Source organism: Miscanthus floridulus, chromosome 17 (assembly GCF_019320115.1).
Source record: "Miscanthus floridulus cultivar M001 chromosome 17, ASM1932011v1, whole genome shotgun sequence".
NCBI lineage: Eukaryota > Viridiplantae > Streptophyta > Magnoliopsida > Poales > Poaceae > Miscanthus > Miscanthus floridulus.
Window position 1 is genome coordinate 72,104,507 of NC_089596.1, and position 71,200 is coordinate 72,175,706.

Genomic DNA, 71,200 nt, shown 5'->3' on the forward strand with positions numbered 1-71,200 from the left:
CTGTGTAAAATTCCTCGATCCTGCCTCACTTCTAGGTGTTGGGTTCACGGGTGAAGCACGCGATAGGGGAAGATTTCATCCAAGCCTATTGTTTCCCCAATTCTTCATCATGGCTCCTCCAAAGCCCTCAAAGCAGACACAGATTCTACTCGACGAAATGTCTCACAGCAATGATGATGAGAAGACTCGTCGAGACTCGGTGATGCACAATTTCGACATGTTGTTTGCAAGGTTGAACGACATTGGCATCATCCAGTAGGGCCTCAAAACCTAGCTTGAGGACAACAACCGAAGGGTGGACACTTTGATAGTTTATAGCAGAGCAAGTCAAGGCTAACGGTCATGAAGTGGCTCAATTAACACTTCGACAGTTTGAAGATGAAGCCCAATCTCTAAGTGGTGGTTCAGCATCAGTGATTTATGAAGAAGAAGCCCCCTTCACCAATGTGTTTGCTGATGCCAAGGGTAAAGGAAATTTGAAACCAAGTACTTCTAAGCAGCACAAGCCTACTTTTGACAATCAGAAGAAAGAGAACAGAGAAGAAAACAATCCAAAGAAGGAATAGCTTCCTCATCACACTCTACCAATGATGCAATTTTCTAATTTTGCTGGGGAACAACCCAAGATTTGGATCAACAAATGCAACAACTATTTTAGCATGTATGCTATCCTAGAAGACTTGTGGACCACAACAGCCACTATGCATTTGGAGGACAATACTGCCAAGTGGTGGGAAGCCTATAAGCTCAGTCACCCTACGGTCACTTGGCAAGTCTTTTGTCAAGACATTCAAGCTAAGTTTGGGAGTGATGATTATAGAACTGCTCTGGCAGACCTCATTGCTTTGAAGCAAACAGGGATAGTGGAAGAGTATACAGCCCAGTTTCGAGCTTTGCAATATAACATCACTATGCACAGTTGAAAACATGATGAGTTGTATTTTGCTACTCAATATGTTGCTGGATTAAAGGATGACATCAAGGCCACTATAGAACCTCAAGTACTAGTTACTGTGGATAGAGCAGCTCTCATTGCCAAAATCCAACAAAATGTGCTGGACAGAAGTAAGCAAAAGTTTTAGAGAAATAGTCAAGCTACCAGGCCTCAGCAACAGAGAACAGAGGCAAAACCAGCAACAACATATGGAAACCTATGGAGAGATAGAGAATTGAGGGATTATAGTTCTTACTACGGTGCTAGACCATAGCCAAGTCGTACCATCTCACAGAAACGGCGATTTGCGAACTAATGTATCCCAGCTGGGTACCCAAAACACATGCCCCGTTCATACCCCAGGCATAAACAAGACCAACCCATTCCACTCCTGTCATGGGGTCCAGGTCCTCGTTCAAACTTGGACTCCAAGCCCCCACACTTGAGACCCGGTCTCAGCATGGTGCTTAGACCTCCATATTTCTCCGCCTCCAATCAGTCGGTCCGGAAAGAGCTGAAACCCACGACAAGAGCATAACGAGCCTTCCCACTCCCATAAGCAAGTATATGCTCAGGATAATAAGTCTGTGACCTGACTACCATCCACAGCAACGGACGGTCCTTAATCGACACGAACAGGGAAAATAGTGTAACCAAGCTAAGCCCCGTTGGCCTCGGGACACAACCTGTTACACCCACCAATACCCATACCATATCTCTACCCTGTCTCCATTTTTTCTTTCATCATTTTATTATGAGAGTAATTATAATAATCACCTATTATGAGTATTACTCACGCTACCGAAAACCTAAGCATAGCAGCTACTCGAGCCTGTACTAGTAGGACTCATAGGTAGATATCTCTATGCATGTGGTTTTCGTAAAATTCCTATAACGTAAATGCACATAACATATATATATACAGTGATTATAAAAAATAAGGGTTATGCACCGAGGCTTGCCTTGGGCAGGCGCGGTGTCAGCCGAGTCAGTCAGTGGCAGCTCCGAGACCTCCTCCTGCATGAGAATCTCCTTCTCATACTCCTCGATGATCTCCTCAAACTCGTGATCGCCGGTGGTCAGGACCTTCGCCAACTCGTTCTCTACATGCATGCAATGATGATGCAACACTTAGCATTTAGGCAACAGCAACTCTTAAAATAAGGATACGCATACTAGACTATTAAGCTAGCTCTAATGACTAAGGTACTAAGCTAACTATCATCTTCATCAAGCAAAGTGTTGGGTTCAACTAACAAACACCTAGCTTTATAAATTAAGGATATATCTTTATTTCTACTAATGATTTAATGTATATTGAAACAAAGAGCATTTAACTACCCTAATGCTTAGTCTATTCTAAGGCTACAAAAATTACAGTAAGCACATAATAATACAATGAAGCTACTGTAAAAATTTTAGGATTAAAACTATCACCAATTTACCACAAAAATTCCTACAATGATTAATTTTAATAATATGAAGCACTTTCAAACGATTTAATAGCTCCTGGTATTAACATGTATATATATGGATTAAATACACTAACAGATAGATCACAATTTTAGAAACTTAATAAAATTTGTTTCATAATTTTTGGACACCTACATGATTTTATATTAATTACCAAAGATCAGCTTAGAAATTAAATTAGAAAACTATTTACTAATCCCCTGGAAAAAGAAAACAGATTCTCCACGTGGCCCACAACACGCGGCCCGCTGTGTGCAGCGCGCGCAGCGGCCCACGCGACGTCGGCCCACGCGCGAGGCGACCCACGATGGGGGAATCCCACGCTCTGCCGCTTTTGCAAAATAGACCTCGCACTTCTCCCAAATTATAATTAAGTCCTAACGCTATTTTCCTTTCTCACAAGACTTCTCACTTAACCCCCTGACCTTTCCCTAATTCACCCGGGCGCACCCCCAGCGACTCATCGCACAGCGGCGCCGGGCGGTGGCATAGCGCGGCTGCGCCGACCACCTAGGGCTCGCGTCAGTCCATCAGTCGGGCCGACCTTCAACTACGGTCCAACCGCCTACACCAAGCAGCAATGCGGAGCGACGGAACGCGCTGCAGCGAGCTGCAGCGACACACGGCCATCCGCGACGGTGGCGCACCCGCTCTGGTGAGCTAGGGCTGCTACGGACCTAACTGACTCGCGTGTGAGCATCAGGAGGCTACAATGGACCAGGATGAAGTGACGGTTGCGGTGGAGGATGGCGGAGGAGGGGTGGCCACATGCGGCCGAGCCGTGCGGCGACGCACCGTGATGGCACGGTCGCGTCAGCGGCGACGGGGAGGCGGTAGCAGTTCTGCTGATGTGCGCAAGGTGTAGATGAATTGGATCGGGGCGTACGGTAGGGGGCTGCCCTCGTCCGCAACCGGACGTGGCCTTATCGGCACGGCGGCGGGAAAAGCGCCAAGTTGGAGCTTGGCAGTGTGTGCTTCATGGTTGGGTGGGGTTGGGCAGCTGGAGAACTTGATGGTGACGCCGCAGACGTGCTGAATTGAATGGAGGTGATTACACGATGTCTAACATGCTGGTGCGGCTCCGACGGCGGTAGCAGATAGAGAGAGACGGGGCGCGACAGGTGGGCTCAGCTTGGGCTCGCCTTGGCGGGACGTGGCCGACATGATCGGGGAGGCACGTGCGCAGACGCTACGGATAAGCGCGTGCGTCCACGACCGGCATGGCCCATGCGGTCGTAATGCCATTAATGGCATGGCAACGGCGAGCTCAACCACGTGCGCGCGGCATCTAACCAGGCTAGTGGTGGGGTAAGGGTATAGCGGATAGGCGCGGACACGACGGCGATGCGATGGCAGCGGCAGCGGCTATGTCATGGCACGAGGCGGGTCGGCAGTGCGGTAGTGCGGCGGGGCAAGCGGCAGCGCCACTCGACCGTGCGAGCAGCAGCAACACGGCACGGCACCACAGTGATAGTAACCTCAGGAGACAGCACGCTTGCGCATGCAGGGCGAGCCAGTGAGGCGACGTCGCACTCCCGGGACGTGGTGACAGCGCCCACCCAGCCAACCAATCCAAGAACATGTTGCGCACGAAATTTAAAGCGCCTATAACAACTAAACGGTTGCTCTTGAGCCTAAATCATCTTCACCATGCTCTAGAGAGCATATCAGGCTACCAACCCAAGCTAAAACACGACACCACCTCCTAACTCGATTTCACAAAATAAATCACCAAACATTGCATTGTCTTGCTTCTTATATATACTTAAATTCTTCTAAGTCCTCGAGCTAAATTTGATTTCAAGTTTCATTTTTAGGCCATTAGAAATGTTAGCTAGCAATGTTATTTTTCCACAGCAAGTATTTCATTGTCCTTCTACAAAATTTGTACTTCAAACTTTATTTAAGCATCACACACATGTTCTATAGTATTTTTGTTCTATAAAAAATTGTTTAAAACCTACTTGATAATTGCGTGAGTTATGGAATAGCTTCTTGTTTAGCATTTTTATTGATTATTTTAGGTTGCAATACTTCATCTATTCATTCCATCACATGCATTATCACATAAACATGATGCTCATGACATGGTTTAGTAATTTGTTTAGGGCGTAACACCGAGGGTGTTACAATTCTCCACAGCACAAAAATGAGAGTGAAAAGCAAGTTAAGCACCTGCTGGAAACTGGTATGATTACTCACAGTCACAGCCCTTTTGCATCTCCTGTTTTACTAGTAAAGAAAAAGGATGGCAGTTGGAGATTTTGTGTTGATTATAGGAAACTAAATGACATGACCATAAAAAATAGATTTCCTATGCCTATCATTGAAGAAATTCTAGATGAATTAGCTGGCTCCAATTTTTTCACAAAGTTGGACATGAAATCTGGGTATCACCAAATCATGATGTTACCAACAGATGAGCACAAAACTGCTTTTAAGACTCATCAAAGACATTACCAGTTCAAGGTAATGTCTTTTGGCCTCACCAATGCACCTGCCACCTTCCAATGTATTATGAATCAAGTTCTTCAACCATTTCATAGGCAGTTTGTGCTAGTGTTTTTGGATGATATACTCATATAAAGTGATTCTTGGACTGACCATCTACAACATGTGCAACAGGTGCTGGAAACACTTAGGCAAAATCAGTTTTATCTCAAAAGGTCCGAATGTGCATTTGCTCAGTCCAGTCTAGAGTATCTGGGGCACATTATATCTGATAAAGGTGGCAACAGACCCAACCAAAATTGATGATATGCTCAACTGGCCTACACTTTCAACGACTGAGCTCAGAGGATTTTTAGGACTCACAGGATATTATAGGAAGTTTGTCAGTAAGTATGGACTGCTAGCAAAGCCACTTACAAACATCCTCAAACTGAAGCAATTCCAGTGGTCTGCTGAAGTACACCAAGCTTTTGACAAGCTCAAAACAGCAATGACAAAAACTGCAGTACTTGCTTTACCCAACTTCAAACTGCAGTTTACAGTGGAAACTGATGCTTGTGCAGAGGGAATTGGAGCTATCCTCATGCAAAAAGGCCAACCTATTTCATATCTAAGCAAGGCATTGGGTCCAAGGCACAAGAATTTATCTATATATGAGAAGGAATTCCTGGCTCTGATAATGGCAGTGAAAAGTGGAGACCCTATCTTCAATTGCAGGAATTCATAATTTTGACAGATCACAAATCTCTGTCATACTTGAATGATTGAATGAGCAAAATCTGCACTCTGATCTGCAGAGGAAAGCAATGACCAGACTTATGGACTTGAAATTCAAAATTATGTATAAACCTGGTAAAGAAAATTTAGCAACTGATGCTTTGTCAAGAATAGCACACATGTATACCTTGCAGGCAGTTTCTGTAGTGCAGCCTCAGTGGGTTCAAGAGGTGCTCAACTCATAGATGACTGATCCAAAAGCACAGCAAATTCTCACAGAGTTGGCAATTGTTAATCCTAATGCCAAAGGCTTTATCTTGGATCAAGGATTGATCAGAAAGAACAATCTCATTTGGATTGCACATAACTCAGCTTTGTAGACCAAACTTATCACAACTTTTCATGCAAGTGCCATTGGAGGTCACTCAGGGGTGGCTGCAACCTATCACAGACTTAAGAAGCACTTTCATTGGAAAGGAATGAAGAAGGATGTGGACAGTTACATTAAGCAATGCTCCACATGCCAGCAAGCCAAACACAATAACACCCATCCAGCAGGCTTACTCCAGCCACTGCCTATACCTACTGGAGTATGGAAGGATCTATCCATGGATTTCATTGAAGGACTCCCCAAATCAGAAGGCTACTCAGTGATTTTGGTGGTAGTTGACAGGTTCACCAAATTTGCTCACTTGTCAAACATCCCTATACTGCCATCACAATAGATCAGTTGTTTCTAGACAACATTGTTAAGTTGCATGGCCTGCCATAATCCATAGTGACCGAAAGAGATACTATCTTTGTTAGCCAATTTTGGAAGCAACTATTCAACCTGTACAGAGTTAACCTCGATTTCTCAACAGCATATCATCCACAGTCTAATGGTCAAACAGAGCGAGTTAATCAGTGTCTTGAGATGTTTTTGAGGTGGGCTTCCCTTAGCACAACTGTGGTATAATTCATCTTTCCATAGCTCTCTAGGGTGCTCTCCATTCAAAGCCCTATATGGATATGATTCAAATCTAGGAGCCTGTCCAACAGTCACTGCCGAGACATCCCCTACAGTGGCACATGTCATTGACAACAGAGAGCAGCACTGTCAGGCACTCAAGCAACGCCTGGAGCAAGCACAAAATCGAATGAAAGTGCAAGCTGATAGACAGTCAGCATGGAGCAAGCACAAAATCGAATGAAAGTGCAAGCTGATAGACAGTCAGCATGTTCGCTTGCTCGTATACGATCGTGGATTATAAGTTGAAACAGTATTTTTCTCTCACACCAAACCGGCCAGCAGTAAATAATCCACGATCATTTACGACGAAACGAACAGGCTGAGTGTTCTGACAGGCAGTTTGAAGTCAACGATCAGGTGCTGCTACGTCCGCAGCCGTATACCCAATCATCGGTAGCAAGCAGACCGTATCCTAAACTTTCCTACAAGTACTTTGGTCCGTACAGAGTCTTGGAGCGCATTGGGAAGACTTTTTTTTATCATGTCAGGGGAAGACTTACGTCAACTTTGGATGAAGTTCCAGTTCTTAATTGCTCAAATTGTCCTGATGAACTAATGAATTGACAAATTGTAGATCATATATAATACAGCCACTGTTTCACTATCCTACTGCCTCCTTTTGTATTTCCATTTTCTCCAAACATTTACAAGATTACTGGGCTAAAAAATTATATTTGCTCATGAAAGAATCAGGCTTTAGGTAGGAGGCACCCGACTGAATTCCCCTTCATTAGTACCACCAGAACTGGAATTGAATTTGCTTCCCCCTGGTGTGTTCGTGCGAGACTGCCGCTTTGTCACAACGATGGGGCTTCTTCTCTTCCTCGTCCATGGCGACAACCTTATATATATCATTTTTCTGGAAGACTGGATGCACATAAGCACCCTTTAGGTACTCTCTCAAATTTAAAGTCGGATCATGCGCCCGTTCCAATGTGTCCTTTACCATAGCATCCTGCCAAATAGAAGCGTATGGCAACTTATGTCAGAATAGGTCCCATTTTTGTATGCTTTCCATGCTATTATAGCTTAACATTGATTCATTATGACACTTTATTCAGATATATTTGTGAGCTCATTTTTTGGTCTTACCTGCAAGGGAAACTTCACAAACGCTGGCTCAAACCGGCCCTTGCAAACATAGTGGAACCAAATGGAGAGGACAGGAAGTGGGAGAAGAGCAACAGTGGACTTCTCTGCTTCCTGTGTACTCAGCAATCCCAGTAGGAGGATTTGTGATACTATCAGTGCTATGATTAGTCGCATGTGCACATCTGGCCAGAATTGTGCACCACTTTCGTAGTGCTGACTATATACGTTAATTATCTTGCAAAATAGGGAAAAAATATATTAGGGACCCATGTTAGAGAAGATCGATAATAGAGTATGGTACTTGAAGTATCAAATGAAATGTTGGCAAAGTTGTAATCAAAAGTTGCTGTTTTTTTTTTTTAACACAAAGTTGCTGTTTTTTATGGAATGTGAATAAGATTCCAACAAACATAATGGTGATTTAAACTCAAACAGAGTAGTACCTGATGTCTGAAAACAAGATATGCAAGGCTGAAGAACACTATGATGAAGGGAAGAAGCATTGGTGTGACAACTGCATATACAAGACCAAGCAGAAAATACAGCTGTAATCGTGGTTCTGAGTTGTAAAAATCCAGGCTTCCAGGATCCATGGCCTGCTCGCGGTCGTGCTCCGTTCTGACCAAGAAAGCATTCTTTATATGGAATATGACTAATGCCTTCAACCGAAAAACTTCAGCAGCTATACCAGACCAGCCATCAACCATTATGTATGTCATGAAAAATGTTGCCTTCATAGGAATGGACTCTCCAATAACCTCTGGAATTCTTGAGGTGACACAAGTGAAAATGACATAGAATAAGATAATGCATTTGTTAGGTAGATAGCAAATTTGACCAAAACTATCATAATGCAAGAAATGATATTTTAATTCACCGTACTTATTAGCGGACTGATGGATGAAGTTGTCTAGTTGTTGGAATGCTGTTCCAGTTATTACACTCCCCAAGAACACATTTACGAAAAGGAAAATGTAGTACTTCATTGCTGTTTTCCTGTCCAATCCGGAGAGCGATGTGTGTCCTTCAATCTTGCTCATGGCCATTAGAATTGTTGGGAGAAGTATAAGAAAGATTTTCAATACGATCCCTGGCAAGAAGCCTTGGATAACTGCTTGAAGGGAATTTCTGCATGACATTGCACGATAGAATTTAGATCCATTAGACAACAATAACCTTGCAAACAATTTACCATACAAAAAGGTGTTGGATTTTATGTATTATGCATTCCAAGGAAAATCTTGGTAACTGCAACCAGTAATTGCACTTTTGTAAATCGACAAACAATATTTTCTTCAAGCGAACATAATTGCATCATTTAATAATTCAAGATACCATATTTGCAACTGAAGGTAAACTGTGATCATAACTTAATAACTTATTATACTAATAAGGTTAGGTCCAATCTGCTTCCTAGAAGTGGTAGCCAAAGCTAACTTTGTAGAAGCAAAAGCTACCCAAACAGGCATTGAGTCAAATGATTTAGCAAGGATGTATTAAAATCACAAAATCTACATAAGAGGCTCTGCTAAAGCTCAGAAGCTCCTTAAACTGATGCCTACTAATAAATTTCAAACATTGACCATCTTATTTTAAAATGCGCCCACTATTGTGGCAAAAACAAGCCCACTTGGACACCATATTGATGAGTCACTGGAAGTCAGCGTGACAATAGTTAAGTTGCAAGATGGTAGGATTAAGTGAAACCTACTTGTAAAATAGCATGCCAAAAATGCTTTTTCATGATACTTAACTGTAAACTAACAAATATTAACACTCACCTTTCTATTATAGGTTTCAAGAAAGGAAGCACCTTCACGATCTCTTCTAGGTTTGCCAAGGATTGGACAATAGCAATTGGTATCATGAAGAAAAAGGTCAGAAAGAAGAAGGCAACAGCTACAATAAGCCTCCTAACTGAGAGCTCAACAAAAGGGATTGCGAGATTAGCCCAGAAAATATCACGAGGTTCTGGAGCCCACTCAGTTAACCACACGGTCGGATTACTTGTCTGCTGTGTTTGAGCACAAACCGCAGCCCCCCACTGTGTTTTGAAAGACACAAATGCTGCTGGCATGATATAGTTTGGATCAGTGATCACCTTTTGCCTCTCCTCGTCCTCCTGCAATGCATGTGAAAATGTTGTATAAATGGTATCTAGTAAATTGGTTGTAGAATTGAAGGAAGCAAGGAGTACTATAAATGGTATCAAGTAAATTGGTTGTAGAATTGAAGGAAGCAAGGAGGGTTCCTGACAGTCTGACGATAGTATCAACTGATGAAGAGGTGGTTGTTGCTTTAGTATACCTGTTTACATAAATCCTCAATTTCTTTTTGGTAGTATTCTATAGCATCCACTCTTTGTCCCCAAAGACCCCACAGTCCTGTCTGTAAGAAATTTACTGGAGTTATACCACTTGCAATCTTTTATGTATCCATTGAAATTGCATTTTAGATGGCAAAAGTCGTTCAGTGCAAGAGAAAAAAAAAGCCATTCAGTGTAAGAGAATGTCTGAAACAGAGAAGTTGTACCTTTATTTTTGGCCTTTTTGCAGGGTTTTTAGCATGCTTGTTTTCGTAGTAGATTAACCAGTTTTGCAGTCCTTTTTTCTTCTCAACCAAGCCAGAAAGGTGGTTTGCATTGTATACAATCTGTTGACCAGATTTATAAAGTTACTCTAGAAGCAAAATTTGAACTGGAATGGACATGTGATCTCTCATTCAAAAAAGAACAAGACAGGAAAAGAAGCAACTCTTTCTGCATGAGTTGAAGAGTTAAGAAGTACAATCAAAGAAGAAATCCAAATATAAACAATTATTTATTTATTTATTTATTTTCTAATTGCCTGATCATATAAATCATCATGACAGTACTACAGTACACATAATCAAATGAAAGTTATAACCTGGTGACTAAGGTAATGATCACGGTGATTCACAGCAAAGAAGTGCTCAACGTGCTCACTAACTGATTCATCTGGGTCTGGAGGTACATTTCGCACAAGAACCTAAATAAATAAGAAAAGGGTCAGGACTTAGGAGTGGCAATTAGGAAATTTTACAGTTCAACAAGTTTCCTGAAATAAATAATGTTTTCATTGAATAGGACGCAGACTTAACAAATAAATATAGTAAAACTGACACGTTTACTGAAACTGTAAGGATAGAACATTTACTGTGTATTGATCAGGTCGACGATTTTGATTAGCAAGGAAGCGCAACCTCATCGTTGTCACAACCTTATACTCGTGATACAACACAAAGAACGTCCAAAATGTAAACACATAGGACATCGCTATGTGTGCCCAAAACCTATGAAAATAGTTCAAGAATTCAGTAGATATATCTCTTCACTCAAAAAGACAAAATAGAAAATTTATCTGACTATGCGAAGTAATAGGAGAAATGAAAGAATATGTCAATCCTCAACTACATAAATGCACAGATGCTTGAAAAAAAAATTGAAGATATCAGAAATGATTGTGTTTCTTTTGATCATAATCTTACAATTGCAGTCAATCTTTTTGTGTTCTAATTAAGACTCTATGCTAATCTCCAACAAGACTGAGAAAATGGATATAAGATATCTGAAAATGAGAGGTTAGAACAAGCCCAATCGAAATGGAGTGTATCATGCAGCACAAAACTATCTCGATAAAAAGGAGGCATGCTCAATTCTAGCATTGCAAGATGCACTAAACAGCACATATCATAAGCAAGTAGTAGAATTAGTTCACACCTTTTTGAACCTTTTCCTAGATTTGATATTGAAAGCTTGTCAATTTCGTCATAACTTAGTCCCTTTTCATTTTCCAATGTTCCACTAGTCCAATTGACAGGAACTAGAACAGAAAATGCAAGCAGCGCAATTGGCACAAATATTTTTAAACTGCAAATGAAGAACATAATTCAGCATCAGGAAATATAATGTACTAATGCTATAAATATACTGATTTTCCAGTGTATATATATGTTCCAACAAGTCAAATGATCATGTTCTAACATCAAGCTGGCAGTCTAAATAATTATTTTTTAACTTTAAAGACATGAAACTAAAAACAATCATGCAATGTGAAAATTGAGAAACACGAATATCATGCTCACCCAAGAAGATAAATGCGGACATATACCGCAGAGTCTAGTCCCGCATGCTCAATAAGTTCAGGTTCTGGCATTTTCAGTGCTGCAGGCATCCAGTTTAGAAACCGGATATATGTTGACAAATCTGCATTCACAAACTTCGAGAAAACAGTTCCCAATTGCCTTGGGCTGCTTCTTGTCCCTTTGAGGTACCATTTTGGAAAGTATACCCGATCGTTAATAGGCTGTATCCTCAGAACAGCAAATGCAAGAAGGAAACCCACTGCAGATAGTATGTTTAGTCCCGCAGAAACTCCAATATCAGTGAGGGAACCCATATCTCTATTATGGGATTCACTACTGAATAAGCATCATAGAGTAGTATTAGCAAGCTGTTGAAGCAAAAGGCTGCATATAAACAAACAAACAGTCAAGAGAAGTAGGACATTGACATTTGCAATAATAAATATGTCCGCTGGTTGGTCCATCAAATGAAACTAGGTCATAGATTAGGTAAATTCTTGTTCACACAACAATAGTTAGTGTCAAGGCCCTTGATCAATGCTCTGAAGATGAAGGAGAATATATAAAAGGCACGGCAGAAGCTAGGTATCATATATATAGAGGCCATAGAACCAGTGGCGGAGCTAGTAAATTCTCATGCCTAGCTAGGGCCAACATTTAAGCCCCTTTGACACGTAACAAAATTAATGCATAAAATGAATTATATGTACAATATTTCAATTTCATGCTTAATGAACAACAAACACAATGCAAGTGAAAATCAAAATACCTAACTAATGACCCTTCGGTTTAACATCACCTCTCATATCTTTATGAGTTTACTGATGCTAGCATGTGAATGTTGTTACGATTGATCTCTGGGCCTTGTTCTCGCGCCCTGATCGGGGGCGCCCAACCTTACATGGTTGGTGGGCCCCCGTCGCACAGCGCTATAAAGGAAAGGTGGGGGCCGGGGCTCGCAGTACGAGGTTCACCGCGCCGCCAGTCACCCCACCGACATCCTAACCCTAGACCCGATCTTGAGAAGGGGCGCTGCCAGCGACGGGAAGCACCACCGACGCCGGCAACGCCACCCCGACGCACACGCCGCCGCCGAGGACGCCACAGCACCGACTCCCTCTCCACCGAACGTCGCTGCCGGCGCGCAGATGGCGTCCGTCAATGAAACCCCGGCCGGAGCTTCGACCACTACGGCTTTTGATGGTTTGCAACCTATCACCCCCTTTCTCTCTGTCTCTCTGTGATCCCGAACACCTATTCCTACTACCAATACATCCCGATCCGATGAACATGACTAAAAACGAACTCTAACAATGGTACCGGAGCCACGGTTCGACAAGAAATCAGATCGGGGAAGTGAAACCGACCGATCTGATGCGGATCGGGAAAGAAAATAGAAAACCGAACCCTAAGACCTAACCCTAATTTCCCAAATCAAATCGGAACAAGGGAAAAGGGGAGGGTCGGATTCCGAGAACCCTAGACGCAAATCCGAAAGAGAGAAAAGGGGAAGAAGAAAGAAAGAAGGGTCGAACCCTAACCCTAATCCCAGTTTTCCATTCGGATGAACGAAAAAGAAAGAAACGAAAGCAAAGAAATCGAATCGGCAAGAACGAACCCTAACCCTAACCCTAGTTTTTCCCATTCGGATAAACCCGAAAAGAACAAACTCAAAATCAGAAAGGGGAAAAATGCGTTAGGGTTAGGGTGCGTCGGATGAACCTTTTCGCCGGCGCGGGAGAAGAAGCCGAGCCGGGGGCGCGGGCTCGCCGTGCTCGGCCAAGGAAGCGCCGCGGCCAGGACGCTCGACGGCGGCGTGCTCACCTGTTGGGGAGCACGCGCGCCGGCGAGGGGGCCAGCGACGGCGCCAAGGCTCGCCATGGCCGCCCGCTCTGCTTTCCTCGCTCGCGGCTGCTCGGTGGCGGCTGTCTTCGCTGCGGCTGAGAAGAGAGAAAGAGCGAAGAGAGAGAAAGGGGAAGAGCCGAATGGCCTAGGGTTTTCAGGCCCCCCGCGCGGCGTTGGTTTTGATCCGGCCGAAGACGGCGCGCGACCGTCCGATCAAAACCAACGGCCACGGATCCTCGGGCCATCGCCAGCCCAGGCGGGCGCGAGGGCGCGCGGCACTTTGCCGGCCCAGGCCCAGGTTGCGGCCTGGGTGCGGCCTGTGCGCGCGAGGACAGTTGGGCCGAGCCGTTTTCAGCGCGTCTTGGGCCGCGCCGGGCTGAAATGAAAGAAGGAAGAAATAAATTTTCTTATTATTTTCCAGGAGCAATTTTAATGCATATTTTTTGATGAATTTGAATGATTTTGATACAATTTTCTGTGCAAATTTTATCCAACGATATTTTGCTCAGAAAACAATGAATTTTTTAGTGCTTCTGGAAAATAATAATATGAAAAGATTATTAATGTTTCCGCTGTGCATGATAATTATTGTTCTCTTTGATTAAATTTGAACCAACGGGATAATTTAATTTTAAGAGAAATGAATTTCTGATAATTTTGATGTGATTATGATATTGTTATTTTCTGACCAACGTTGTTAATAACAATATTATAATTTTGAACCATGAGAAATTGTGCATTAATTTTACTTCTGCCCAACGGTGATGTAAAATGTTTGCATGGATGAATTATAAGTTTTAATTTGACCAACGTTGAGTTAAAGCATGAAATTTTATGTATAAATGTTTCTTACTTACTCTGGTGTGATTTCAGGAGACAAATGCATTGTGAACATTGCCAACATCCCGACACTCAACGGAACCAATCACCGTGTGTGGCGGGAGAAGTATGAATTGGAACTTGCGTTGGGAGAGGTCGATTTTGCCATCACCTCACCGTGTCCTACTGAGCCAGAGGACCCGGTGAGAGGTGACAATGAATCTGACGCTGATTTCGCTGCTCGAAAGCGTGATCATGCTAAAATAAGAATAAAATATGACCTTGAACATAGGCAATGGACTCTCTCCAACCGCAAGTGCCTGTTGGTAGCCAAAGCCACCATAGAAGAACAGATGAGGGGCTCAATCCCTGAATGTGCTACTGTCAAAGAATATCTTGAGAAAATCAAGAGTCAGTTTACTGGGTCTACCAAGGCCACAGCAAGTTCACTGATTAAGAAGCTTGTGAATGAGAAATTCACTGGTGGTAGCATAAGAGAGCACATTTTGAAGATGAACACTACGGCATCTAAGCTAAAAGAAATGAATTTGAAGGAGGAGGATTTCCTGATTCATTTGATTTTTGCTTCTTTGCCAAAAGAATATGACACTTTATTGTGAACTACAATATGCAGCCTGAAAGATAGGGCATAGAAAGACTCATCTCGATGTGTGCTCAAGAAGAGGAGAGGATAAAGTCCTCACAAGGTGAATCTGCTCATTTTGTGAAGGATAACAAAAGAAAGAACTTTAATGGCAAGAATTCTAAACCATAAGGGAAACCTAAGTGGGATAAGGCCTCTTCCTCCAATTCACAGGGAAAGAAACCCCAGGATTTTGAGAATCAGCAGTATGGTGGAGCTGAAAAGGATCAGTGCAAGCACTGCTTCAAGAAGGGACACTACAAGAGGGATTGTCCAGACTTCCTGAAATCTCTGCTAAAGAAAGGTGATGAATTTATTACATTTATAGATGAATCCCTGTATTTATGTTATGATAAATCCACTTGGTGGGTTGATTCAGGAGCAACTACTCATGTTGCAAATTCTTTACAGGGGTTAAGTGGGACGACAACCTTGCAAAGAGGAGAAAGAACGATTAAAGTTGCAAATGGAGTGCAAGCCAATATTGAAGCCATTGGAGATTTTTCTTTAGAATTGAATAATGGTTTTGTACTTAGACTTAAAGAAGTACTTTATGTTCCCTCTTTGCGTAGAAATTTGATAAGTGTTTCGAAACTTGATGATGATGGAATTGATTGCCATTTTGGTGATGGCAAGTGTAAGATACTGGTTAATAATAAATGTGTTGGTCTTGCCTTCCGACAAGACAAGCTTTATTTATTATCTCTTGTTGAGAATGCGAACAATGTATGTGATGAGAATATGAATGATTCCCCATCTACGGATGTAACTAAGAAGCGGAAGAGAATTGATACTGTCTCTTCGAAATTATGGCATTATCGCTTAGGGCCATATTTCGAGGGGGAGAATGGAACGATTGGTTAAGGAATCAATTCTCCCGCACTTAGAATTTTCAGATTTAGAACAATGTATTGATTGCATCAAAGGAAAGTATGTCAAGAAAATTAAGAAAGATGCCAAACGAAGCACAGGAATTTTAGAAATAATCCACACAAATATATGTGGTCCTTTTCCTATGAAAAGTGTGGATGGTTATGACTCATTTATAACATTCACAGACGACTACTCTCGTTATGGCAATATTTATCCAATTAAAGAAAGATCGGAAGCATTGGATAAATTCAAAATATTTAAAGCTGAAGTTGAAAATCAGCACAATAAGAAAATCAAGATAGTACGATCAGACCGAGGTGGAGAGTACTATAGGGCGACATACCCCTTATGGCTAAATTCCTGGACCATTTGCAAGGTTCCTACAGGAAAATGGCATAGTTGCTCAGTACTCCACACCGGGGGAGCCTCAGCAGAATGGAGTGGCTGAAAGACGTAACCGTACCTTAATGGATATGGTAAGAAGCATGATGAGTTACTCCACATTACCGATTAGTTTATGGATGGAGGCACTGAAAACCGCCATTCACATACTTAATCGAGTACCAAGTAAATCGGTGCCTAAAACACCGTATGAATTATGGACAGGAAGGGAACCCTCACTTAACCATTTGCGTGTGTGGGGCTGTCCAGCTAAGGCAAAAGTGTTTAACCAAACATAGGAAAGTTAGACTCCAAGACAGTCAGCTGCCATTTTATTGGCTATCCAGAAAGATCGAAAGGATATGGCTTCTATTGTCCTGGCAGACATACGAAGATTGTAGAAACAAGACACGCTGTGTTCTTGGAGGATAACATGATCAGGGGGAGCATGGTAGCACGAGAAATCAGCCTACAGGAGAAGCGGGTACATGTACCCACTCCGATGGTCGAAGAACCATTCTTCACGCCACCTGCTGCTGTTGCACTGACAGTGCAGGACACTGTAGTGCCAACATCCTGTTGCAAGTTTTCCCGTGGCGACAATGAATAAACATGAGGAACCTGTCCTTGAGGAACTTATCCTTGAGGAACCTATAGAACCAAATGTTGCACATGAGGAAGAACAACAATAGCCCAATGTGGAACAAGTGTCGGAGGCACCTAGAAGGTCTCAAAGAATAAGAAGATCAGCTATTACTGATGACTATGAAGTTTATGAAACAGAAGAATGTCAGATGGGGGATGATCCCACCTCATTTGAAGAAGCCATGAGAAGCGACCACTCATCAAAGTGGCTTAAGGCCATGGAAGATGAATTGAAATCAATGAGTACCAATAAAGTTTGGGACTTAGAAAATATTCCTAAAGGAGCCAAAACAGTAGGCTGTAAATGGGTCTACAAAACGAAATATGACTCCCAAGGGAATATAGAAAGATTTAAAGCGCGACTTAGTGGCGAAAGGCTTCACGCAAAGAGAAGGGATTGATTACAATGAGACATTTTCTCCAGTCTCATGTAAAGATTCCTTCAGAATTATAATGGCACTTGTAGCCCACTATGATTTGGAGTTACATCAAATGGATGTAAAGACGGCTTTCCTAAACGGGGATTTGGAAGAAAATGTTTATATGGCACAACCGAAAGGTTTTGTCGTAAAAGGAAAGGAAAATATGGGATGCCGCCTGAAGAAATCAATCTACGGATTGAAGCAAGCTTCAAGACAGTGGTATTTGAAGTTTGATAGAACGATAAAAGGTTTTGGGTTTGAAGAAAATGTTGAGGACAATTGCGTTTATGCAAAGTTCAAGAATGGAAAGTACATATTCCTAATTTTGTATGTGGATGATATCTTGCTTGCTAGTAGTGATATCAATCTACTAATGGAAACGAAAAAATTCTTGTCCTCAAACTTTGATATGAAGGATGTCGGTGAGGCCTCGTTCGTTTTGGGAATAGAGATTCACCGAGACAGGAGAAAAGGGGTTCTAGGATTATCGCAAAAGGCATACATAGAAAAGGTCCTGAAAAAATTTAGTATGCATGCGTGCAGTCCTTCACCTGCTCCTATAGTCAAGGGCGATAGATTTGGGGAACATCAGTGTCCCAAGAACTAATATGAAATTGACCGAATGAAAGCGGTACCGTATGCTTCAGCTGTTGGAAGTTTACAATATGCTCAAGTGTGTACACGCCCTGACTTAGCTTTTGTTACCGGGTTACTTAGGCAGATATCAAAAGAATCCAGAAATTGAACATTGGAAATTAGTGAAGAAAGTCCTGCGTTATTTGCAGGGTACGAAAGGCCTTATGCTTACGTATAGAAGATCTGACTCCCTGCAGATAGAGGGGTATTCAGATTCTGATTATGCGGGAGATGAAAGAAAATCCACGTAGGATATGTATTTACTCTCGCAGGAGGGGCTATATCGTGGAAAAGCTCCAAACAAACCGTAACTACATCTTCGACAATGTATGCCGAGTTTGTAGCATGCTATGAGGCAATAGGGCAGGTGAATTGGCTGAAGAAATTCATACCCGGATTGAAAGTGATTGATGATATAAATGAACCACTGAGATTGTATTGTGATAACAATCCAGCGGTACAGTATGCTCACAACAATAGGTCAAGTGGTGCTGCCAAACACATTGACATAAAGTACTATGTTGTGAAAGATAAAGTTCGGGATCATATAATAAATCTTGAGCATATAAGTACAGAGAAAATGCTCGCGGATCCGCTCACAAAGGGCTTACCACCCAACGTGTTCAGAGAACACGTAGCCGGCATGGGTTTAAGGGAAAGCTTATGATTCCCGAATATACGAAGGGCCCAAAGAAAGTTTACATTTCAAAACGGAGAATTGTATTGTGGTTGTTAGTCTAACGGCACTAATTGCTGTGACGATGGGACAGTTCTATGCACTAATCTGTGATGAAATAGGATGGAAGCAAGAAAAATATGAATTGAAAGTTTTGAGTATGAAATTAAAGAACGAAGAATAGATGAGAGATCAAGGGGGAGAATGTTAGGATTGATCTCCCACCAGTTAGTCCCAACGGCCTAACTGGGCCTTGTTCTCGCGCCCCTGATCGGGGGCGCCCAACCCTACATGGTTGGTGGGCCCCCGTCGTACAGCGCTATAAAGGAAAGGTGGGGGCCGGGGCTCGCAGTACGAGGTTCACCGCGCCGCCAGTCACCCCACCGACATCCTAACCCTAGACCCGATCTTGAGAAGGGGCGCTGCCAGCGACGGGAAGCACCACCGACGCCGGCAACGCCACCCCGACGCACACGCCGCCGCCGAGGACGCCACAGCGCCGACTCCCTCTCCACCGAACGTCGCTGTCGGCGCGCAGATGGCGTCCATCAACGAAACCCCGGCCGGAGCTTCGACCACTACGGCTTTTGATGGTTTGCAACCTATCACCCCCTTTCTCTCTGTCTCTCTGTGATCCCGAACACCTATTCCTACTACCAATACATCCCGATCCGATGAACATGACTAAAAACGAACTCTAACAAATGTCACCCTAGTTTGTCGTTCAAACCACCTATGTACTTTGAACCAATTTGGCCTTGGGCCCCTAAATGAAATGCATCAGGTGGGGGATCCTCTCCCCCTCCGTAGACTTCTAAAAAAAAAGAATGTCAGCCTACACTACAAGTTGGACACTTAACAAAAGTTAGGGTGCAATATGCAAAATACAAAAAACTAGGGATGCAATCTAGGTCATCCTTATCGTATACAAATTCTAGTAAACTATAAACAATTTGTGCAGCTGAATTAGAGATGCGATTTGGGGCGTGTGATGGGAAAATGCCGTGGGGATTTTGCAACTAACCTGCTGGGCGCTGCTGCCAGGATTCGTTGCTGCCTTGCCGGCGCCCGGCATGCTGCGTGATGTGGCCACTGCCGGCCTGCCGCACTCCCCGTTATCCCTCCTCCCGCGGTCCCGCCTCTGTTGCCCCGTCAAGCACGAGCACCGTGTCCGCCTCTGCTGTCCTGCCCCACACAAGGACGGCGGCGCCTCCGCTGCCCGCCTGCCGGCCCGATTCTTCCGCGCCACCGCCCGCCGGTCCCTCGCTTTGGCCGTGCACTCACGCTAGCGCTAGGAGCACGCCGGCGCCGGCGCCTAGGTTTGCACGTGAGAGCCGAGAGGAGAGGCCAAGACGAGACTGGTGTGACGGAGGGGCGGATGGGGATCACGATCACCGCGCGCGTATCTACGCCTGCAGTCAGGACGAGAGCCGAGAGGAGAGAGAAGCCGTGGGCCGTGAGCCCGTGAATCCTTCTTCGACCGGCGCCTCCGCCTGCAGCAAGGTGATAGCCTCGGCAATCTCCCCTCCTCGCGTTCTCCGCACTAGCAATTGGGCGATCAAGTGGCCGTGGCGAAGGGTGGAGGCCAGGGATGCGTTTACGAAGGCGAAGCACACGAGAATTGGACAAATCGTAAGCCGGCGGTGCGTGCCGTCCCCGGCCAGCAAATTTCAGCGTATATATATATATATGCATATATACATAAGAAGTGCTATATTATATTATATACGGAGTACAGATGAGTCGGGTCCCACTTTCTTGTGTGTCCGGCAGACCACCGAAGCCATGCCAACGGGGAGGCAAGTCGTCTGCACTTCCACGGCTCGTGACTTCGTGAGCACCACACCTGCTGCCAAGTGTGTGGCTGTCTTTTTTAGCAGTTGTATCTCAAGTATCTAATAATAGAATGTATTGATTTTTTTATATAATTGACGACATCGAGATAGTGTTTGAAGAATGCATGCCTTACATTATGGATATTCTTGTTCTCACCTCGACTACGTATTAACATCTTGACTGATTCTCCTAACTAGATAGGGGCTCGGGGGCTACATCTGGCGGGTATATTCATACGCCCCAGGTGGATACAAAGCCAACTGACTCGATCACAACCGACATTGGGCGACAGGTTGGACGCGCCCGCCCCCATCGCTCAACTGTCCTACCCATGCGACCGTCGATCAGGCAAGGTGGACAGATCACCCAACGGCCACAAGGCAGACCTCCCGAGTGATCCACCACCCAGTGCCCACACTACTAGAGAACAGACTTTAGAACGATGTCCCAATTTGGCATTAGCCTCGGCATTTTTTGCCCCCGGGACTAGAAGGCCTTTAGTCCCGGTTGGTGTCTCCAACCGAGACTAAAGGTCTCTGCCCAACGGCTAAACCGGGACTAAAAGTCCTCCAACCTTTAGTCCCGGTTGGTAATACCAACCCAGACTAAAGGTAGGCCCTTTAGTCCCGGTTGGTAACACCAACCGGGACTAAAGGTCCCCGGCTGGGTTAGTTCAAAAGGAAAGCATCACATCCATTGTTAGATGTGTTGTGTAGGTGGGGTGGTAAGCTACGCGCGAGGCAGTGCATGAGGTTTGGGTTCGAATCTCACAGTGCGCAGCAGTGGGAGGCATTTTTTTTTAAAGCTGGGAGGATCTTTAGTCCCGGTTGTGGCAAACCGGGACTAAAGAACAACACCTTTAGCCCCGGATTGCTAGTCCCGGTTGGGAAACCGGGAGTAGAGCCAGTTCCCAACCGGGACTAAAGCTCATTTCTGTAGTAGTGCCGGCTCCTCTGCCACACGAAGGGCTATCAGAGGCCCGCCAGCCCGCGCAGTCTAAGGCAAAACAACATGCGCCTTCGGTGATGGGACTGTCGCAACAGTGGATGCAAAAGGCAGCTGTGATAGGAGGTGACTATAGGCGTCACCCTATAGGCCGCAGAGGGTAGAAACCGCAGCACGGGACGGCTCTTTCAACAACACGTGCAGGCATCAAGATGACGAGATTTGGCTCCGGATCTACGACGCATCTGGGGAATCTTGATCGCCCTGCAGTCTCCTTTGGAATGCGCCAATGCTCCAACTTCTCTAAAACTGCTTTTGTACGCGGATGCGTAAGGCAAGGAAGGGCGCCATTAGGGCAAGACGAGAAACAACACAAAAAACGATCAGAGAGCAAGTTAGCTAAGATCGGTCGATCCTATGACTAGCTCACACCTGTACTCACACGTCCATTGCGCCTGCTCAATTGTAACCCCTTCTTCCGAACACTAATACAAATTCTCTGTTGGACGTAGGGCGCGAGCCTAAACCAGGATAAACCTCTTATGTCTTAAGTGTTAGGCCAACAAAACCTATATATTGGCATTCTAATTACTTATCGTGGTAACAAGACCACGACACTCAAGGGTTCCAATGGTGTGGCCTCTCTAGGCCCCCGAATGATTGGGGTCCTTCAACAGGATGTACTCTACAGTGTAGCAATTGTGTAGCTATATAAGCATGCCTAGGTCCAGCCATTAGCGGGAGCGGAGACTGCAAATGAAGAACATAATGCAACATCAGGAAATATACACTGAAATTGTGTAGCTATGTAAGCATGCACCAGTGCAACACACCTGCCAAGTGCGTTGCTGTGTTTTCGATGAGGATGAGTGTGAACTATCTAATCTAATAATAGAATATAGTTCTATATATCTATTATTTTTGTTTTCTTGTGATCGACGACACCAAGCTAAGGCTATGTTGAATAATGCATGCCCTAGCATCTTCTGTGTCGACATCCTTATTCTTGCAGCTGAGATGGCACGATGACCAACGTCGAGAGCACCAACAAACCTTATGCCCTTTTGACCCTCTAGACGTACAAGCTCCAAGAAGTTCATAAACGTCAACCAGAACTGACACTGACCGTCTTTTTTATTAAATTTATATAATACAATAGTAATATTTATGATACTAGATTCTTTATTAATTATAATAGTGAACATGCACGTGTGCTATGCACGCGTGGATTAAAAAAAACTCATTCGTAGGTGGCAATAAAATTCTAGCTTTTGTTGAAGTGGAAAATTCCATTATTCAGTTACAGCTGCCAAATTGACAACTACGTTCACCTATACAACTAAGATTACTGTAATTATATTAATTATATTTTTATAGTATATTTATTTGATGTCATAAATATTTATAATTCTTTCTATAATTTTAGTTAAACTTAAGATGATTTGACTCTTAAAAAAATTGAAATGTAGTATATTTTAGTACGGACTGAGTAGCCTGCAGACCGGAAGCACCGAAGCAGCAGCAGCTAGCAGCTATTCTGCTCTAGTAAAAACCATCCCCAAGGTCCATACAACAGGAAGCAAACATTCACCTATGTGACCAAACTGAAGACAAGAAATATCACAGTAAAAAAGTGAGGTACCACAAGCTAACATTTTTAGACCATAACAATGTTCATAATAACCCAGTAACAAAGCGGGGAATTTAACATTCAAGTCTTACAACATCTGGTGTTGTAGATCGCACACAATCGACAGATAGTTCAAACCAACACATAACATGGTAGATCACACAGCTCTCAGGATAATAGCATCACATGGACCAAAAGCAGCAGCACCAATAGTCTAGTACTCATCACCCTCGTCCCCTTCCTCACCCTCGTCAAACTCAGCACCAACCTCCTCATAGTCCTTCTCAAGTGCTGCCAGGTCCTCACGGGCCTCAGAGAACTCACCCTCCTCCATGCCCTCACCCACGTACCAGTGCACAAAGGCATGCTTGGCGTACATGAGGTCGAACTTGTGGTCAATGCGTGAGAACACCTCCACCACGCTGGTGGAGTTGGAGATCATGCACACAGCGCGCTGCACCTTGGCAAGGTCACCACCAGGCACCACGCTGGGGGGCTGGTAGTTGATGCCACACTTGAACCCAGTCGGGCACCAGTCCACAAACTGGATGGTGCACTTTGTCTTGATGGTGGCCACAGCAGCATTCACATCCTTGGGCACCACATCTCCACGGTACATGAGGCAGCAAGCCATGTACTTGCCATGGCGGGGGTCGCACTTGGCCATCATGGAAGATGGCTCAAAGGCATTGTTGGTGATTTCAGCCACGGACAGCTGCTCGTGGTAGGCCTTCTTGGCAGAGATCACTGGGGCGTAGGATGAAAGCATGAAGTGGATCCTTAGGTAGGTGTGGGGGTATGCCCCCCCCCCCCCCCGTATCCTCAAGACAAGACATGGGCCGCACCATCAGGGGTGGCCCGGACCACAAGATCAAGGCGTGCATGGCGCTGCTCGGCGTGCACCGCAAGACATTGTATAGTACCAAATAGGCTACTTTACTTGTAACCCTGTCCCTCCAGAGTATATAAGGAGAGGCAGGGGTCTCCTAGCGGGCAAGCTACTTGGTCGTCCAGATCAATACAATACACCAAAGACACAAGACGTAGGGTATTACATTGATCAGACGACCTAAATCTGTCTAAATCGTTGTCTCTGCGCCTTGTGTCACCATCCGGTTCCTGATTCCGCGCACCCCCACCGACAAATCTACCATCGCAGGATACCCCTCGGTGGACTGCCGAGCATATTCTGTCGACAGTTGGCGCGCTAGGTAGGGGTGTGCGCTTGATCCCATGGCGAGCCAGATGGACCTCAAATCAATAGCGCGTTCTCGTCATCAATCTCGTGGAGATCCATGTCGGTCCACGACGACGATTCATCGCTGGCTACATCAGCCCCCGCGACAGTAGATCCGATCTCAGAACCACCTCCAAGGTCGTCTTCACCAACAACTCACCGCCCGCCAGGTGTTCACCGTCAACGCCGACCAGATAATGCCATACGTCGTCGACCAGACATTCTTTTTAAAGCTAAGTCACTCTTTAATATTCTTCTAAATATTATCCAATCTTCGTTAATCGCCATAATGTTTCTCCGATCTGTTTTCTCCATATTTGCTCTCAAAACGATTTTCCGAACCCTCGAACAATCATGTTGATGCTCGGACGCCTCCAGAGACGGCCCTATCTCCGGCTCCTCCCTACACGTGCTACGGGACTCCTCACTCCTTGGTGCTCGGTCATCGCCAGCGACGCTGAGGACTCCTTGCTCCTCGGTGCTCGAACATCGCCAGCGACGCCAGGGACTCCTCGCTCCTCGGTGCTCGGTCATTGCTAGCAACGCTGGGGACTCCTCGCTCCTCGGTGCTCGATCATCTTCAGCGACACCGGGGACTCCTCGCTCCTCGGTGCTCGATCATCTTCAGCGACACCGGGGACTCCTCGCTCCTTGGTGCTCGGACATCGCCAGTGACGCCGGGGACTCCTCACTCCTCGGTGCTCGATCATCGCCAGCGACACCGGGGACTCCTCGCTCCTCGGTGCTCGGTCATCGCCAGCGACGCCGGGGACTCATCGCTCCTCGGTGCTCGGTCACCGCCAGCGACGCCTCGCTCCTCGGTGCTCGATCATCTTCAGCGACACCGGGGACTCCTCGCTCCTCGGTGCTCGGACATCGCCAGTGACGCCGAGGACTCCTCACTCCTCGGTGCTCGATCATCGCCAGCGACGCCGGGGACTCCTCACTCCTCGGTGCTCGATCATCGCCAGCGACGCCGGGGACTCCTCGCTCCTCGGTGCTCGGTCATCGCCAGCGACGCCGGGGACTCCTCGCTCCTCGGTGCTCGGTCATTGCCAGCGACGCTGGGGACTCCTCGCTCCTCGGTGCTCGGTCACCGCCAGCGACGCCGGGGACTCCTCGCTCCTCAGTGCTCGGTCACCGCCAGCGACATCGGGGACTCCTCGCTCCTCGGTGCTCGGTCACCGCCAGCGACGCCGGGGACTCCTCGCTCCTCGGTGCTCGGACATCGCCAGCGACACCGGGGACTCCTCGCTCCTCGATGCTCGGACATCGCCAGCGACGCCGGGGACTCCTCGCTCCTTGGTGCTCGGTCATCGCCAGCGACGCCAGGGACTCCTCGCTCCTTGGTGCTCGGTCATTGCCAGCGACGCCGGGCGCCAGGGACTCCTCGCTCCTCGGTGCTCGGTCATCGCCAGCGACGTCGGGGACTCCTTGCTCCTCGGCGCTCGGTCATCGCCAGCGACGCTAGGGAGTCCTCGCTCCTCGGTGCTCAAACATCGCCAGCGACGCCGGGGACTCCTCGCTCCTCGGTGCTCGGACATCACTAGCGACGTCGGGGACTCCTTGGTGCTCGATCATCGTCAGCAACACCGGGGACTCCTCGGTGCTCCCTTGGTGGTCGGATCTTGCTACGTCTCATCGATGTGCTATCAAGCTACTCCATGCTGTTCGGATCAGGGTACTGATTTTGGGCAGCACGTCTGGGGTCTTGATACGCGCATGTCAGACGACGTCGGCAAGCTTTCAGACCTCTTTGACCCTGCTACAAGATTCATTCTTCATCTTCCAGTAGGCTCGGAGACTAAGTGGGCACACTTCACCTTGCGGTGAATGTGCTTGTTCTCATCTCGAGGCTATGCCCGGGGACTGGCTGCCTGCTCAGCTGGTCTTCTACTTTCTGACCCTAGCACCACACGACTACGTCACCTACTGTCAGGCTCGGGGACTAGCTGTGGGGGTATGTCCCCCGGTATCCTCAAGACAAGACATGGGCCGCACCATCAGGGGTGGTCCAGCCCACAAGATCAAGGCGTGCACGGCGCTGCTCGGCGTGCACCGCAAGACATTGTATAATACCAAATAGGCTACTTTACTTGTAATCCTGTCCCTCCAGAGTATATAAGGAGAGGCAGGGGTCCCCTAGTGGACACAACAATCCATACATCTCAATGCGATACATCAGAACACATGATGTAGGTATTACGTCATACTGACGACCGAACCTATCTAAATCTTGTATCTTGGTGCTTGTATTACCATCTCACTCCTGATCTCGCTCACCTCTACAACAAATCTACCATCGTGGAATACCCCTCGGTGGACCACCGAGCATCTTTTGTCGACAGTAGGGCACCAGGTTAGTCTGGAACTCATTCACATCAACATTCAGAGCGCCATCAAACCTTAGGGAGGTAGTCAAAGATGAGATGACCTGCAGCAGAATAGTGTAACAGGAAAATAGTTAGTTTTGGAGACAGGCTCAGATGCTCCAGTTTCAAGACAACACAATGATAATGGATTAAGGGAGTGTTTAGATCCTAGGGCCAAAAATTAGCGCATCTTCTTGTGATAATGGGCTCTAACCACCCATTAGCTTTTATTAGCCCATAATTAGTCCATGCTTAGCCCTTCTGTTTGGCATCCAAAACCCATGGCTTACCTGAGACACAAGCCTATTGAGGTTGGTGTACGTTGGTCGCTCAATGTCAAGGGAGCGGCGGCAGATGTCATAGATTGCCTCATTGTCAAGCAACACAGCAGCATCAGTGTGCTCAAGGAGCGAGTGGGTGGACAGGTGAAAGGTCCTAATATGGCTAGAGGGGGGTGAATAGCCTATTTAAAAATCTACAAATCAACTAGAGCAATTGAAAGGTCCTTGTTGGTTTTGGTAATTGAGTGACAACCTAGGTGGACTAATTGTGTTTATGTGAGATACACAGGTGATTAGTCCACAGGTACATGTGTGTGAGCAACATATGCCATGAAGGTGAAAATGGCTTGGAGATGTTGCAAAGCTCACACACGTGATGATGAAGGAGCTTATTGCACATGAGACATGACATTGAGTCATGTGATCAAGGTGGAGAAGATCAAGACAAGACTTGGATTGATGGACCAGTTGCAAGCGTGAAGGGCAAGTCGAAGGCTTTGGAGTGATGGACCACGTGACGGTGAAGCTTGAGCAAGACTTGGCGCCGATGGATGATGGCAACGGTGAAGAGCAAGTAGAGTCAAGATCGATGAACCAATATGATCACATGATGATATGAAGTGGATCATATCATTGTTGATCGTGTTGGTGCATGTGTTGCATCGACATTGAAGGAGATGGAATGGAATGCGCAAGGCAAAGGTATAACCTAGGGCATTTCATTTCACCGGTCATAGGTGTGTAGAGAAGTTTATGACCGGGTTTAGGATAGATGGCCGTACTATCAAGAGGAGCAAACTTGTTTGCATATCGGTCATCTAGTGCCACTCGAGTGATCTAACTTTGCATTGTCGCTAGGATCGAGTGGCGTGGCAAGTTGAGTGGCTAACATCCTTTGGGAAATGATTGTGAAAATGCTAACACACATACACATGATGGTGTACACTTGGTGGTGTTGGCACATTTACAAAGGAGGTGGTGTTGGCAAGCTCGGCGGGATTCGGCGCTTTCGGGAAAATGGAATGTCTATTTTCTATTGCGCCGGATACAAATTCTTGTGGTTGGCACACTTGAGCAAGGGTGAAGAAGTTAGAAGTGAAAACAAGTTGATCGCGAAGATGCTGGCATCGGTCAACTGACCGGACGCTGGATCTGAATGCACCGGACGCTGACTGCCTGCGTCCGGTCGCGCTGACGTGGAGTGTAGCAGTAGCTGGAGAGTGACCGGACGCTGGTGCTGCGTCCGATCGTGTTCGACCGGACACGTCTGGTCATGCTCGGGAGCTTACTGGAAATGACCGGACGCTGAGGGTCTAGCGTCCGGTCAGTTGAAGCTGCCGCGTCCGGTCGAGGTCGGTGCCTTACTGGAAATGACCGGACGCTGGGGGTTCAGCGTCCGGTCAGTCGAAGCTGCTGCGTCTGGTCAGGTCAAGTGACCGTTGGAATCAGGACACGTGGTCGTCTGCGAGCGACCGGACGCTGAGGTCCAGCGTCCGGTCAACACGACCAGAGCGTCCGGTCGGCCCGACCGTTGCCCAGTGAAGGGGTAACGGCTAGTTTAGCCCTTGGGGCTATAAATAGAAGTGTCCCTCGGCCATGGCTAGGGCAGAGCACCTCAAGGGACTTAGTGTCCATGCTTGTGAGTGCTTGGGAGCCCTCCATCACACATATACTTGATAGTGATCATCCGATTGTGTGAGTGAGCGATTCTAGTGCGATTGCATCGTGAGGTTGCATCGAGTGGCACTAGGTGATCGAGTTGCAAGCCGGTGGTGCTTGTTACTCTTGGAGGTTGCCACCTCCTAGACGGCTTGGTGGTGGTCTCCGTCGAAGCGCGCAAGAAGCTTGTGCGGCGCTCCGGAGAAGTGCTTGTGAGGGGCATTGTGCTCGCCCCGCGGGAGCCGCGAAGAGCAACTCTAGTAAAGCGTGTCATTGAGCTACCCTCACTCAAGGGGTAGGTTCTTGTGGCGCTCGACGTGCAGGCTTAGCGGGTGATGCTAATTAGCCGCCGAACCACCAAGTGAGCGGTCGACACAACGGGGACTAGCGTGTTGGCAAACACGTGAACCTCGAGAGAAAAATCATCGTGTCAACCTTGTTCTTCCCGTTGGTTTGCATCTCCGTTACACAAGCTTGCGTTTACTTTCATATACATTACGCTTGTGTTGTTGCTCTTGTAATTAGATAGCTTGTGTAGCTTGCTAATTACCTTCTTGCTTGTGTAGCATAGAAGTAGCTCCCTTGCGTGGCTAATTTGGTTTTAGTAACCTTGTTAGTCACATTGCTTAGTTTGTGTAGCTAAGTACTTGCGCTCTTTAATTAGGCATTGGTTGCCTTGTTATTGAGCTTTGCTAGTGAGCTTAGTTGGCTTTGTGCTTTAGCTTACTAGCATGTGTAGGAGCTCCCTTGTTGCTTAAAGTACTAGTGGTATAGGTTTGTGTGACCTTGCTCCTAGAATTGGTTAGGAGAGCTCTAGCTAGCCCGACACCTTCGTTGCATAATTGTTATCTTTGCAAGGTGCTAGTGAACATATATAGTGGGGTATAGTCTTGGCTAGACCGATAGTTTTAATTCCGCATTTGTATCAGCTAGCTGACGCGATTAAGTTTTAGAAAAGACTATTCACCCCCCCTCTAGTCGCCATCTCGACCCTTCAGCAATTTGATTAGTATGACAAATAGCATAATGCAAACTTGCTCTAGCTCTACAAGGGTTGCAAGCCACCTATCCAACAATTCTAGTTGCAATAATTACTTAGGGACACAAACTTGCTATGTAATTACTCACTAAGGGCTCTCAAACTTGCTACTCTAAAGAGCTCAACTAGATGAATGTAAATAATAAAGCAAGCTCTCAATTCTAATTACACTAAAGAGCTTGTATCAACTAGTTTGCAAGAATATAAATAAGTGAGTAGGGTGATTATACTGACGTGTAGGGGATGAACCAATCACAAGATGAATATATAGCCAATCACCGGGAGAATGCCAAAGACAAGAGACAATCGATTTTCTCCCGAGGTTCACGTGCTTGCCAACACGCTACGTCCCCGTTGTGTCGACCAACACTTGGTGGTTCGGCGGCTAAGAGGTGTTTCACAAACCTCGTCCACATGATAGGACACTGCAAGAACTGACCCACAAGTGAGGTAACTCAATGACACGAGCAATTTACTAGAGTTACCTTTCGGTGCTCTGCCGGGGAAGGTACAACTCCCCTCACAATCACCGGAGATGGCCACGAACAATCACCAACTCGTGCCGATCCTCCACCGCTGCTCCAACCGTCTAGGTGGTGGCAACCACCAAGAGTAACAAGCAAAATCTGCAGCGCAACACGAATACCAAGTGCCTCTAGATGCAATCACTCAAGCAATGCACTTGGATTCTCTCCCAATCTCACAAAGATGATGAATCAATGATAGAGATGAGTGGGAGGACTTTGGCTAAGCTTACAAGGTTGCTATGTCAATGAAAATGTGCAAGAGTTATCCCTTGAGCCGGCCATGGGGCTATAAATAGAGCCCCCATCAAATAGAGCCGTTATACCCCTTCACTGGGCAAATCGCGGGCCGACCGGACGCTGTAGTCCAACTGACCGGACGCAGCACCGGACGCTCCGGTCGTGAATACCGGACGTGTCCAGTCGGCATACCGGACGTGTCCGGTAGCCCCAGACTGCCACGTATCCGGTTCAAATCATCATAGCCGTTGCCGCGCATACTGTCGATGACCGGACGCTCACACCGGACGCAGACACTCAATTGACTGGGCGCTCCACCATCGAGTCCGGTCGAGTCTAGTAAGCCACCAGGGCCGACCAGACGCGTCAGGTAGAGACTGACCGGATGCTGAGCCTCAGCGTCCGGTCGAGTACAGTAAGCACCCATGGACGACCGGACGCGTCTGGTCACACCGGACTGGACGCTGCCAGCGTCTGATCGACTTCACTGCGGAACACTGTTTTTCTGAGTCATACCGGACGTGTCCGGTGTGGCGACCGGACGCGTCCGGTTGCTGAGTCTGCCGCCGAATACCGGACGTGTCCGATCATCATACCGGACGCGTCCGGTCACTGTGTAACCAGCGCGACTACCTCCTCTTCGACTCTATCTTTTTCACCCTTGCTCAAATGTTCCAACCACCAAGTGTATCACCATGTGCACATGTGTTAGCATATTTTCACAAATATTTTCAAGGGTGTTAGCACTCCACTAGATCCTAAATGCATATGCAATGAATTAGAGCATCTAGTGGCACTTTGATAACCGCATTTCGATACGAGTTTCACCCCTCTTAACAGTATGACTATCAATCCTAAATGTGATCACACTCGCTAAGTGTCTTGATCACCAAAACAAAATGGCTCCTACATTTTATACCTTTGCCTTGAGCCTTTTGTTTTTCTCTTTCTTCTTTTCCAAGTTTAAGCATTTGACCATCACCATGCCATCACCATTGTCATGATCTTCACCATTGCTTCATCACTTAGAGTAGTGCTACCTATCTCATAATCATCTTGATAAACTAGGTTAGCACTTAGGGTTTCATCAATTAACCAAAACCAAACTAGAGCTTTCAACAGGACACTATTGTATGGCTCAACCACCGAGGTGGACACCTAAGGAGATGGGTACACAGTGAACCCAAGCTTGGACTTCTTGCCATAGTCAACAGACAGACGCTCAAGGAGGAGAGAACCAAGGCCAGAGCCAGTTCCTCTACCAACTGCATTGAAGACAAGGAAGCCCTGGAGACCAGTGCAGTTGTCAGCAAGCTTCCTAATGCGGTCAAGGCACAGGTCAACAATCTCCTTGCCAACTGCAAGACAAGCAACCATCGAAGTAAGTCAAATGTTCATTACAGAATGAACAATGGAAACAATGCCCTTGAAGATCAGATTACTCACTGGTGTAGTGACCACGGGCAAAGTTGTTGGCAGCATCCTCCTTGCCACTGATGAGCTGCTCAGGGTGGAAGAGCTGGCGGTAAGTGCCAGTCCTCACCTCATCGATCACAGTGGGCTCAAGATCAACAAACACAGCACGGGGGACATGCTTCCCAGCACCAGTCTCACTGAAAAAGGTGTTGAAAGCATCATCACCTCCTCCAACGGTCTTATCACCGGGCATCTGACCATCAGCCTGAATTGAACATACAGAACAGAGTTAGGTAAGCAAATCACAAGAATAATTCAACTGCAGGAATCTAGAAGTAGAAATTTACAACAAATTTGCCCCCAGATCAGAAACATGCTAATGTCACAACACATTACGAAACAAATTATTATATATGACCAATCCTGAAGAACATCCAGACAGGGCACTCAAAAGTATACAATCTACTACTATTAGATCTGTTTATGCATGATGCGTAACCAAAACGTGGACAAATGGCAGAATTGAATGACAAGGTAAGGCCTAACAGGCAGACAAAATTATCAGATCACATTTAGCTTCAAGCATCCTATTTTCCGTTGATCAATCATATATTGCTAACATTTTAGAGACAATACTTGAAACCATGACTGCGTACAGAATCCTATAAACTACTAGATCCAGCCCAATTGAAACAGATCCGAGGCAAATCTTAAATTAAGAAAACCTAACTGACTCGCTCCATACAGTTCAAATTTCTGTAGCGGTATTAACAGATCTAAGGTTTTTTTTGGGGAATTAACAGATCTAAGGTAAACCAACCTAGAAATGTGAATAGAGCAGTTACGAAGAAATTTATGGCCAACGTAACTAAAATTAACTTATCCAAACTAGGAGATCTATATAATACAATATAAATAAACCGAACCAAAGGAACCGTGCCTTTCAAATAGAGAGCTACATTGTTCCAATAACGCAAGGATTGCACAAACCAACCAAGATGAACAACAATACGCGGACAGAACTTTTGCGGTTATCAGATCCGCAAACAGAACAACTCATTTTAAATATAATTTCCCCACACCACTCAGATCCACCAAATCTGGAGCACAACAACCCCAAGAATACATAGATCCAACATATACTCACAGCTACCGCGCAAGAACGGAAGGGGAAATGAACAGATCGGTACCTGAATGCCATGCTCGAGGCAGTAAAGCTCCCAGCACGCGTTTCCAACCTGGATACCGGCCTGGCCGATGTGGATCGAGATGCACTCCCTCATGGTGCCGTCGGGATGGTGGAGCAGCGGCGGGAAATGGGAGGAGGGGTAAAAGCTCTAGGTCGTAGAGAGACGAGTACGAAGACGCCTTCCTCTGCGGTGTTCAGCTTACGGTTTCAGACTCTTTCCACTCGGCTCAGTTTTATAGAACGGGATGACAGTTTTTTATTTTTATTTTTTTATTTTTACACGTGTTTTGAAGTGCAGGTGAAGGGTAAACCGTTGGTGTGATTTGGAGGGGGCGTGGACGCGTGGGAGGGCCAGCGGCCCAGCGCCTAGTGGGCTAGTGGCCACAAAACTGCTGCCGTGGTGGCGCTGCCCCGGCCCAGCTGGCCGGCCCTTAGCGTTTGCAATGATCAAACTTAAGAGCTTCCAACGGTCTAATACATACATTCTCACAATTTCAAAGAATGACACAAGAATGATTTGCGCGAACATCATAATAGGCAAAAAAAAAGGGAAATCTGTCAAATAAAACAAAATGAGAGTCTTCATCAATAGCCTTTGCTATTGACCCTCCGGCAATTCTTTCTGATCTCTCCATCCTTCCCTGTCAGTGGGCTGATGTTGCCCATCTTAATCATAGATGCCACAAAGCTCGTGAATCAATCCTTTTGGTTGCTCGTGGACCGGTGAACAATGGGTGCCGTGGTTGTCGGCGCCATAGGGTCAGATAGCATGACCTGGTCGGATAGTAGCTACGCTTGGCCGTGCAAAAGGTTGCCATAATACTTGTTGTCAAACACGGTGGGTGTAACCTGGTCCAGGTTCTCTAGTGCACCCTCTGGTTGCCCCGTCGAGCAGTTCTGACGCGTGAACTGGCACTGGACTTTACCGAATGTGTGCGCTCCTGGAGTAGAAATTTGGTGTTGATATATCATCAGTGTGCGCGCCGTATAAAAACTTGGCAAGTTTGAACTGTACGTATATAAATATATATTGCTGAAATGTACTATGAATTATTCAGTATGTGTAGTTACCTTGGAGGGCGACGAGATCAGTGTCGTCCAGGTTGACGTTTCTGAACTTCTCCTGGAGCTTGTCCAGGGGGTCGAAAGGGCTGGGAAGGTTGTTAGCGCTCTGGACGTTGGTGGGCGTGCCGTCTCGGCGGCCAAGAAGCACCCTCCAGCGTGGTCCTCCAGCCTGCGCCCAGTTCTGTGCGCGATTCTTTTCCGTCAGTTCAGGTCAGCCGAGAAGCTAGATTGAGGTAGTTGCAGTTCAATGCTACTAGAGGATATATGGCACTACACGGCACTAGCCCGTCTCGGCACGTCTGGGCACAGCACGCTAGGCACGGCTGATGAACCGGGCCATGCCACTGTGCCCAACTCCAGGCACAGGCACGGCACTATCATTCCTGGAGCGTGCCGTGTCGTGCCGTGCCGACTCCAGGCTCAGCGTGCCCGTGCCGGCCCAGGCACTAAACTGGCAAAAATCCTCAATGAACTCAGCACAGCAATTCAAAGAGATCTAAAATGACTAAGTTCACAAAAGATCAAAAACAGATCAGAACACAGCACAGCAAAGAACACAAACTTTTAAAACTAAAACTAATTTAAGTAGGAGTTGTGCAATGGCTGCCTCATTAAAAACCTGTTTAGGTAAAACTCACCCTTGTGAGAAACCCTAAACAGAAAAAGAGTACAGCCAGCTCCTAAATTAATTGTTCATTACATCCACCACCACAAGTCCAAGTCTCACAGAACCATTACATAAATGGGAAGTGAACTAGTCGACATCAAGATAAAGACCAGCAAAGGCCTCTTTCAGCTCCTTTTTCTCCACCATGTGCTGCAGTCTTGTCTCAGCATTCTCTCAATCCTTGATGCAGGTAAGCGCCTCTACAGTTTCAGGGTTCAGCCTCCGCCACCGCTCCTCGATGATCCTGCCAGTTAAGCTAAAAATAGACTCTGAAGAAATAGTTGACTTAAGCACTGTCAAAATATCTTTAGCAAGAACAGAAAGTACTGAATAAGTAAGCTTGTGCTCATGCCACCACTGCATGGTGTCAAACTCATCATCCAACTGGCTTATTGTGTCACAGTCCAGGTAGGATGCAAGCTCACTAGAGTTAGAACTAGCAGTTGCTGCCTGCAGCAAGGAAGTGGCAGAAACACTCCTAGAATGATCAAGACTAGAAGGGAGGGAAGAACAGTCAGCTCCAACATCCAACTCATCATCATCATAAATTTCAGCCCAAGCTGTTCTTTTCTTACCAGACAGGGATGGAGGAACAACCCTTTTCAGCCTATTAGAGCCATACATTACATCATACCTGTTATACATTTTAAACAGAAGAGCTCTGGTGTCTAGCAACTTATTAGTGTAGTCAATATTAAAAAGAGAATGTAACTTCCTAAGCACTTTGGTAAATCCCTTAATTTTAGCTATTGGATTCAATATGAATACAATAGAATAAAGATCAGGTATGTTCTTCCAGTACTTATTGTATTTGTCAATCATAGGTTGGATAACAGATCTTAGATGTTCATCATGTTGATATCTATGCAGGTGTATAGCAATCTTAACAAGATGATAAATCATAAGTGGAGAAGTAGGATAGTAAACACCAGACAAATCAACAGTTGAGTCATAGAACAGTTCAAGAAATTCCAAGATTTTATTTGCCATAGCCCAGTGGTCATCAGTCAAAAGAAAACAACTAGCTGAACATCTAGGGTAATTGGCCTCAATGAAAGTACTGAAAGTACTCTTGTGAGGCAGCAAGTGCTTAAGCATTAGGTAGGTAGAGTTTCATCTAACATCCATGTCTAATCCAAACTTCCTAGGTCTAACACCACTAGCAATGCAATAACTCTTGTATGCAGCAATTCTTTGATCAGAGGAGTTCATAAAAGAAATTGTTGTTCTAAAATCCTCAATGAGAGGATTCACAGCAGCCAGTGCTTCTTTCACAATCAGGTTAATAATATGACAAGCACATCGTTGATGCAAAAATAGATCAGAACCCAAATATTCTTTAAGTATAGGTTTCAGTTTATCCATAGCATTTTTATTTGCAGATGCATTATCCAAAGTTATAGAAAAAATCTTGTTAAGTATATCATACTCAGCAAGGACAGATGCAACACGCTCAGCAATGTTCTCAGCATTATGGGACACATCAATCAACCTTAAACCAAGTACCATTTTCTCTAATTACCAATCAGCATTAATGAAATAAGCCACAACAGATAAATAATCTTCTTTAGCCTTTTCAGACCATATATCAGAGGTAATAGAGACAGATGAAACATCATTATCCTTTAAACAGACCATCAGTTTATCATGTTTTTCATTGTAGTATTTAAACAGATCTCTACCAGTGGTTTGCTTAGAGACATGTAAAAAATTAGGGTTATGAGCAGTTTTAATATAATCTTTAAATGCCTCAGTTTCACCAATCATAAGAGGTAGGTCCAATCTAGCAAGCATACGAACAAGTTCAACATGAGCTACCACAACACTGTACTCCCAACGACGAACAGAACCATCAGAATTAAAAGCAATATGAGTCTGAGTCATGCCTCGGGTCTTCTCAGGTTTCTTAGGACACTTAGGAAGATGTCGAGTAAGATGCCCAGTGCTATGAGCAGAATAAGCAGAGTAGCGCTTATGGCAATGAAGGCAAGTGGCAGCAAACCTGATCTTTCTACCTTTCTCAGTGTTGTAGTGCTTCTCAAAGTCCTCCCAGACAGCAGACGTGGAAGGGCGATTAGAACCGATAGGGCTAACCTCGCTCTGGCCACCATCGGCATCAGCCACGTCGACTGGGGGGTCGGAGTCGTCGATGGAAAGGGGATCAGCAGCAGAACGGCCGAAGAGCACGACAGCAACCTCGCGGACATCATTGTCCTCATCATCTCCAGTCATCCCGCACATACGCAGCTCGTCGTTCTGGGAGTGGTCAAACTCCCCGTCGTCATGTCGCACGGCGCCTAGGGCCATCTCTACCGTCTCCGGTTCCTCGACGGCTGCCACAATCAACAGATAAAAGCAGGGTTAGGTTGGGGATTAGGGTTAGGGTTAGGGTTAGGGTTAGGGTTTACCCTTACCTCTACGGCCGGAGCCCCGTAAACGACGACGATGAGACGGACCGATTGCACACCCCCGGTACCTCAACGGAGACCAGAGCCCCGAAGGTGGCGGCAGCCAGCGATGTGGATAACGGACAGATGACGGAGATGCGGTGAGGATGCCGAGAACGAGGCTCAATTGACGTTCAGGGATGAAGAATAAGGGAACAGATGGAGATTGAGGGCGGGAACCACCGGATCTGAGGGAGAAGAGGGAGATTGAGGGCGGAGAGGGAGAAGAGGGAACCACCGGATCTGAGGGAGAAGAGGGAGATTGAGGGCGGAGAGGAAGAAGAGGGAACCACCAGCCACCAGAAATGACCCCTTACCCACCGGAAGACTCCATGGTGACGAAATAAGCTAGGGTTTGGAAAGGCTCCGAGCCAGGAACGGCGGCTGGCCCTCCCACCTGATGATCTAGACCAAAGAGCAAAAAGCCAAGCAAAACACAAATATCAGACCAAAGAGCAAAGATCAGAGATGAGCTTGGGTTTAGGGTTTGACAATAGGGGGCTCACCTCTACGGCCGAAGCACCGGAGACGCCGGAGAGGTCAACGACGCATAGATCTGGCCCCCTGGTACCTTGACGGCCTCGCCTTGGCAAAAGACCTGCGAGAACAAACAAATCAAACCATTAAAACATGCTTATAAGTCTCAAAACAACCGGATCTGAGAGAGATTAAGGGTGCAACCCACTTACCGGAGCCCTAGAGGTGCCGGCAGCCGACGAGGTCGACGACGGAGAGGAGACTCTGATGCGGCCAAGATGCGGAGGATGAGGCTCAATCGACGTTCAGGGATGAAGATGAGGGGCAAAGATGGCCGTGTCGTGTGCCCGTGCCGGCCACCAGTGGCTCAACCAGCCACCGGAGGGCGAGAAGAAAGAGAGAGAGGCTAGGGTTTCCACCGGCAGGAGAGAGAGGAGAGCGATGAGAGAATGAGCTAGGGTTCCAGCGCCGGGGGAGCGGCCGCGGCGGGGAGGATTATATAGCCCTCCTACCCCCACGGGAGGATCCAACGGCTAGGAGCGGGGGGAGGGGATCAACGGCAGGTAGACACCCGTGCCACCCTCGTGCTGCCCGTTAGAGCGGGTCGTGCCCATGCCGGCACTACGGGCCAGTGCGTAGGCCCAGGCACGGGCACGGTGGCAGGCCGGGCCAGGCACAGGCATGGGCCAAGCCATGCCGCACCAGGCCAGTGCCGTGTTTTTCCGCACCGGGCCCGTGTCGGCCCAGCGGGCCTAACCCGTTTGGAAATCTATACTAGAGGATACATACAGGGTTCAAAATTTCGGCGAAATTTCGCGAAATTCGGTAATTTCAGTGGTGGCCGAAAGAAAAATCCGAATTTTTGTAATACACTAATACATGTGTTATATAACTTTAGACTCAATTTTTTATTGTTTATATTGCATATTTTTGTATTCAATAGATGTGTAGTCATAAATCATACTAATATTTATTTAGATTTAAATGCTTTTTTAGAAAAAGCATACTTCATGTGCTAGTCTCTAAAAAAATTTCGCCGAAATTTCGGCCGAATTTCGCGAAACTCGGTAGTTTCGGTGGTGGCCGAAATTTTTGCAATACCGAAATTGAAAACCCTGGATACATATAGTTCGGACGCTGGCTTACGAGTTCAACGGAGATCTCTGCGGCGAGGGCAAGAATATCAGCGCAGGAGACGATGCCGGGGCACGATTCCTCCAGCGCGCGCTTGATGCCGTCGACAACCGGGAAGCTGCACGCCGAGTTGTTTGTTGGCTGGCACGTGCTTCTCGGTCTGGATCGCCGGGAGATCGTCGTCCAGAAGAAGGGAGCCATCGCAACCCTGAAAGCCAACATTATTTCATTTGACGTTCATTCATGTCAGATGATGCAAGGGGCGTAACATGCTACACACGAGCAGGGCTGTCTCAATAATTTTGAGGGCCCTCGTGCAAGCAAGGCACAAAGGGCTCGGCAATCTAATGTTTTAATATGACGATTCAAATACTGAAATACATAGTACTACTAATAAGAGATAACGTGCGGCATATATTTAGTTCAATAAAAAATGACATTACATCAAATCGAAGAAGCTAAAAGAGCTGTAAGATAACTATTATGGTTACCTCAAATGTAGTGTTTTAGTGCTTTTTAACAAACCGTCTTCGGGCATTTCTTGATGCAAAATCTTCAATAACAATATCAAGATCAATTTTATCCAAAATATCCTTCTCAATGCTGCACATAGCAAAGCCATTTAATCTTTCTTGTAGCATAGTTGATCGCAAACAATTTTTCAATAGCTTCAATTTAGAGAAGCTTCTTTCGGTTGATGCTACTGTCACAGGAACAGTTAAGAGAATCCAATATGCAATAGAGACATTTGGATAGCAATCTAAATCTTTAACAAAGTGAAGAATCTCAAGTGCTGACATTAATTTATCTGGTAAAGTAACTTGCAGCACTTTCAATTCAGAGAAAAAATCATCTAACTCAACATCAGACTTGTTGTCATGAGAAAATTTGTTTACAAAAGTGGTGCAACACTTTTGTAGATCAGTAGCATCCAAGGACTTCAGATTTTCCGAGTTGAACAAGAAACCAAATATTTCTTCAAATTTCTTTAGCTGATCAAATCGACTAGTCAATGAAACAATTGCATGATCAATAATAACTAGGAAGTACTCTTCTTTGAAGGAATCTATAGCTGAACGTTGTAATTCTTCGGTTTCATCATTTTGTTCATCAAAATGCTTCTTTCTTTTACCTTGACGTTTTGTAGGAAATGTTGGCTCTACATCCATACTAGATGCAATAGATTTTGCAGTCTCAATGCTAGCACTGAAGCCTGTATCTCTGTAGTCCTGGAAATATGTTATGACCCCTTCAATCTGTTTAAGAGTACCATCCAAGGACACAATCGGAGACTGCAACTTTTTGCTCACCATGTTGATAGTAGATAAAATATCATCCCAAATAACCATACCAACTAAAAATTCAAAATTCTCAAGTGCTGTTACCAATGATAGAGCATCACTCACTGCTTTTGGGTCATCGGAAGATGTTCTTTCCACCTCCTGCAGAACTGATCTTATTTGAGGGGCTTGATACCTGATAGGTTGCACACTCTTTATTCGACTCTCCCAATGAGTATCAGACAAGGGCTTGACAGTGAACCTCTCAACATTATCAGTCAAAATTTTCCACCTTTTAGTAGAACGTGAAAACAATGCATATATCCGTTGTATGACACCAAAAAACGAAATAGCTTTTCTGCAAGATTTTGCCATATCACAAAGAGTAAGGTTCAGACTGTGACATGCACATGGCATGTACAATGCTCTTGGATTAATTTCAAGCATACGTGTCTGCACACCTTGATGTTTTCCCTTCATATTGGAACCATTGTCATACCCTTGACCTCTCACATCATCAATGTTCAAATCAAGAGTCTGCAATGCATCCAACAATACATTAAAAAGCCACAATCCTGATGTGTCATCAACCTTTAAGAACTCTAGAAAAAATTCCTCTACTCTTGGAATGGCACTTGACATATTAACACAACGCACAATTAGTGTCATTTGTTCTTCATGGCTTACATCTGGGGTACAATTCAAGATAACAGAGAAATACTTGGCATCTTTTATAATCTTTAAGATATGTGTTTTCACAGCATCTGCAAGAATAGCAATTAACTCATTCTGAATACTAGGGCCAAGATAATGATGATAAATCTCACTATTATGAATGCGCCTAATATGTTCTTGCATCACAGGATCAAATTCAGCAATCATTTCTACCGTGGCCAGGAAATTACCATTATTTGGTTGATAAAGTTTTGCATTTGATCCTCGAAAGGCTAGATTTTGTTTAGCAAGAAACTTCACAGCAGAAACTATTCTTACCAGCACTTGTCTCCAACGCTCCTTCTCTTTTGCAATTTCCCGCTGCATTTCATCATCAATTGTTTGATTTTTGCTTAATCTAATCCGAAGATCATTCCATGTATTCATGTTTGTCAAATGCTCCACACTGTTCTCATGCTGTTTTAGTTTCACACTCAAGTGCCTCCAATCCCTCACTCCTTCAGATGCAAAATTAGACTTGTTCTGATTTGATTTGAACAACTTGCAGCAAAAACAATAGACCTTGTCCACATGTTTAGAGTAAACCAGCCACTTTCTGTCAACAACTTCACCATTAGTTAACTTTCTAGAGTAATAAGCATATGAAAAATGCCTATTACTAGGATCACTAGGGAATTCTAAATCCATTTCTCTCATAGGCCCTTTCTCAATTAAGATATCCCTTTTGCTATTATCAATATTTTCCCATGTTCTAGGATCAAAGATAGTCGACAGTGAATCTTCTTGTTCATCCATGTTTACATTTTCTGTATCATCCGAAGGCTGCAAATTTTCCTGTAAATTTTCCTCCTCAGTAGCACCTTCATTGGAATCTTGTGCAATTATTGGTTGATCATGTTCCTGCCTCTGATCTTGAATGACTCCGGCATTTCTTGAACTTGAAAAAAAACTTATGTATAGCACCCTTTTGCGATTCTTTCGATTGCTCTTCTAGTTTTCTTTTTTTCCTTTTCTCATAACCAGACAAATGTTTTTTTGACGGCATCTATCATTTACAAAAAATATATTTCAATTAGAATTTAGAAATTAGATCCCTACGACTGATAACTGAACTAGAACTGCAAATTGGCAAATGCAATCACTTATTCACTTACTGCTCGGTGCTGGCCATAGAGTCACGGAGTCACAGCCGGAGTGCCTAGTGCCGAACTGACGAGCTAAATTGAAAAAAAAGTGATCAGGGACAGGGAGGCTAGAGGATGGAGATGGAGGCCATACGCCCATACCCGAACGTGCTGATCCTGATCGTATATTAGTATGCTATTATAGTATTATCGTATACCTGCTGACGTAGTGACGTGAAGCCGTGAAGGACTGCAGCAGCAGCACAGCAGTACAGCACGGCCCCGGCGACAAGCGGACGAGGTCACCATGCCCGCCGGCCGCCGCCCTCAATCCGCCGTGATTCCCGCGAAGAACGCCGTCGCCGTCAACGCAAAGGAAGTCGCGACTCTGATCACAAATCGGAAGGGTAGCTCGCGAATAGGAAGGGTCGCCGTCATACAAAGCGATCGAGCGCACCAGCAAATGGACTCAGAAAGCCTGTAGTATAGAGGGGTATACTCATGGGCGCCAACCCCAACGCCATGGGCTCCCGGGCCTCCCGGCCGTCGCACCCCCTGCACGTACCTTTAAGACGGGCCTGCACACGAGCACTATTGATGAGCTCACGTACGTTGACGAAGCAGTCATGGAAGTGGAGGCGGATGAGGCTGGCCGGGATGCGCGGGTCGGAGACGCGCGCGTCCTGGATGACGCGACGGACGACGTCGTAGGCGCCGGGGCACGACTGGTCGGAGAACGCGGAGCTCAGCGCCGCTGCCGCGCCGGCGCTCGGAGAGTGGCCACGGGCGGCTCCAGCCAGGGCGAGCAGGAGAGCGCAGTGCGCGGCTTACTGCCACGCAGGAGACGAGACGCGAGAGGAAGCCGCCATGCGCGCGCACTTGCACAGTTGCACGACGCCGATCGGCGATCGAGCTGCTACGATATCACTGGAAAGCTGCTCTCTACTGACAGCGTCGTCGCCTCGTAGGTGTCGGGGGTGCTCTTGAGATTGCAGGGATAGACGATGTGAGGGGACTAGTTGGACATGAAGATTAGAATGAAGGAGTATTTATAGTCTCTCTCGACTGATAAGCTCGCGTACTTTTCTTTGGCATGGCCGGGCTCGGATTGGGTGCTCTCGTTTGACCGGAGCATGCCCGTTTGAATGGTTTAGTTTAACACTGGTGCCTGGACACTGTCTATGGCTGCTGCAGCATGCGTGCACCTTCTATTCGGCACGCGGCTGCGATGCTAAAATATTATTACGTGATTCATCCATGCATGATGGAGGCACCAGAAAAGTGATCACGTTGAGTTGAATGATGATTGCTTGCGCTCGTATGCTCGCCGCAAGCGGCAGGCTTGGGAGCGGGGAAGGTGCCCAAAACTCTGTGGCCTGTTCCGATCAATTTCTTCCAAAAAGTAGCAAAAAGGGACGAGCAGTAGCGAGCAATTGTGTAGGGTCCACGGGTGCTTGCAATCCCTGCCGACTGCTGGCGACCAATCATGGGCCCTGCCTCCATGGCTTGAAGCTGCGAGGAAACGGCCGATGGTTGCCCGTATTCAGCCCGTGCTGGTCTAGGGAGAATAAATATATCTTGTTAATTAGTAGTAGGTTGTTGCTAATATACTTCTCTCTCTCTCTTTCTTTATTACACCTCTATAAAATGCCCTAGCTCAACTCTTTGCTACCTCCACATATATAAGAGCATCTCAAGAGTGCCTGTTTTTTTCTTTCCCAAAGCTTGTAGTTTTGCCAACTCCCAAAAAAGTATTGTGAGAAAAAAAAGAAGGCTATCTTCAAAAGTTTTCAATAAATGACTTCCAAAAAAAATAAAATTTTGGTCACACAACTTTTTTTCGGCATTTTTTCCCCGCGGCCTGGCTGTGTCGCGCGAAACCCATCCTCGCTCGCGTGTATCCTATCGCCGCTGCCTCCTCCCTGCTGGCCGTGGCCGCATCCCAGGCAGGGCCGTCGCAATAATTTTGAGGGCCCTCGTGCAAGCAAGGCACAAAGGGCCCAGCAATCTAATGTTTTAATATGACGATTCAAATACTGAAATACATAGTACTACTAATAAGAGATAACTTGCGGCATATATTTAGTTCAATAAAAAATGACATTACATCAAATCGAAGAAGCTAAAAGAGCTGTAAGATAACTATTATGGTTACCTCAAATGTAGAGTTTTAGTGCTTTTTAAAAAACCGCCTTCGGGCATTTCTTGATGCAAAATCTTCAATAACAATATCGAGATCAATTTTATCCAAAATATCCTTCTCAATGCTGCACATAGCCAAGCCATTTAATCTTTCTTGTAGCATAGTTGATCTCAAACAATTTTTCAATAGCTTCAATTTAGAGAAGCTTCTTTCGGCTGATGCTACTGTCACAGGAACAGTTAAGAGAATCCAATATGCAATAGAGACATTTGGATAGCAATCTAAATCTTTAACAAAGTGAAGAATCTCAAGTGCTGACATTAATTTATCTGGCAAAGTAACTTGCAGCACTTTCACTTCAGAGAAAAAATCATCTAACTCAACATCAGACTTGTTGTCATGAGAAAATTTGTTTACAAAAGTGGTGCAACACTTTTGTAGATCAGTAGCATCCAAGGACTTCAGATTTTCCGAGTTGAACAAGAAACCAAATATTTCTTCAAATTTCTTTAGCTGATCAAATCGACTAGTCAATGAAACAATTGCATGATCAATAATAACTAGGAAGTACTCTTCTTTGAAGGAATCTATAGCTGAACGTTGTAATTCTTCGGTTTCATCATTTTGTTCATCAAAATGCTTCTTTCTTTTACCTTGACGTTTTGTAGGAAATGTTGGCTCTACATCCATACTAGATGCAATGGATTTTGCAGTCTCAATGCTAGCACTGAAGCCTGTATCTCTGTAGTCCTGGAAATATGTTATGACCCCTTCAATCTGTTTAAGAGTACCATCCAAGGACACAATCGGAGACTGCAACTTTTTGCTCACCATGTTGATAGTAGATAAAATATCATCCCAAATAACCATACCAACTAAAAATTCAAAATTCTCAAGTGCTGTTACCAATGATTGAGCATCACTCACTGCTTTTGGGTCATCGGAAGATGTTCTTTCCACCTCCTGCAGAACTGATCTTATTTGAGGGGCTTGATACCTGATAGGTTGCACACTCTTTATTCGACTCTCCCAACGAGTATCAGACAAGGGCTTGACAGTGAACCTCTCAACATTATCAGTCAAAATTTTCCACCTTTTAGTAGAACGTGAAAACAATGCATATATCCGTTGTATGACACCAAAAAACGAAATAGCCTTTCTGCAAGATTTTGCCATATCACAAAGAGTAAGGTTCAGACTGTGACATGCACATGACATATACAATGCTCTTGGATTAATTTCAAGCACACGTGTCTGCACACCTTGATGTTTTCCCTTCATATTGGAACCATTGTCATACCCTTGACCTCTCACATCATCAATGTTCAAATCAAGAGTCTACAATGCATCCAACAATACATTAAAAAGCCACAATCCTGATGTGTCATCAACCTTTAAGAACTCTAGAAAAAATTCCTCTACTCTTGGAATGGCACTTGACATATTAACACAACGCACAATTAGTGTCATTTGTTCTTCATGGCTCACATCTGGGGTACAATTCAAGATAACAGAGAAATACTTGGCATCTTTTATAATCTTTAAGATATGTGTTTTCACAGCATCAGCAAGAATAGCAATTAACTCATTCTGAATACTAGGGCCAAGATAATGATGATAAATCTCACTATTATGAATGCGCCTAATATGTTCTTGCATCACAGGATCAAATTCAGCAATCATTTCTACCGTGGCCAGGAAATTACCATTATTTGGTTGATAAAGTTTTGCATTTGATCCTCGAAAGGCTAGATTTTGTTTAGCAAGAAACTTCACAGCAGAAACTATTCTTACCAGCACTTGTCTCCAACGCTCCTTCTCTTTTGCAATTTCCCGCTGCATTTCATCATCAATTGTTTGATTTTTGCTTAATCTAATCCGAAGATCATTCCATGTATTCATGTTTGTCAAATGCTCCACACTGTTCTCATGCTGTTTTAGTTTCACACTCAAGTGCCTCCAATCCCTCACTCCTTCAGATGCAAAATTAGACTTGTTCTGATTTGATTTGAACAACTTGCAGCAAAAACAATAGACCTTGTCCACATGTTTAGAGTAAACCAGCCACTTTCTGTCAACAACTTCACCATTAGTTAACTTTCTAGAGTAATAAGCATATGAAAAATGCCTATTACTAGGATCACTAGGGAATTCTAAATCCATTTCTCTCATAGGCCCTTTCTCAATTAAGATATCCCTTTTGCTATTATCAATATTTTCCCATGTTCTAGGATCAAAGATAGTCGACAGTGAATCTTCTTGTTCATCCATGTTTACATTTTCTGTATCATCCGAAGGCTGCAAATTTTTCTGTAAATTTTCCTCCTCAGTAGCACCTTCATTGGAATCTTGTGCAATTATTGGTTGATCATGCTCCTGCCTCTGATCTTGAATGACTCCGGCATTTCTTGAACTTGAAAAAAACTTATGTATAGCACCCTTTTGCGATTCTTTCGATTGCTCTTCTAGTTTTCTTTTTTTCCTTTTCTCATAACCAGACAAATGTTTTTTTGGCGGCATCTATCATTTACAAAAAATATATTTCAATTAGAATTTAGAAATTAGATCCCTACGACTGATAACTGAACTAGAACTGCAAATTGGCAAATGCAATCACTTATTCACTTACTGCTAGGTGCTGGCCACAGAGTCACGGAGTCATGGCCGGAGTGCCTAGTGCCGAACTGACGAACTAAATTGAAAAAAAAAGTGATAAGGGACAGGGAGGCTAGAGGATGGAGATGGAGGCCATACGCCCATACCCGAACGTGCTGATCCTAATCGTATATTAGTATGCTATTATAGTATTATCGTATACTTGCTGACGTAGTGACGTGAAGCCGTGAAGGACTGCAGCAGCAGTACAGCACGGCCCTGGCGACGAGCGGACGAGGTCACCGTGCCCGCCGGCCGCCGCCCTCAATCCGCCGTGATTCCCGCGAAGAACGCCGTCGCCATCAACGCAAAGGAAGTCGCGACTCTGATCGCAAATCGGAAGGGTCGCTCGCGAATAGGAAGGGTCGCCGTCATACGAAGCGATCGAGCGCACCAGCAAATGGACTCAGAAAGCCTGTATACCTGTAGTATAGAGGGGTATACTCATGGGCCCCAACGCCATGGGCCCCCGGCCGTCGCACCCCCTGCACGTACCTTTAAGACGGGCCTGATCCCAGGCGACCGCAGGCACTTTCCAGCCAGCTGTGGCCTCCTCCCAGCTGGCCGCGCCCTCCACCAAGCCGGCCGCAGCGACCCTCCCAGACGGCCACCGCCACCTCCCAGCCGGCCTCTCAAGCATGCTACACATCATGGCGCTGCCCGAGTCGGAGCTCTCCGCGGGGCAGCTCCGTGCCACGCGCAGGCCCGCCCTCCCGCTCCTCCCGCTTGTACTCGTCCTGCTCACGCGCCTCGGTGGTGGTCAACGCCGCCAATGTGCTCCTCGCTGACGCCTCCTCCCACCATGCCACGCTCCTGCTGCCTGAGCCCGTTGACCCCGACGCCTCGCCGCTCTCCGCCTCCTAGCTCCGACGCCACTTCAAGTTGCTCGTCAAGGCCCTCCGCATCGGCCCCGACTACGTCGTCGACTACCCCTCCTCCATAGATGCCGTTGAGGAGGCGCTCTGCCGCGCCACCGAGGCCTACGAGGCGCTCAACGCCCCTGCCCCCCGGGACCTTCTAGACCGTCTGCGCTGGATGCCGCCTCCTCCACGAGTTCGAGCGCAAGTATGTGGGATACCACCTCATCTGCCCCTCCCGTCGCCGTACCTTCCTCGCCGTCGAGGTCCCACCTCTCCCCTGGACGTGTAGCAGCGGCGGCGAAGATCCTCTCCCCTGGACGGAGCCTGGAGTATGGCGTGAAGGAGACGACACGTTGGAAATTGTCGCGGGAAGGAGGAGACGGCATGGGGAAGTCTAGATGCGCGCAACTACGATGCGCGCATTTTTACGCGCGGAGGAGGCCGGTTTGCCAAGTGCCAAAAGATGGGAAAGTGATATGGGGTACTCTTGGAGATGAGTTTTTCTCATTTTTCCCAAAAAACATGGATGGGGAAGGGATATGGGGTACTCTTGGAGATGCTCTAAGATTTAGTTGGGCTTTTGCTTTTGAAAAGCTAGAATTGGTGGTTGACATATAAAAAACAACTTTTGAAAATATGTATTTGTTTATTACGAAGAGCTACAGGCAAGAACTTTGTCGGTCATGTATTGATAAAGAAGGAGAATGTTACAATGACACAATACTACAAACCCACACAAGGATAACAACCAAAGAAACCTAAACACCGATGACTAAGGGTCACCTTATGCGGGTGAGGCGAGTTTCTGTTGGGGAAGGTGGTTCTTAACAATGATGCCTCCAAGGAGGTTGCGACGTCCTTGGATGTTGCCAGCATCAACTGGGAGACCGGTACTAGATATTTCAACCATGAGAAACCTAGGTGATGGAGGACCTCACAACAATGTCTCCAACGACGAAAATGACGCAAAAAAGCATCACCATTGCCGGATCAATATGTCAAGCATGGCTTTTGCCCGAAAATGACCCAAATCCCAATCCAACCCCTCAAACAAAAGGCCCTCCATTGCCGCACCAAACTACTCCACGCCATGCTAGGCTAGCCATCAAGGCAATGTTCGCAGCATGCCACCATTAGTGGGAATACGCTGCTACGCTAATTAAGTCATAGGCATACGTAACTTGTCAACACGGTGCTAGCTTCACAGCCACCACTATCCCACCAAACACTGGACATTCACATGTGGCCACACCAAGCTGCTATTGCAGCCTCCTCTCCACAACCGCCACACTAGACCAACCAACAAGATGCAACCATCGATGTTGATTCACCACGCAGCCAACTAGCCATGCAGAGTCACCTTCAACTATTGTCGCTGCTACAGAAGAATGGTCACAAACATGCGCGACCATCCACCATGGCGCCAGTCCAAATGGATCGCAGCCAACCGAGTCGCCGCTAAGTCCTTGTGGATCGCCAAAGAAGAGACCTGACAACCATGATGTTTGCTCTTTAAGGAGCCCACCATGGCCGATAGACCACCTAGGAACAACTAACACCACCACGCGCCACTACAAAGAACCAGCCCGGAGTCGTTGAGTGGTCGTCAGATCTGACCACTCCTCCACCAACCAACCTTCCACAATCATCACGGTGGAGAAGGTGGACCAGCCGCCAACACGTTTGTTGCCAAAGGGCTACAGTGCGGTGCCAATGGTGAAGCGACACAGGCAAGGATGCCATCACCGCACCTCTCCTACCTATGGCCATCACCTCCATGCGCACACGCGTGGGTATGCCTAAGAACAGAGCCGCACAAGACCTCCCCAAGCATCCACCAGGAAAGCAAAGATCCAGCCTTCGGGTCACTGGATCATATCAACACACCACAGGATTTGGCCATCGGGGCACCAGACTTGCCACCGAAGGAGAGGGCCGCCAACACGAAGCTCCGGGGGCCGGGAAGGGTTGCCATGGCACCACCAACGAGATGGGAATGGTAGAATCCTTGCCGCCGCCGCCTGTTAACACTCAAAACGGAAGGTCCACACCAGTTTTGGCCCAATCTAAGGAAATCTCTATAAAGCGACATAAAAATAGTACCGCATTGGTTTTCCAATGGGATAAGATAACCCTACCTCCCTATAAAATAAGGGGTACTTATGGCCATTGAGGTATCCAACATCTAATCGATCATTTTACATCTATTACCCATTTTTGCCCTATTCTCTTCCAACCCAATGTTGTTGTTCATCGCTTGATTTGACGACCAAGGATGGTGCCCTAGGCTTGCTGGCCGACATAGGGCAGCCCAACGACATCCTTGTCCTGATGCGGTGCCTTCCAAGCAAGAGCTTTGAGAAATGCATATAAAAGTGGTGTAAAAACACTTTTCACATTTGCTTTCCAACAACGGAAAAAAGGCTACATACATTCTCACAATTTCAAAGTATGACACAAGAATGATTTGCGCGAACATAATAATTGGTTAAAAAAAGGAAAATCAATCAAATTGAATGAGAGCCTTCATCAATTGCCTTTGCTATTGACCCTCCGGCAGTTCTTTCTGATCTCTCCATCCTTTCCGGTCAGCGGGCTGATGTTGCCCATCTTAATCATGGATGCCACAAAGTTCGTGAAGAAATCCTTTTGGTTGCTAGCGAACCGGTGAACAACAGGTGCAGTGGTTGTCGGTGCAGCAAGGTCAGATAGCATGACCTGGTCGGAGGGCAGCTGCGCTTGTCCATGCAAGAGGTTGCCATAATACTTGTTGTCAAACACGGTCGGTGTAACCTGGTCCAGGTCCTCTAGTGCACCCTGTGGTTGCCCCGCCGAGCAGTTGTGGCGCGTGAACTGGCACTGAACTTTGCCGAATGTGTGCGCTCCTGGGGTACAAATTTGTTATTGATATCAGTGTGCACGCCGTATAAAAAATAACTTCGCAAGTTTGAACAGTAACGTACTCCCTCCGTTCCAAATTATAAGTCACTTAGACTTTTTTTTGTTCATCCATTTTTCTATGTATCTAGACATGTTATCGTATCTAGATACATAGCAAAATAGATGTACCAAAATAGTAAGAGCGGCTTATAATTTGAAATAGAGGGAGTACAAATTATATATTTGCTCAGCATGTTTATGTTACCTTGGAGGGCGACGAGGTCAGTGTTGTCCAGGTTGACGTTTCTGAACTTCTCCTGGAGCTTGGCAAGGGAGTCGAAAGGGCTGGGAAGGTTGTTAGCGCTCTGGACGTTGGTCGTCGTGCCGTCTCGGCGGCCAAGAAGCACCCTCCAGCGTGGTCCTCCAGCCTGCGCCCAGTTCGTCCGTGCACGGTTCTTTTCCATCAGTTCAGTTCAGGCGAGAAGATAGCTAGAGAGGTAGTTCATCAATGCAATAGGATATACAGAGGATTAGATGGGACGCTAGCTTACGAGTTCAACGGAGATCTCGGCCGCGAGGGCAAGGATATCAGCGCATGAGACGATGCCCGGGCACGCTTCCTCCAGCGCGCGCTTGATGCTGTCGACCACCGGGAAGCCCCGCGCCGAGTTGTTGTTCGCTGGCACGTGCTTCTCGGTCTGGATCGCCGGGAGATCGTCGTCCAGAAGAAGGGAGCCATCGCAACCCTGAAAGCCAACATTGTTTGACGCTCATTCATGTCAGATGATGCAAGGCAATGAGGTACTATTGATCTGATCAGCTCACGTACGTTGACGAAGCAGTCATGGAAGTGGAGGCGGATGAGGCTGGCCGGGATGCGCGGGTCGGAGACGCGCGCGTCATGGATGACGCGACGGACGACGTTGTAGGCGCCGGGGCACGACTGGTCGTAGAACGCGGAGCTCAGCGCCGCGCCGGCGCTCGGAGCGTGGCCACGGGCGGCTCCAGCCAGGGCGAGCAGGATAGCGCAGTGCGCGGCTAACAGCCACCCAGGAGACGACGAGACGCGAGAGGAAGCCGCCATGCGCGCGCTCTTGCACGACGCCGATCGAGCTGCTACGATATCACTGGAGAGGGCTAGCTGCTCGCTACTCTGACAGCGTCGTCTCGTAGGTGCTGTGGGTGCTCTTGAGATTGCTGGGATGGATGTGAGGGGACTGGTTGGATATGCGAAGGGAAGGGAGTATTTATAGTCTCTTCTCCTTTTTTTTTTACTGATAAGCTCGCGGGCTTTTGTTTGGCATGGGCTTGGATTGGGTGCTCCGTGCTCGTTTGACCGGCTGACCGCAGCATGTCCATTTGAATGGTTTAGTTTAGCACTTGGCCACTACTGTCTATATGGCTGCTGTTGCGTGCACCATCAATTCGGCACGCGGTTGCGATGCTGAAATGTTTCCAGGATTGATCCATGCATGCATGCATGATGGCGGCATGAGAAAAGTGACCGCGTTTAGTGGAATGATGATTGCGTGCTTGCGTATGCTCGCCGGAATTCGCCGCAGGCGGCAGGCTTGAGAGCAGGGAAGGTGCCCAAACTGTGTGGCCTGTTCCCTTTGTTCCGAGAAGTAGCAAAAGGGGACGAACTGTAGGGTGCAATTGTATAGGACATAGGGTCCACGGACCACTGGTGCTTTGCCATCCCTGCCGACTGCTGGCGACCAACCATGGCTTGCAGCTGCGACGAAACGGCCGGTCATGTGGGCATGTGGCCGGGTCAAAGAGAGTCTCTCAGATGAGGAAGGTATAGACGCGCCCAGGCCCAGAACCATCATATCTTTAACGCTGCAGTTGGAGTTGTGCCCGTCGGCCGCATTAAGCCCGTGCTTATGTATATAGGGAGAATAAATATATCTTCTTAGTAGTTGTCTTGTTGCGATCCCCTAAAAAAAAGTTGTCTTGTTGCGAATATATATAATAATTCTCAATCTTTCATATACCTCTATAAACTAGTTCAACTCTTTGCTACGTCCATATATATAACATTTTGTTTGGGCTTTAGTTTTTGCTTTTGAAAAGCTAGAATTGGTGGGTTGATGTATAAAAATCAACTTTCAAAAATATGTATTTGTAGATTATTGGTTTTTTAATAAATGAAATGCATGTATAGTTTTATGTACTCTTGGCTCGACACATCTCTCACTAGTCCAGATCCAGCCATCATCGTCAAATCTAAATCCGACATCACTGTACAAATGGATCCAGTAAGGATAATCAATAGTACAGTAATAGGGCTTGCCTATCACTGCTTGTTCAAAACTAGCCGTGACATTAATATATAGCGTAAGGACCGCTGCTGGATAGACAGACGATAAGGCCGTCCCCAACAGGGTGACGACGTCGCCGGCTCAACTCAATTTGTGTCCTACGTGGAAGAGAGAGGGTGCCAAAAAAAACAATCGCTAGCGAGCCAGCAGTCGCTAGGCTCGCACTCCTCCAAGAAACTCTGTGTCTCTGCTCTCTTTGATTCTTTCACGCATACAGGTGGATGTACCAGCTTTTTTGTTTTTTATTCTTTCTCTGATCCACCTCAGCTAGCGATTTCGCTCGTACTGATGGGGACGCCCTAACAGTGATATTGTGGGCGTCAGTACTGATTCAGTGGTTTCAACCGTCAGTGACCCATATTTTCGTTTTTTTATATATTTTATTTACTAGCAAATATGTCCGTGCGTTACAACAGAATCCAATACGTAGTGAGTTATAGCACGAATCATGAGTTCGAGTAAAAAATTAAGTTAATTAGTGGTAAAAATCTTTGTTTCTTAAAGAGTCAAAAATTAAAATGGTCGTGATCTCTTATTTATTGTTTATTTTTACTCTTATTATATTTATTAGAACACGAAAAAACCAAGTGGAGAAAACGATGAAAACAAAATAAAAAAAAGTCGAGCTAGTGTAAAAATATCCGTGAGAAAAAAAAATCTGAGCATACTCGAAGCCAAGTAAAAAATAGTCATGACAAAAATTGGAATGTACTCTAGAAAAGGAAAAAATCAGAACATATTCGGAGCCAAGCGAAAATTGTCCAAATGAACGTAAAGCAACACGTACTTGGAGCAAGTAAAAACGGAAAAACCAAAAAAAAAGTGAAAAAAGAACAGAAAAGAAACGAAACAAAAAAAAATTCTATCATTCTTTCCTTTTGATTAGATTCATATTCTTATATTTTTTGCATTTGGATTAAGATTCCTTTTCGGGTTACTGGGAGTTGGAGAGATCTAATTGGATTAAGATTCCTAGTTATATAAAGAGAAAGGCTATAGACGGTTTTCCAAATTCAAAAAGTTAGTTAAGGGATGACCGGACAAAAAAAATAGGTGGAGAAAAATTTTGCCTCCTTATTATTAGCTATAGATTATCACATTTAAGTAGAGGTTGTTATGGAATATTTTACTTTCGATATTACTATCAGCACATTTCTCACAAGATACAATACATTAGTCGAAAGTATTTAGGTCATGTTTGGCACGGCTCCACTTCACTAGTGAAGCCATTTTTTTGGGTTTCAGCTCCATGAACAGCTCCATTGGTGGAGCTGGAGTCGTTTTGGTAAATCGTTTGGCAAAACGGCTCCACATATATAGTTCCTTAAAATATGCTCTCACAAAGCGCCATGCAGGATGAGGTGAAGCCGGGTGAAGCCACTATTTTTTGCTCCATCCCACCTTAAACCTATGCGAGAGTACGATTTAAGGGGCTTCTTGGCTGAAGCCATTTTGTTTTACCCCGTTTGGCACAAAATGGCTCTAAACGGCTCCTGAAGCCGATGAAGAAGTCCTGCCAAACAGGACCTTACTCCAACAATATTGATCAACGTATTCGCATACATGGAATCGGATGGGTAGCACACAAGACCATAGAGATTATATTGGTTCATGTACGTGGTATGGTACGTCCAGTTTGAAGTGGATCTCTCTGTATTCGCATGCTCAGTTACAGGGGCACTAATATAAGCTATGCACCAGAAACAAAGGAATAGACTACCGATTGGGGGAGGGTTACTAACCCTCCTTATATAGCCTGGGGTAGGGTTATAGTAGATCCGATAGGTTAACAGATGTGTTTCCTAATTTGTTACATGTTTAACTTGATTCATGACTCATAGAAATCAATGTTAAAATGACGCCTTTTAAAAACATGGCTAAGGGGGCTAGAGGATTGGGTCTTTTTGAGTGCTCTATAGTCTACCCTCCCTAAGGACCGAATCTTAAGACGGTCACCCCAGAATTTATCGTATAACCATAAAAACTACATGACTCTAATCTTAGCGTAGTACCTTGATTGGTTCTAGGTTGTCCGCATCTTACCAAAAGGGCAAGAGAGGGACACTAGTCAGGGATGGGTCTTGTCCTAGGAAGGTGCGTGCTATACCGTGACCATGTGTGCCACTCTTGAAGGAGCTGCTCCACTATGGCTAGATGGTTGAAACCTTAGCATCAGCAACTTATTAGAATGACTTGAGAAAAGCTTTGTAGTGATTCCTTATCTCCTCACCTTAGGAAGTGTTGGATGGATCGACAAATCCTTGGCAGATGGGTATCGACAAATCCTTGGTGGCTTGGATCTTTTTTGTTAATTGGTTCAATGGATGGTTTGGGTTATGTATAATCTTGATAGTTAATTATTTCTAATCACTTGGTGGTGCTAAGCATAACCTTAGCAACTTAGGCTTAATAAATAAAACATGAGGCACTTTTAAACTTTTTGTGGATTAAAAACTCGTCGTTTGAAAGCGCTCTATATCTTTTATGATCGGAGTCAAGCTGGAGTATAATTTTCTGCACCATATGGAATTTCATTATAGCGTCCAAATGATGGATTCGCTCCTAGCTCGGAGGATGGTTGCGGTTGTGTGCAACTTATGCATGCCCAAGCTGTGGAAAGCTTATGTGTGATGCATTGGCTTATCCCAAGGTTCCTTAACCACCTCTTGGAATGCAAAATCAAATAGATGATCGGTCACACTCGCGGATGAGCGCGCGACGCAGCCCGGCCCAGGCGCCCGCCCCTGCCCGGCAGAAGAAGAAGAAGAAAAGAAGAAGAAGAGAACGAAGAAGAAGAGGAGGAGGAGGGGAGGGGAGGAGAGGAGGAGGAGGAGGAGGAGGATGAGAACAGCTAGGGTTCCGACGAGGAGCTCGTTGGCTAGTAGGGTTTTGAGGTAAGGAAGAATTCTTTCCCTGGCATCCTTTAGAAGGGGTTTGGCGGACGAGGTTGGTGGTGGGGGGCGAGACAGGACTGCGGCGGGGCAGGACAGGGCGGCGGTGGCGCCGCCCGCCGGGACGGTGGGAGACGGCGGTTGTGGTGGGCCTAGTGGTAGGGAGTTCACAGCGAAGCTTCAGCTGGCACCCTGTGTTTAGTGGAGGGCGGGGACAGGAGGTGGGTGGCACAGCGAGGCGACAGGTGGTGGGGACGGGGGCGAGGACGACGACGGCGAAGCTCACCGGCTCTGTGTTTAGAGGAGGGCAGGGTCGATGGGCAGGGAGCGGGAGGCGGGTGGTGCGGCGAGGCGGTGGAAGCGAGGGCGGGGGAAGGGGGCGTGGACGTCGTCGACGAGGAGGAAGAATAAGACGGGAGGGGACGTCGCACGGAGGAGAAAGACAGGTCGTGCGTTCCGCAAACGCTCTGCGTCCCTCTTGGAAGCGTGGCAGACGCACATAGAAATTCTCGAATCTGAAAGCTTCTGTGTGATGAGTTGGCTACAACCTACCACTGATTTAACAATATATACTATGCATTTTACAGAGGTATAATAAAGAAAGATTAATAACTATATTTGCAACAACCTAGCACTGATTAACAAGATATTTGCCACACGATCGGCTGTTTCCTGGCAGCTGCAAACCATGGCCCATGGTTGTTCACCAGCAGTCGGCAGGGATGGCAAGCACCCGTGAACCCGACACAATTGCACCCTACGGTTCGTCCCTTTTTGCTACTTCTCGGAAGAAATGGAACAGGCCACAGAGTTTTGGGCATCTTCCCCGGCCGCTGCAAAGGCTGCCGCTTGCGGCTAATTTCGGCGAGCATACACGCAAGCACGCAATCATCATTCAACTCAACGTGATCCCTTCATGCATGCATGTATCAATCCTGAAAGAATATTTTAGCATTGCAACCGCGTGCCGAAAAGGAAGGTGCACGCAGCAGCAGCCATAGAGAGTGGCCCAGACGCCCAGTGCTAAACTAAAAACCATTCAAATGCACATCCTCCGGTCAAACCAGAGCACCCAAAATCCCAGCCCATGCCAGAAAAGTCCGCGAGACGTCCGCGAGCTTATCAGTCGAGACTCTATAAATACGTGCTCCTTCATTCCGCACATCCATCCAACCAGTCCTCTCACATCCAATCCAACCAGTCCGCGACGCTGTCAGTAGCGAGCAGCTAGCCCTCTCCAGTGACATCGTAGCAGCTCGATCGGCGTCGTGCAAGTGCGCGCGCATGGCGGCTTCCTCTCGCGTCTCGTCGTCTCCTGGGTGGCTGTTAGCCGCGCACTGCGCTCTCCTGCTCGCCCTGGCTGGAGCCGCCCGTGGCTACTCTCCAAGCGCCGGCGCGGCGCTGAGCTCCGCGTTCTACGACCAGTCGTGCCCCGGCGTCTACGACGTCGTCCGTCGCGTCATCCAGGACGCACGCGTCTCCGACCCGCGCATCCCGGCCAGCCTCATCCGCCTCCACTTCCATGACTGCTTCGTCAACGTACGTGAGCTCATCAATAGTGCTCGTGTGTAGCATGTTACGCCCCTTGCATCATCTGACATGAATGAACGTCAAATGAAATAATGTTGGCTTTCAGGGTTGCGATGGCTCCCTTCTTCTGGACGACGATCTCCCGGAGATCCAGACCGAGAAGCACGTGCCAGCCAACAACAACTCGGCGCGCGGCTTCCCGGTTGTCGACGGCATCAAGGGCGCGCTGGAGGAAGCGTGCCCGGGCATCGTCTCCTGCGCTGATATTCTTGCCCTCGCCGCGGAGATCTCCGTTGAACTCGTAAGCCAGCGTCCGAACTATATGTATCCTCTAGTAGCATTGAACTGCAACTACCTCAATCTAGCTTCTCGGCTGACCTGAACTGACGGAAAAGAATCGCGCACGGAACTGGGCGCAGGCTGGAGGACCACGCTGGAGGGTGCTTCTTGGCCGCCGAGACGGCACGACGACAAACGTCCAGAGTGCTAACAACCTTCCCAGCCCTTTCGACTCCCTTGACAAGCTCCAGGAGAAGTTCAGAAATGTCAACCTGGACGACACTGACCTCGTCGCCCTCCAAGGTAACTACAAATACTGAATAATTCATAGTACATTTCAGCGATATATAATTTGTAAGTGCAGTTCAAACTTGCCGATGCAAGTTTTCATACGGCGTGCACACTGATGCCAACAACAAATTTCTACTCCAGGAGCACACACAGTCGGCAAAGTCCAGTGCCAGTTTACGCGTCAGAACTGCTCGGCGGGGCAACCAAAGGGTGCACTGGAGAACCTGGACCTGGTTACACCCACCGTGTTTGACAACAAGTATTATGGCAACCTCTTGCATGGCCAAGCGCAGCTGCCATCTGACCAGGTCATGCTATCTGATACTTCGGCGCCGACAACCACTGCACCTGTTGTTCACCGGTTCGCGAGCAACCAAAAGGATTTCTTCACGAACTTTGTGACATCCATGATTAAGATGGGCAACATCAGCCCGTTGACAGGGAAGGATGGAGAGGTCAGAAAGAACTGTCGGAGGGTCAATAGCAGAGGCTATTGATGAAGACTCTCATTCAATTTGATTGATTTCCTTTTTAAAACCTGTTATTGTGATGTCCACGCAAATCATTTTTGTGTCATTCTTTGAAATTGAGAATGTATGTACCCTTTTTTCCCGTTGTTGGAAAGCAAATGTGAAGTGTTTTTACACCACTTGTATATGCATTTCTCAAAAAATATAATTTCTATGTTGTTAATAATGTCATGTGTGACCAAGGGTTTCTCTCAACTTTACTTTAATGGTCTCTCTTCAGCTAGTGATAAATCCAATTTCTCCAGCAGGAAATTGTGTGGATCACATGATGAAAGGTGGCAATTAACCATACAACTGTATCCATATATTTGGATCTCACACACATATATTATATAGGAACAATCTAGGATGTGAGAGAGTTTCAAGAACTTTTGAAGTACGTCGACCCATCTACTCCTTCTCTGTCCTATAAAAAGTGTCATTCTCACTTCCTGAGAGGTTAAGCGTTTTTAACTTTGACCAAATATATATATATATATAAATATTAATATTCATGGTGCATAATTAGTATCATTAGATGAATCGCTGAATATATTTTTATAATAAACTTATTTGAAGATAAAAATATTACTATTATTTTCTATAAGTCTAGTTAATTTTAAAAAAGTTTGACCAGCATAAATCCTATAGCGACACTTGATATGGGATGGAGGAAATATTTGTCCATCTTCACTCTTCGAGATCCAATCAAGATAGGACCCCCTATATATCTCTACAATATCTAATTTAACATTGTTTAAGCATGGGCGTGATGAGTTTGTCCTCGATTATGTTAAAAGATTTAGAGGTATTAAAACTAATGTTCAAATTTTATAATTAAAAAAATATTCTGTTGATTTGACTTTGTTGGCCTACGCTCTCGTATAAAGACAAATGCTTGAACACTTAGAGTTTCTCACCTTTGATCAATTGATGCAAAAAAAAAAAAAAAAAATCGGCAGTCAAAAACCGAAGTTGAGACACGGGAGAATCTCATAACTCACATTGTCCGACCATGCATGCTATTGAGTATTATTTAAATAGCTCGAACTATAAAACAAAAGATTATTTTGTTGCTGAATTTGTATGTCTAGCACAAGCTAAATCGGTTTTTTTTGCTTTTCCCTCAAGCGGATTCACAACAATCATGAAGAACAGAAGATGTTTACTTTTGATGTATGCAATCGTATTCTTGACGCCACTCGCTGAGTTGAAACGCCATGCATATTGTAAGTTTCATAATTTTGTTTCCAATGTTACTAATGATTGCAATGTCTTTCGTAGATAAGTCCAATCAGCCATTAATGAGGATTAATTGAGTCTATCTAGGATGTAGGTCGACACGATGTCGTTCCCGATTTATACCCTGACGTTGAACAATCCCGTTGTCTTGTTAGGGCAGTCCTAATGGTGTATTGATGATGGTTTCTATCCTCATTAAATGACTTGCCACGTAGGCAAAACGCTGACATGACAACATAATTAATGAAGAAAGAGAGCAAAAATCCTAGAAATGGTTTCTTCATGAAGAAATCAGGTCTTCTCTTGACCCAATGCACCAAGAAACCATGAAATCACCGTTGGGGAGAAACCACCAGTTTCTAGGGGGCTCGTGCCGCACTCCCATTGGAGGAAGAAGATAGAGTTGGGAGAGAGAAAGAGAAAATAATTATTACTCATAGAAACCATGGGTTGGAAAGCAGTACTTTTTTATGTGGTATCCTATGTTATAGAAACTACTAGTTTCTTTCATTGGGACTGCCCTTACGGACTGATCAAGCTGAATCTAGTACTAGAAAATTGTGATAATTGGTTATCCTATGGAAGAATGGAAGAATAAGAAGATTTCAGGTCACGAAGTTGTGCTCAAGAGGTCCATTGATTTTCAGAAGGACATCAAGATCACTATCAAGTTTTATAGGCTCGGGGTTGGGGTGGGGAGGGGGGGGGGGACCAAAAAGGTGCTAGTGCCTCGTGACAGCAAAAATCAGCAAGATCAATTTATTGGCCTTGTTAGTACAAATCGTGCCCTCCCACGTAGGGTGGAAATGGATGCCTTATTAACCATTTTGTTCGAATGTGCATCCAATATAAAACTTAAATATCTATATCCATAGTCACATGTGTTTTTTATATGGATGCTAAAATGAATGTATTTGAATCCATTTCTTGTAATTTTTTTCTATGCAATTCCATATCATATTCGTAAAAATCATGGAATACTCGACTGTATCTATATCCGATATTGTGTTGATTTAATTTGAGCTTTATATATTCGTTGTTATAAAATGTATTTTACTGTATTATTTTATTTTATTATTGTTGCATAATATTTTTATGCACTTTAATTTATAATTTCCTTACTCGCAAATTTTTTATAATTTCCTTATAAATGTTTTATATATAATTGAAATAAGTACTTATTTATATTTTCATTTTTATATATTTAATAATTAAAATATTTAGCTGATAAATATCTTGTGTTTCGTGTGCTGTATACCTTTACTCTAACCTTACTTGCTTCAAAAACTATTGATAAAAATACTTGATATTAATTAAATTGAGTAATATCCAATTTAAATCTGACTTATTCAATTGTATTTGTATTCGAGAATATTCAAATCCATATTCGTATCCAGTAAAAATAGATAGCAGATTAACAGATATCCAAAATCTATCTGTATTCGTTCTGTTTCCACCCCTACCCCAAGCACACTAACATCAAAGCATCCGGAGGTCGGAACTTAGAGAGCAAATAAAAGTTAGATCTCTAGCAAAGTGGTGAAATCCCAATAGACTTTTGACCGACTTATGACAAAGTAGTACACAAAGAAAAGTGATGATTCGATGAAGTCTGGTCGCCTCTGAAGCAAGTTTATGTGCCTAAGAAGAAAGAATAAGTTCCCACCACTACTACTAGTATATTGTCCATGCTAACGCTACGGCAATATCTAGGGTAACACATATTAAACATTCATTCATCAAACTTGGTAAACAACCTATTATTATGAATTTGAAAAATATGGTAAATCTAAATCAATCTATTATACGTGATCAATGGTTATTACAAATTGTCTGCCTTTTGCTACAGCCATGTTCTGGTCACAGTCTAGCAGGCCATTAATCTGACCAATTTCATCACAGCCATCTTCTGGTCACGGCTAGCAGGTCCCTCAAAAAAGCATCAAAGTCCCTATAAATATCATGAAAGCTAGCAGCTCATTGATCTGACCAATTTCATGAGCAATCACTAGTCACTGCTCATATAAGATGGGGGACAAACCGGTTGCCGGCTTCAGGTTTCATGGAATGCATGTTACAACAATGCTTTGTGGTATTTTTCGAAAAGTAAAACAGTGCCAAAAAATAGAAGAAACCACCAAGGAGGTTGACGTATTCCATTGTAGAATCTGTTTTCTTTTGTCCAAGTCCAGCACCACGTCGTCCACCGCCAACCTCCATCCTCTCAAAAGCACCATGTTGGTAGCATTCCCTTTCATAAATTCAAAAACTGAATTTAGCACAATACAAGAATGGAAGTACTATCATAAAAACTGAATCCGCAGTATCAGGATTTTTTAAAAGGCATGCAAACAATCATGAAGGAACCAAATCGCAAACAAAAAATAATCATGAAGGAACCTAAGTACAAGAATGGAAGTACTATCATAAAAACTGAATCCGCAGTGTCATGATTTTTTTTTGAAAGGCATGCAAACAATTATGAAGGAACCTAACCACAAAAAAAACATGAAGGGACCTAAGCCAGCAAACAAAGGAAATTAGCTAAACATGCAATCATTTAACCCGAGAGAGTACCTTAACAGAAGGCAACAACATGTTGTTTGTACCCTCTCAGAAACAAGTCTAAGCATCTCACAGCCTCTCGTAGTCCTCTTTGACATTAAAATCGCTATGACAACATCTCTTAGCCTATCTTAGCTGATGCTAGAATGAACATCATGGAAATTTTTTGTCTTAACACAGGACTATTAGAACACCGGTGTAGAATTGAAAAGTCAATTTTTGGTCTTAACACAGGACTATCAGAAAATAGAAACAGAGGATTAAGAGCACGCTACAAAAATGGCAACAAAAAAACAGTGCCTTAAATTTTGTCAAAAATTATGTCTCACGGCCTTCTTGCCATAAGGACCAAATGACCAACAGCATTGTTGTGTGGTGGTGTCATCTATAAAAGTAGATATCCAGAACTCAAATAATTACTGTCCAAATAGATCTATAGAAAGCTAACCTAAATTGCTCTCCAAAATTTTCATATATGCACTCAAATCAACAAAGAAAAGAGACCAACTCACCATGCTTTGCTTCTTAATTGCTGGACCAGGGCACCTATGTCTCATTCACCAAGACAATCTTCACCTCCCTTGCCTCCTTGAAATACAAAACAAGACAAAATTTGTAAAAAAATAAAACAAACAATTGTCCAGGTGAATTTCTATCTATTGGATAGGCTATGAGTGTGTTCGTTGACTGGTCATGAGTGTGTTCGTTGACTGGTCAGCTACTGTTGCCTGACGTTTGGAATTTGTTTGGGCCATTTCTGAAATCTGTAATAGTGTGAACACACCTAAGCTGCTAATGTACTACCTCCATTCTTATTTGGCATGCGAGGAGAGTCTGTAGGCGCAATAACCTGATTCACAGCAAAGAGGAAATCAAGACCAAGGGCTCGCCCTCCAGCCATCAGGGCTCCTAGCAAGTAGAGATGATATTCCTTCAGCTCCTTTGCAATAAGAATGTTTGTTATTCATCTTACAAATATGTGATACCTGAAGGTTTTGTGGTGTCAAAATGGCAACCGTGCTCATACAGAGCTCCAAGAAAACAGCCTATAAATACATGAAGCATGAAGCAGTGAAAAAAAAAAGATTAGTATCATTACCCACCTTGTATGTTTTTGCGACAAGATAGATTGGTGCCAGCGCTTAAGGGATAGAAAGTGTCATCAAGATCTGAAAATGAAATATGAAAAGCATCATTATTTGATTGTACCACAAGATGAAGAAATAAATGCAGCAACAAATTTCTCTGGATTTTTAAGAGCAGGGAACACACCTAACAGCAAGCACTCATAGTTTGGTCTTTCAAGAATAGCCTCCATTATCAACGTCAAAATCTGCAAAAACATTTTCCCAAATTAATTGAGACCAGTTTTCTGATTAGTTATTATTTGAGAGCTGAAAACTTATATAAAAACCGGGTTTTCCTCTGTAAAAAAAAGATTATAAAAAAAGATGCAAGTTTTGGAATATACAGACTTCTACAAGTCTTGACTGACATCGGTCACTGGCACTTCTTGCACGCTGGAGTTCTCACCTTGGCCGCCTCCCGCACAGTCTCATTTTGTGGGCGCTAACAAGCACGGGCTCCAAGATCACCAGAGAGCTCTCGTAGAATGCAGGCTCCTTCCTGGCAGCAGCATAACCTTTGTTACTCACGTCAATTGCTATAACAGATCCCTACTCCTTAGCTGGACTTGAGGCACACTCAGAAAATTGAAATCCTAACATCATTCTGAAACTACCAAAGAAGAAGAACGCACCGATAAATCGTTGGCCTTGGTGGAGCAGGATCACGAAGACGACTTCTTCCCGAAGAGCACCAACTTGATCCACTTCGCCGGAGACTTCCCCATTGGAGCCAAATCCGCTGCGCACCAGACCGGAGGGGTTTAGAGCCTGCAACAGAACCGCGCATCAGTCCTCTGCCGGAGCGCCGCCGCAGCAGCCCGGGGAGGCGCGTGGGGCAGGAGAGGCGTGTGTGACGTGATGGGGCAGGGAGGCATGGGCGGCGGTAGGGGTATGCCCCTGTATTCCTTGGCATACCCAAGATTTGAGAGAAAAAAATAAACATGTATACAGAGATTTATACGTATATATAGGTGCATTCACGTGGTATTGTGCAATGGCTCGTAGGCCTAGTAAAACAACCAATTACGGCAGCCCACGATGGAACCAAGCCCAGAATGGTAGAAACCATCCCATTCATGTCCGTCCCGTGAGGCCGTGACTCCCGTGTCCCGTCCGTTCCTTGCGTAGCGATTTCCTCCGCTCCGAGCCGGAAGCGGAACGCGGCCAGCCGCTAGCGCAGTGGTTCACCCTCCAACCTCCACCCGTGCCGAGGTTCACACCTCCCCCACTCTGGCGTCTGGCCGACTTGCCCCCTGCCCCTTTCCCTGTTGGCTGCTGCCTCCTCCAGCGTGAAGGAGCCAGACACCGGCGGCCGGGCGGCGCCCTTTCTGCTCGGCAAGCACCCTCCGGCGTCCGTGTCCGTCCTACCGGCCCTCCCCTAGCTACCCCTCGGCGGCTTCAAGCATGGTGAGCTGACCAGAACACCCTAGATCCACTCCTCAGTGAAACATTGAAAATAAATTCTTTTTCTAATTTTTTTATTATATTCTTAATTCTTGTAATGTAGACGAAGAAGAAGAAGGACGTTAGCATATTTATGCAACTGATGAAGAGGGTGAAGTTGCAGATTTGGAAGCGCTTGAACATGATCCTGGGAAGCGGATTCCCATCTCAAGGTTTGTTGTCAATGACCAGGATAGAGTTAGGAGGAGATATATTGAGTTAGGGCCTGTTTAGTTTAAGGAACATAAATTGCTTGAGTATAGTGTAGAAAAAGATATCGTCAATCTCTTCCAACAAGGGGATCGTAGAGTTATATTTTAGTTGCCTTTACTATTTTGTAATATTCCTTAATTATTAGAGACAATGACACTATGTTTAGAACTTGTACTTTGGTTATTATTATGGATTTGTTATGGCCATTATAAATTATCGTCTATTATATTGTATATTTGCTTCGAAAAATTTTATACGTGGCATACCCAGCTGCAAATTCCTGGCTCCACCACTGCAGGGAGGGGAGAGGAGGAGTCGGAGTCGCGCGTGCCGCCGCCGTCGCTTGCTCCCGTGGCCTGGAGCCCACGAGTGGCGGAGCCAGCGTCCTCTAGAGCGCCGCAGCAACAGCCACCGCCGTCGCTGCAGCTAGGGTTTAGAGCCTTGGGAGGCGCGCGTGGTAAGGGAGGTGAGAGGAGGAATCGGAGTCGCCCGTGGGGGAGAGAAGTTGAGCCTGGACTGCCGGGCTGGCGGGCGGCGGCGGTGGCCTGCCCTAAGGTTCGTCCATGGGAGAGGAGGGGTCGGTACTCGGGATGGGAGAGAAGAGTCGTCGGGGGAGAGAGGGAGTCGCACGCGCCAGCGCGGGGTGGAGGCGGTGCGGGATGACTGAGAAGCCTAGCGCGGGGTTGAGAAGCCTGGCATCAAACATCAAACATCAGGCCAGTTTGATGTTTTATCAGCCCTTTATTTTAATAGAGACGAATTCCTATGCGTTCTTTCGTGGATACACAATGGTTGAAGTCTCTCAGCGGGGGACGTTTTCCTGAGCGTACCTAGTATAATTTTGATTGGTTTTGTTTCCACCCCTACCCCCAAGCACACTAACATCAAAGAATCCAGAGGTCAGAACTTAGAGAGCAAATAAAAGTTAGATCACTAGCAAAGTGGTGAAATCCCAATCGACTTTTGACAGACTTATGAGAAAGTAGTACACAAAGAAAAGTGTTGATTCGATGAAGTTTGGTCGCCTCCGAATCAAGTTTATGTGCCTAAGAAGAAAGAAGAAGTTCCCACTACTACTATTGAGCATCCATTATAATAGGCTCCATGGAGATGTCGGTCAATGAAATTGATGAGCAAATTTGTCATTAAAAATCAGACTAATATACTATGCAAGAAGTGAAGATAGGTGTTGCCAGAAATGTTGGTGAAGCTACATATTTCAGATATTTTCAACCAAAATGGTGCCCTTTAGGTTTGAACAAGACGTAACGACGGAGCAAGCTTTAACACGCTTGATGTAAGAAAATGAAGCAAGAAATCTAGAGTTGCTTCAATGACGGTCATTACACACATATTTCTCTTTGAACAAAATGGGCAATACATGTATCGCTCTTATAGACTAAAAATAGCCCATGAGCTTGACACCAGTGCTATTGCTGTCATGTATTTTTAATTTCACATAGGTTTCGCTCAAAATAGAAGGTTCATGTTTATAGAAAACTATGATAGGAGGAGTCAAAGATGGACTAGAAATCAAATGCAATAGAAAGGATCAAAATTTAGCTAAATTTACAAAAACTCACGAAAAAAACTGGCACGGGCCGGTTTGGGACCTCTCTGACCAAGTAGCAACTAAAATCGGTGGAGGCTAGTTTCTCTAGAGAGGCTCACGGGGCACTATTGAAACTGTCCCAGACCAGTTTTGGAAGTCCAAGTGAGTTTCAAGATTTTTCTGTTGGGAACTTTGCATGGTCTCATGGTAAGGGGAGGATCACGGCCTATTGAGAGATCTGTCTATTAAATCGATCACTAAGATGTTCTGGGTGGCCTTACCGACCCTATGGCACTCTAACGTGTGTTTTTCTAACGGAGATGTTCGAGGATTTTTCGAGCGAAAGAACTAGCATTAAGCCGGCCTCGCTGACCCTCTGGTTCGTCTTGCCGCTTCGATCTACCTCTGTTGTGTGTTCTTGTCGTGTGTGGCCCGTGCATGGTGTGTGACTGATTTAGCATCCACAACAAGCATTTTTGTTAAGCGGTACCCCTTCACAATGTTTAGTCCATCCATCTTGCACATATAATGCCTTCATCGTTTCACTCTTGTCTATACCCATACCGCATTATTCCGTGGCTCGTACTTGTCTCACTGAGCTTCACCTGATTCATGTTATGCCTTTTCGGGTCTGTTCGCTTGATCTTTTTTTCTTCTTTGATTATGTATTGGAAAGATGCAAACGATCGAGATGATCATACGCCTGTGCGACTGAGCAAGAAGCTTGCTAAGGTCAGATCTTGACAAGGTGGTCTAAAGATGCCATCAGGACACGGGAGTCAAACGAGGTCCTGGGAGTTCGTGCGTAATCTCACTGTCGGGCGGGCACGACGGTCCCACGCCTGTTGGGGTGTCGTTCGTGAACGGTGAATCGCGATCCTCGCCCTCGCAGCGCACGCTGAAATGCACCTCAGAAGGCCGAGCCGAGTGCTCCTTCGATTCTGGATCAAGACGGACTTCGGACTAGCAGCCCAAGTGCAATCCCTTCGACGCCGGGCCGGTTCTCTGTGTTGGGCTATGCATAGATAGACTAAGCCGAGCTAAATGTAACGGAAAGGCTGGATAGAGGGCCTGTTTAGCAGTTTATTTTTTTAGCCTTTCTGAATCTTAAAATAAAAATTTTAATAATAGCACTGATCATGACTTAACCTTTTTTTTTGGCTTGCCAACTAGCAAGGTGTCTTGTTGTCCAAAAAAAAAAACTAGCAAGGTGTCTCAGGTAAATAGTGTGGCCGCTAGATTGAGAAGCAAGGTGGCATGCCAACTAACCCTTTTTTGACATGCACTCTTTATTTATGTACCTTGTTTCTCAATTTGTATGGATATAAAATTTACTATTCTAAACATTTTAATTCTCAATTAAGCTCTACATTAATCATGTTTGGCATAGGCACTTTGATTATATCTAAATCATTATTTATGTACCTTGCTTCTCAATTTGTATGGATATGAAATTTACTATTTTAAACATTTTAATTCTCAATTAAGCTCTACATTAATCATGTTTGTCATAGACACTTTGATTATATCTAAATCATTATATAATCACTAAAACAAGTGTATATTATTTTGGTCTTCTCGAAACGTGTCAAGATCAACCTAGAGGGGTTCAAACAAGAAATTAAGGGCATGATTGGTTGACTACCAAAATTTGCCATGCCCAAGATTTGGAAAGAAAAAGCTACCAAAACTAGGGCAAAAATATTTACCATGGATTTGGCATGCCAATTGTGAGGTATTGGCAAATTTTAGTAGCAAACCAAATGGCTGCTAAAATTTTGGCTTGCCTAAGTTTTGGCAAATAAATTTTGGCAAGCAACCAATCAGGCTCTAAGATCTATCATAGTTAAGTACTACTATTTTTCCTATTTCAAATTCCAAATCTTATCTATTAATTAGTTAAATTTTCATTTGTTGTTTATTAGATGTTTTATTTCAATACTAGTAGAAATCACAATACCATTTTTCACAGCAGATAGGGCGTGTTTGGACGGCGCGCGGCCACGCTGGAAGTGCGGCGAAGAAATCGGCCGCCGCACTTAGCAACTTTGGGCGCAAAAATGAACTGGATGGAGCATGGCGACGCCGCAAATGCGGCAAGCAAAGCAAACGGTTGCCCAAAGTGCAGTGCAGGTGTCTGCGGCAGCGGTGTGGCATAGTGCGGCCACCATCCAAACACACTCATAGCTCACAACAACCTTTTCACAGCTAAATCTAAGTTGATTCATCCAAAATATACAACCACAAACATAAGAACAAGTAGATCGGGGCAGCAAATCTCCAAAAGTCAACTTGCTCAACAAAAACACGAGAATGTATAAGCAAATAAAACACATATTTATCAATTTGCTTGCCTTTTCTTCATTTGAGATATGATATGAGTTTGATAATAATTATTTGTAATGGAAACTTATCCAAAAGCTCACCAAACTCATTAGTCCTTCATTATTCTGTAATTCAACCACCAAAGCCCAATAGAGGTCTAAATGCACTTTCAGTACTAATATAAATTTAGTTATTTATCGTTTATGCTTGATATGGACTCTTTATTTACATCTGTTCAATTAGTATGGAAATCAAATTAGTAATTTTAAGTTTGAAATTCCAAATTTTCTTATAAGTTAATTATATCTGACACGGACTCTTCAGTTAAATCTAGGCAATTAGATAATCATTAAAAATAAATAGTGCACAATCTTGTTTTTTGATTAATTTCGTTAACTTCTAGACCTTTTGGCTTTTAGCGATACTTGACAATTTCTTTTAACACTATTATATATTACTTCCTTCGTTTCAAACTATAAGTTATCTTAGTTTTTTTACGTACATTGTTTTATTATATATCTAGATAGAAGCCATGTTTAGATACATAATAAAAATTAAGTATCTAGAAAAATGAAAACAACTTATTTGGAATAAAGGGAATGTATAATAAGGGCACATTTAGTTGGCCGGAATTTGGATGTGCAAAGTTTGCATAGTGCCAGATTCCATACTGTAGCATTTCGTTTGTATTTGGTAATAATTGTCCAACCGTTGACTAATTAGGCTCAAAATGTTCGTCTCGCAAAGTACAACCAAACTGTGCAATTAGTTTTTAATTTCGTCTACTTTTAGTATTCCATGCATGTACCGCAAATTTGATGTGACGAGGAATTTTTCTTTTGCATAGTGCTAAATTTGGGAACTAAACAAGGGCTAAGACAATAGAAAAGTTTGACGTGACTCCTCAACTTGATCATACTAAACTGTTTTGTTGTGACTCAAGAGATAAGCCATGAGTCACTTCAATCTATTTAGCATGACTCACCTTTTGATCCCGAACGGTGTAAATAGTTTTTGCCGGTGTGACATGATTATTCATCTCAGATTTTGTTTAAATATATAGATCTAATTTTTAACTATATAAGGCCACGTTTGGATTTTTGGAATTTAATATATTTTAATAATCATAATTTAGATATATCTTAATTAAGCTAATATGGTTGTATATGGATTATATTTTTTTATTATTGTTGGCCGTATAACAGAGATACTTATGTGTTGCATTTGTATCGTAGAGGAGCGAGTTGAAGAGTGTGTTATAAGTTACAAAGTAGAAACATAGAATGGTGATCTATAGAATCAATTTCCATCTACCACCCTATGAATTTGAGATAGGCTTATATGTGAACTTTAAAAAGTGATGTGAAAGCATTTAGGTCCCCTAGTTGGGTTTCAGTGATTAATGACAATACGTGATTACTATGACTAACGTGTGTATTGCAGAGGCAATTAAGTTAGGTCATGAAAATGGAGATCGATTGGGCTATCATTATGGTCATGCCCCTACGATGGAAATTGTTTCGGTTTTCAAAGGATGAACGACAAGGTTAAGGATGGACTAGTTCTAAGTGTCGATCGGAGTGGAAGAGACACTTAGAGTAGTATATGACTTTGTTTTTTCTTTGGCCATACTATTAAGGTGGTATGGACGGGTAGCTTGACCTAGGTAAGTCTAGTGAGTTAGATATGGTGCACACTTGCTAAATCTAGCACTAGGTAGCTCCTAAGAAGCCCTTAGATCCATTGGAGCAAACTTCATTCACATATGATCGAGAGTTGGAAGTGAATGGAGGGTCAAATACTGACCGGACGCTAGCTCTGGGGTGATCGGACGCTGGCGCAGAGTCCGGTCAGTTCATTTGATCAAGGTAAAATCGTCTGGTGCGATCGGACGCTGAGAGGTGAAGTGACTAGACGCTGAGTCCCAGCGTCCGATCGACTCCAGTAAGGTTCCAGAGAGGAAAAATCACGACTGGACGCGCTCGGTCAGTGTTGACTGGACACTGTCCAGCATTCGGTCACATCTTCAATACTGGAGTTCGGGGACAACTGACCAGAGCGTTCGGTCACCCCGCAGAGGCACATAACGGTTCGTTTTTTTCAGCCATGGTTATAAATACTTCCTCCATTCATGTGTGGGGGTGCTTTTGCTCATTTCAACAGCTGAGAAACACCTTTGAGAGTGTCAAGAAGAGCAAGGTCCTAGTGAGGTAATTGAGATTTGAGAATCCCAAAGAGAGCCCTCATTAGTGAGATCAAGAGTAGTAAAGTGTGCATCCACCCTTCTCATTAGGCTTATCGTGGTCAAGTGAGAGTTCATGATTGTTACTCTTGGTGATCGCCATCACCTAGATGGCTTGGTGGTGATTGGTTGGTGGTGATTGGGAGCTTGGTGATCATCTGACAGAGCT

The 71,200-nt window shown here is 45.2% G+C and overlaps 4 protein-coding genes and 3 pseudogenes across 4 annotated transcripts; 1 reads left to right on the forward strand and 6 right to left on the reverse strand.

Moving 5' to 3' along the window:
• Window positions 1-7,054: 7,054 nt before the first annotated feature.
• Window positions 7,055-20,364, reverse strand: LOC136517239 (CSC1-like protein At4g02900; annotated as a pseudogene).
• Window positions 20,365-23,348: 2,984 nt separating this feature from the next.
• Window positions 23,349-33,185, reverse strand: LOC136515783 (tubulin alpha-1 chain-like; annotated as a pseudogene).
• Window positions 33,186-33,676: 491 nt separating this feature from the next.
• Window positions 33,677-42,949, reverse strand: LOC136518864 (peroxidase 2-like; annotated as a pseudogene).
• On the reverse strand, window positions 40,428-42,577 carry LOC136518865 (uncharacterized). Its single transcript, XM_066512544.1, has 5 exons — window positions 42,179-42,577; window positions 41,991-42,053; window positions 41,155-41,881; window positions 40,623-40,698; window positions 40,428-40,519 (listed from the first exon to the last, which is right to left on the reverse strand). The coding sequence occupies exons 3-5, from the start codon at window positions 41,629-41,631 to the stop codon at window positions 40,440-40,442; spliced, it is 633 nt and encodes a 210-aa protein (XP_066368641.1). The 5' UTR covers window positions 41,632-41,881; window positions 41,991-42,053; window positions 42,179-42,577; the 3' UTR covers window positions 40,428-40,439.
• Window positions 42,950-44,130: 1,181 nt separating the features above from the next.
• Window positions 44,131-46,795, reverse strand: LOC136515784 (uncharacterized). Its single transcript, XM_066509280.1, has 6 exons — window positions 46,733-46,795; window positions 46,172-46,623; window positions 45,915-46,060; window positions 45,664-45,842; window positions 44,830-45,441; window positions 44,131-44,493 (listed from the first exon to the last, which is right to left on the reverse strand). The coding sequence occupies exons 2-6, from the start codon at window positions 46,621-46,623 to the stop codon at window positions 44,131-44,133; spliced, it is 1,752 nt and encodes a 583-aa protein (XP_066365377.1). The 5' UTR covers window positions 46,733-46,795.
• A 3,232-nt stretch (window positions 46,796-50,027) lies between these two features.
• Window positions 50,028-51,701, reverse strand: LOC136518863 (peroxidase 2-like). The gene is made up of 4 exons (XM_066512543.1): window positions 51,328-51,701; window positions 51,050-51,244; window positions 50,764-50,926; window positions 50,028-50,503 (listed from the first exon to the last, which is right to left on the reverse strand). The coding sequence occupies exons 1-4, from the start codon at window positions 51,580-51,582 to the stop codon at window positions 50,148-50,150; spliced, it is 969 nt and encodes a 322-aa protein (XP_066368640.1). The 5' UTR covers window positions 51,583-51,701; the 3' UTR covers window positions 50,028-50,147.
• Window positions 51,702-56,890: 5,189 nt separating this feature from the next.
• LOC136518391 (peroxidase 2-like) lies at window positions 56,891-58,448 on the forward strand. The gene is made up of 4 exons (XM_066512042.1): window positions 56,891-57,252; window positions 57,350-57,544; window positions 57,663-57,825; window positions 57,955-58,448. Exons 1-4 carry the CDS (start codon window positions 56,998-57,000, stop codon window positions 58,308-58,310), a joined length of 969 nt encoding a protein of 322 aa, XP_066368139.1. The 5' UTR covers window positions 56,891-56,997; the 3' UTR covers window positions 58,311-58,448.
• The last annotated feature ends 12,752 nt before the right edge of the window (window positions 58,449-71,200 follow it).

What these genes read in the sequence shown, in the direction of transcription:
- LOC136518865 (XM_066512544.1), bottom strand. Translation starts at nt 41,631, where the DNA reads ATGGATGAACAAGAAGATTCACTGTCGACTATCTTTGATCCTAGAACA. An exon ending in AGCGTTGGAGACAAGTGCTG is followed by an intron (nt 40,699 to 41,154) that starts GTAAGAATAGTT and finishes GATGCATTGCAG; the next exon opens with ACTCTTGATTTGAACATTGA. An exon ending in TATGAAGGGAAAACATCAAG is followed by an intron (nt 40,520 to 40,622) that starts GTGTGCAGACAC and finishes AAAATCTTGCAG; the next exon opens with AAAAGCTATTTCGTTTTTTG.
- LOC136515784 (XM_066509280.1), bottom strand. Translation starts at nt 46,623, where the DNA reads ATGCCGCCAAAAAAACATTTGTCTGGTTATGAGAAAAGGAAAAAAAGA. An exon ending in TTGCTATTCTTGCTGATGCT is followed by an intron (nt 45,442 to 45,663) that starts GTGAAAACACAT and finishes GATGCATTGTAG; the next exon opens with ACTCTTGATTTGAACATTGA. An exon ending in ACAGAGATACAGGCTTCAGT is followed by an intron (nt 44,494 to 44,829) that starts GCTAGCATTGAG and finishes CATGACAACAAG; the next exon opens with TCTGATGTTGAGTTAGATGA.
- LOC136518863 (XM_066512543.1), bottom strand. Translation starts at nt 51,582, where the DNA reads ATGGCGGCTTCCTCTCGCGTCTCGTCGTCTCCTGGGTGGCTGTTAGCC. An exon ending in TCCATGACTGCTTCGTCAAC is followed by an intron (nt 51,245 to 51,327) that starts GTACGTGAGCTG and finishes GTTGGCTTTCAG; the next exon opens with GGTTGCGATGGCTCCCTTCT. An exon ending in CCGAGATCTCCGTTGAACTC is followed by an intron (nt 50,927 to 51,049) that starts GTAAGCTAGCGT and finishes AACTGGGCGCAG; the next exon opens with GCTGGAGGACCACGCTGGAG.
- LOC136518391 (XM_066512042.1), top strand. Translation starts at nt 56,998, where the DNA reads ATGGCGGCTTCCTCTCGCGTCTCGTCGTCTCCTGGGTGGCTGTTAGCC. An exon ending in CGGAGATCTCCGTTGAACTC is followed by an intron (nt 57,545 to 57,662) that starts GTAAGCCAGCGT and finishes AACTGGGCGCAG; the next exon opens with GCTGGAGGACCACGCTGGAG. An exon ending in TGACCTCGTCGCCCTCCAAG is followed by an intron (nt 57,826 to 57,954) that starts GTAACTACAAAT and finishes TTTCTACTCCAG; the next exon opens with GAGCACACACAGTCGGCAAA.